The 70,037-nt window shown below is 35.4% G+C and overlaps 5 protein-coding genes across 7 annotated transcripts; 2 read left to right on the top strand and 3 right to left on the bottom strand.

Moving 5' to 3' along the window:
- Nucleotides 1-32,569: 32,569 nt before the first annotated feature.
- Nucleotides 32,570-43,032, top strand: LOC110715500 (probable LRR receptor-like serine/threonine-protein kinase At4g29180). The gene is given in 14 exon segments (XM_021894081.1): nt 32,570-32,846; nt 38,859-39,402; nt 39,579-39,885; nt 39,887-40,055; nt 40,149-40,287; nt 40,406-40,477; nt 40,569-40,640; nt 40,786-40,866; nt 40,948-41,103; nt 41,219-41,429; nt 41,501-41,627; nt 41,734-41,790; nt 41,892-42,081; nt 42,411-43,032. Coding segments are annotated over 14 exon segments (2,733 nt in total). The 5' UTR covers nt 32,570-32,701; the 3' UTR covers nt 42,874-43,032.
- Nucleotides 43,033-43,990: 958 nt separating this feature from the next.
- On the bottom strand, nt 43,991-45,996 carry LOC110715509 (patellin-4-like). The gene is made up of 4 exons (XM_021894089.1): nt 44,987-45,996; nt 44,751-44,875; nt 44,519-44,663; nt 43,991-44,417 (listed from the first exon to the last, which is right to left on the bottom strand). Exons 1-4 carry the CDS (start codon nt 45,860-45,862, stop codon nt 44,160-44,162), a joined length of 1,404 nt encoding a protein of 467 aa, XP_021749781.1. The 5' UTR covers nt 45,863-45,996; the 3' UTR covers nt 43,991-44,159.
- A 2,742-nt stretch (nt 45,997-48,738) lies between these two features.
- Nucleotides 48,739-54,094, bottom strand: LOC110715386 (vacuolar protein sorting-associated protein 32 homolog 2-like). 2 transcript variants are annotated; one of them, XM_021893962.1, is made up of 7 exons: nt 53,931-54,094; nt 53,537-53,643; nt 52,060-52,159; nt 51,577-51,662; nt 51,246-51,337; nt 49,270-49,384; nt 48,739-49,142 (listed from the first exon to the last, which is right to left on the bottom strand). In XM_021893962.1, the coding sequence occupies exons 2-7, from the start codon at nt 53,630-53,632 to the stop codon at nt 48,954-48,956; spliced, it is 678 nt and encodes a 225-aa protein (XP_021749654.1). In that variant the 5' UTR covers nt 53,633-53,643; nt 53,931-54,094; the 3' UTR covers nt 48,739-48,953. The 2 variants fall into 2 exon arrangements, with proteins under 2 accessions (XP_021749654.1, XP_021749653.1); XM_021893961.1 differs by having other exon boundaries at nt 53,785-54,093.
- A 4,674-nt stretch (nt 54,095-58,768) lies between these two features.
- LOC110715390 (inositol oxygenase 1-like) lies at nt 58,769-62,464 on the top strand. 2 transcript variants are annotated; one of them, XM_021893970.1, is made up of 8 exons: nt 58,769-59,020; nt 59,336-59,438; nt 60,225-60,306; nt 60,403-60,607; nt 60,703-60,815; nt 60,900-61,092; nt 61,182-61,327; nt 61,452-62,464. In XM_021893970.1, the coding sequence occupies exons 1-8, from the start codon at nt 58,828-58,830 to the stop codon at nt 61,476-61,478; spliced, it is 1,062 nt and encodes a 353-aa protein (XP_021749662.1). In that variant the 5' UTR covers nt 58,769-58,827; the 3' UTR covers nt 61,479-62,464. The 2 variants fall into 2 exon arrangements, with proteins under 2 accessions (XP_021749662.1, XP_021749661.1); XM_021893969.1 differs by having other exon boundaries at nt 61,167-61,327.
- A 101-nt stretch (nt 62,465-62,565) lies between these two features.
- Nucleotides 62,566-67,753, bottom strand: LOC110715391 (NADH dehydrogenase [ubiquinone] 1 alpha subcomplex subunit 8-A-like). The gene is made up of 3 exons (XM_021893972.1): nt 67,597-67,753; nt 67,269-67,453; nt 62,566-63,012 (listed from the first exon to the last, which is right to left on the bottom strand). The coding sequence occupies exons 2-3, from the start codon at nt 67,451-67,453 to the stop codon at nt 62,880-62,882; spliced, it is 318 nt and encodes a 105-aa protein (XP_021749664.1). The 5' UTR covers nt 67,597-67,753; the 3' UTR covers nt 62,566-62,879.
- Between the last annotated feature and the right edge of the window lie 2,284 nt (nt 67,754-70,037).

Here is a 70,037-nt window from a genome sequence, read left to right as displayed (position 1 = left end):
AAATAAGTGAAAATAAGATAAACAGACATAATTCCCTGAGAAAAACGAGCACTTAATTGGACAAAGGAGCAATTCCTTAGTTTGAAAATAGTTGCACAAAAATTAGTTTTAACAATCCAATCTTTATGTCAATTCTTAATAATCCGTTAAAAAAATTGGGTGGAGGGGAAGGTAGTAGACAATGGGAGGTGGTGTATTTTTTATTAAAATTAAAATAAAAAATTAGGCATTCACACGTATTAAGGAACCACCTAAAGCACAATTCATAATTTGGCGCAACAAAAGAAAATACCCCTTAAATTTGAATGGATCTTGCTAATGAACGCCCCAGGGCGTTAAATAATCCCTTAAAATAATTCCTAGAATGTTATTAATTTGAGAATACATGCCAAAATCACACATAGATTGGTTTAATTAATATTTATTTCAAGTCAATAATTCTACCTTTAGTTATCTTATCCAACGCCCCGGGATGATTGCTAAAAAATAATTAAACATTGAGGTCATTAAAATCAAACTGAATTAAAGTTGAGATTATTAAAACCAAAATTTTTCTAAAATGTTTGAAATACTGTTATTAACTACGACTATAATTACCAAAAAGGCAACCAGTCGGGGATTGTATCCAATCATAAAGGTTCTTCTAAGTAGAAGTGAGCTAATTTAATTAAAAACAAAAGGTTTATGTTTGTGACAGCTAGATCTAATTCCAATCATGTTTACATCATTTCCATATTGGCCATATCATAGGCATGTGGCTCTATCTACAAAAAAGAAAAGATGCATTGTAGCAATTGGATGAATGTACGACTCAAATCTTGTTAAAATTATTACCAGAGATGAAAGAGGGGAAAGAGAAACCAAACATCTATTCAATCCATTGAAAACAAAATACACAATAACATATGGAGTGTATATATATAGTGCAAAATTAAGTTGAAAGTAAGAACATGATTTCATGATCATTAGATCATGTCTACCTAACATTAAGTCTGTAGACACCCTACTCTTATCTATTAACTATTACTAAAACAGAAGTTGTTGACGTTACCATGCCCACGTGTCGCTTTCTCAATAAAGAATTTCCCGCATAGATACAATGATGATGTCATTTTTTTTTGTAGAGCTATCATATTTAACATTTTTGAAATTTAAAGAAGTTTTTATGACATTACAACTAAAACTTATCAATTTATCGTAGGAAATTGAAACAATTGAAAATAGCACACTAATAAATGACATCCTACATTGAGATATGAATTAGACAAAGTTACACAGATACTATATCATAATTTTGATGGAAATAAAAAATTTTAAAATTACAAAAAATACGTAATTCTTTTATATTTATGTATAATAGTGATTTATTTTTAAAATGTACAAATTTAAAATAGATTTTATATAAACCGTGCCTAGCACGGGTTCTAACCTAGTGACTCTACTAATACAAACTAATATCTTAAGAAAACATATTCCTATAGTTTGAAGTTAGCTAACTACTCCCTCGGTCTCTTACTTTTAGCCTCATTATTTCATTGAGAAGCTATTGCGTCATAAGGCTTGACTTTCATGAAATTTCGTTAGGCAAACCTCAAAACAACAAGCCCAGCTTATAAATAATATCATATATCCAATAGATCATATCATCCAATGTACTGCTACAATGAAGACAATGCTTGATATGTACACCCGAGTGTACCATGCGTATGGTACACCCAACGACATCCGCTTCTTCATAAAACACAGGTACAAAACAAGTTTTAAAAAAGCGAAAAGAACATCATGTTAGTGTAGGGAATAATTTCAAGCTTTAATCCCACTAGCTTGAACCCCACTGTGATCATACACTAAAGTACGGTGGCGTCCAAAAGGGAAGAAGATAGAGCAAAAGAGTCGCCAACAAGTTTTTTTTAGGAACTTGTAAAACGTTCATAGGATGAAGGTTACACCCTTTAACGATCCAAGAGATTGTCAACTCCATAAGGTCTAGAACCAAATAAGGGTTTGGGGATGATGGTCTAAATCCAACCTAAAAGAGATTGAACATGCCCTAATAATAGGCCTTTACTTTATTCTGATCGTATTCATGTGCGCTTTCTGACTAACATGCAATCAATAGGATTACCCCTAAACCTGTTTAATCTATGTTGGTTGAATTTAATGCACAAATAAACTATTATTGGCGATCACTTGAATTATAATCATATTAACCCTAACAAGATTATTAATTATCTTATTAAGCGTGATTACAAGTACCAATTCCCTTTAAACATGCAATAAAAGGCGTGATCAAGCAATAAAAATAATCAAGCAACATAAATAATCATCATAATAATAATAATCATAAATAAAATAATCATCATCAAAATAATAATTATAATAGCAATAATAATTATAATCATAATCATGTTCATATTAATATTAAAGCATAATAATAATAGCAAGATCCTAGGCATGATACTAACAAGATTAATAACAAACCCTAGCATGTCACTGAGCAATAAAAATCAAATCTTTAACCCTAACATGATACTAACAATCATAAATATTAGGATGAACATAGGAAGCATCGTAACAATCATATTTAATATTAAAATTACCCTAGACATGATACTAGGAATATCATAATAACAATGTAAACATGATTTCTAAATCATAACATCAATTAAAACCATTAAATCACTTACTTTGATGCTTCGTACCTCTTTCTAATAACAAAATACACACGTTAGTAACTTCAAGGAAAATAATAAACAAACAATTAAATTAAATAATTGAAAGAGAGATTTGGGACCAAACCCTCAGAAATTAAAATCTATCACGTCTAGGGCGAAGGCAACTTCGAATATGGCTAGGTGTTTCTAGATCTTGTGAATGCGGAATTTTGTATCTGAAAACAAAGTTCAGAGAAAGAAAGAATTGAAAGATTAAAGAACACTAATTAAAACTGATTGTAAATGAGAACTCGTGAACGATGAGAATTGGTGAATGAAAACGGAGTTTTTAATACGCTATTTATAGAGAAAATTAGCCAAAAAGATAAAATAACAAAATAGAGTCTGACGCACAAAAAACAGAGTTGGCGCAAACCCTGGCTAACTGGCGCTAGGAACCAACACTGGCGCCAATGGCTAGCGCCAGGTGCCAGGCTTGGTTCCAGGCGCCAAAGCCTGGGGTCAGGCGCCAAGCCTGGTTTTAACGCATTTTCGAAAATCAGATAAATTTGTCGTACTGGAGGATAAAATCATATAATTTCCTCGAAAATGCTATTTGATTTTAATTAAAACTCTGAAAAGTCAAAAAGTCAATTTATCAATGCTAATTGAATTAGGAATGAAAAGAACCTTCTAGAAGATTCTAGAAGACTAAAACCATTCCTAATTATAATAGGAATGATAAATCATATTAGGCCCTCCCCAAGATCATTGGGCCGTACATAAAGCTCAAACCGGGCCCAGTTTAGTAAATTGGCCATAACTTCCTCAATATTCTTCGGAATTGGGCTTATAATATATCATTGGAAAGCTCTTGTCAAGCCCCATCCAACAACACTACTATTGGACCCATATCATGGACCAACCAAACTGGATTGGATGTTTTCTTAAAATAAGTTTTCAAAAACAGAGAGAAGAGAAAAGAAATTAAAACTTTCCGCAACACTAAACTGTCCACACTTTCACTTCATTCGATTATGATTCGACGTGAAAGGTACTCATCACTGGGTTTGGTTTTGGGGAGACACAAATGGGTGTCTACAAAAGCCCCCACTTTGATCGAGTTTGGAGAAACGCAAGTTTCGAAAACAAAAGTCAAAGTAACGATAGGGATGGAGAATGACTCTGAACGTTCTGCGATCCTTAATCATTCTTGTAACGCCAATACTTGCAAAACTATCGTTAGTTAAACTGATAAAAGAGTTAAGAAACGCGTATCTTGCACCGTCGAGCACACGTCTCTGAAAGTAACCGATTTGATGCCGCTTTACTGTTGTTTCGCTGTTTTGATGACCTTCTGCAAGCTAGAGAATGCCATCCCGCTTGAAAACCGCTACACCCGTAACTGCTTCCAATTTAGAAGATTGCTTCGCCTGAAATGATCCTCCTCCGCTATGATAATATTCCACGTCCAAGGGAATATCATCGAAGATTTCTTCTCTTGAAACAAATCCTCATCCGCATTGATAATATTCCACGTCCAAGGGAATACTATCGAAGATTATTTCTCTCGAAACAATCCTCAGTTGTTTGTGACAACTCTCCATAATCCAGGGAACGCCACCTTGCTGTTTCGATGTTCACTCGTCTCTGAACAAAGAGCTTCTTTTTTATATGTTCACGCGTCTCTGAAAAAAGAGCTTCTTTTTGATATGTTCACGCGTCTCTGAACAAAGAGATTCTTTTTTATATGATCTTCTGAATGATGTGTACACGCATCTCTAAACGAAGAGCTTGATAATAGGATGCCCACGCGTCTCTGAGCAAAAGAGCTTGTAGGAAATGTCCACGCGTCTCTGAACAAAAGAGCTTGAAAAGGATTGTCCACGCGTCTCTGAACAAAAGAGCTTGATTGATGTGCCCACGCGTCTCTAGACAATAGAGCTTGAATGAAATGTCCACGCGTCTCTGAACAAAAGAGCTTTGATGATATGCTCACGCGTCTCTAGAGCAAAAGAGCTTTTGAATGATATGCCCACGCGTCTCTGGAGCAAAAGAGCTTGATGGAAATTTTCACGCGTCTCTGAACAATAGAGCTTCGGTACTTGAACGTTTGTTGCGATAATGTCTTGAAGAAAAAAATTTTGAAGACCAACGTTTGTCGATTTCTAAAGCTCGCCTGAACTTTATTTCCGCTAAAACCAGTATGTCGGTGTCTCCGTGATTAGGCGCTTTAAGCTAAGTGAGACGATCTTTCATCAGGCCGATCACTTATTGCAATTGTAATCAAACTGACTACTTAATCATGTCAAATTGCTTATAGGGGCTAACTGGCGTACCAAGGAACCCAAAATTGTTGTATGAGGTCGAAATCACCTTTCTGAGAGGCTTCGAGCTCTGTCGCTGCTGAAATATCTCTGGCGCCAAGAATTGACTCAGTCGTCGAACGCTGTGATAGGGTCTTCCCCATTCTGCTCCACCTGTATTTATTTTTTACTATAGAACTTTGCCAATTTCTTCAATTATCTTAGGTTTGACCTAAGGTTTAGCATTGCTTGACTCATTGTGATGACACGACTCAAGGTATAAACTTGACTCGATATGATTGACTCGAGGTTGACTCGACTCGAAACGAAATGACACATGTGTTAGACTCAAATCAAAGTGATATGACACGACATGACTCAATGTGTACATGAATTGTGTGTGCATCGTAATGTGATCGTGCGACTCGAAAATGCAAAGAAGCAAAAATTTTCTGTCATTTTTGTGGAGGGTACCGACTTTCTCCCGAAAAAGAAAGACACGAAAAAGACTCAAAGGTATTGAAGGTGCATGTTGAATGTTGTTTGATACTATCTCTCAAGGTGCAAGGATTAATCTATCCTAGGCTATCTCAATGGTTGACTCCATGATGAAAGTATTTGGGTAACTTAGGCACGGAGGCTAAGAACTTCATACTTCGTAATGCAATGATGATTATGATTGATGAGTGATGTTGCATGCTTCAGCGTTAAGATTTCATGACAAAGGGCTCCTGAGGGAAGTATATTTGGTCATGTATCTGTGCGGTGTGTGAATGTGACACTTAAAGTTAGGCCACAAGAGCTAAGCGTGTGGAGAGATGTTATTTGTTAAAAGAGTCAAATGGTGGTGACTCTTAGGCTAGGTAAGCTAATGATGTAGGGATCAAGCCCCCAAGTCTAGCTCTAAGTGAATAGGGATGAGCATTGGAGATCCCTTGATATGATCAATGGTGTAAGTGTGTGAATGTGAATATGAATGCATGTTTATTACGGCCGCACCTCGATGTGAGGTTGCCTACGTATCCGTTAGGAATCAGGCCGAACGTAGCTCTAGCCGAACCTCGCACAAGTGTGTATACCTCAAAAAGGTCTTTTTAAGGGTTGTAACGTGGTTAGGCTAAAGGTTTGAAGAAGAAGGGGATAAAGGCTCAAGACCCTAGATAAGCCCCCAAGGTGTGCAACCTCGCTTTTGAATTTTTATATTTTTATGCTTGAGTTTCTACTCTTTTTTTAGCTCTCTTTTATCTTTTGCTTTAGCATCTATTTTATTTTTATAAGCTTGGGCAATCCCGATCATGCGGTCTATCACTCACTTGGCATGCATGTTTCTCAGGCACGGTACCGAGCACTCGATAAGAGACGCAATCTGAGACGTGTTCTTATCGAAGATATTTTCACATCAAAGACATTGGAACACTTACCCTTTGATATGCTTTTATAATTATTTTATTTTTGCTTATTTTTATTTTGATCTTTTGAATTACTCAAGCTCTTTTTTAGAATTGCATAAGTTACACACCATCCCATCCCGAGGTTAGGTAGATGTAGGTTGAAAAAAGAAAGGTCTATCGTTAGACGAGGCTCAAAGTGGTTTATGAAGAAAGGATCCCCTAAACAGTTTTTAGTGTATGATCCCCTAGATCGAACCCCACTGTGATCATACACTAAAGTACGGTGGCGTCCAAAAGGGAAGAAGATAGAGCAAAAGAGTCGCCAACAAGTTTTAGGAACTTGTAAACCGTTCACGAGATGAAGGTTACACCCCTTATTGATCCAAGAGATCGTCAACTCCATAAGTTCTAGAACCAAATAAGGGTTCGGGGATGAAGGTACAAATCCAATCTAAAAGAGATTGAACCTGCCCTAATAATAGGCCTCTACTTTATTCTGATCGTATTCATGTGCGCTTCCTGATTAACATGCAATCAGTAGGTTTAACCCTAAACCTGTTTATCTATGTTGGTTGAATTTAATGCACAAATAAATCTATTATTGGTGATCACTTAAATTATAATCATATTAACCCTAAACAAGATTATTAATTATCTTATTAAGCGTGATTACAAGTATCAATTCCCTTTAAACATGCATAAAAGGCGTGATCAAGCAATAACAATAAATATCAAGCAACATAATAAATAATCAATCATTAGAATAAACATGAATAATAATAATAATCATCATAAAAAAAATAATAATAATAATATTCATAATCATCATAAATTATAACAATTATAATAATAATCATGTTCATGTTAATATTAATATTAAAGCATAATAATAATAGTAAGATCCTAGGCATGATATCAACAAGATTAATAACAAACCCTAGCATGTCACTAAGCAATAAAAATCAAATCTTTAACCCTAACATTATACTAACAATCATAAATATTAGGAAGAACATAGGAAGCATCGTAACAATCATATTTAATATTAAAAATACCCTAGACATGATACTAGGAATATCATAATAACAATGTAAACATGATTTCTACATCATAACATCAATTAAAACCATTAAAGCACTTACTTTGATGCTTCGTACCTCTTTCTAATAACAAAATACACACGTTAGTAACTTCAAGGAAAATAATAAAAAAACAATTAAATTAAATAATTAAAAGAGAGATTTGGGACCAAACCCTCAGAAATTATAACCTATCACGTCTAGGGCGAAGGCAACTTCGAATATGGCTAGGTGTTTCTAAATCTTGCGAATGCGGAATTTTGTATGTGAGAAAAGGCTAGTTTAGAAAAAGAGAGAGAGAGAGAATAATCAAGAAAATCTTGATGAGAGTTGGTGAATGATTAAAGATAGAATTAGAGAATTAATGATTGCGAATGAAAACTGATTGTAGGTGAATGAAAACGGAGTTTTTAATACGTTATTTATAGAGAAATCGGCCAAGAAGATAAAATATCAAAACAAAGCACTTGGCGCACGCAAAACGAGATTGGCGCATGCAATACAGAGCTGGCGCCAGCACCAGGCTATTGGCGCCATGCGCCAATGGCTAGCACCAGGCGCCAATGGCTGGCGTTTGGCGCTGATTTCAGAAATTCACGCGTTTTTGTTTTTATCATATGTTTTGATCCGAAAGTCTAAATAAGGCATACAATATGTCGTTGGAAAGATATTAAAGTCTAATTTGCAACCCAATTAGAATCAGATTAAAATAGTTTGTAGATAGAAAGATATTGCCAAAATAGTAGAAGGGTGTCAGTTTTGGATAGAGTTTCATGTCTCATTCATATCTTTTTCGTTATAACTCGGATTTAAGATTATAATATATCATTGGAAAGATAATTTCAAGATCTATCCAACCATATAAAACTTGGATAAATATTATGAGGCACGAAATTAATATCTGAATATATTCCACTTCGTACAAAACAAGGATTCTTAAAGGAGTAGTTTTATTCAATTTCAAACTCTTTAAAACATAATTATCAATCCTAACTTCATTAGGATTTAAAAGAACCTCCTAGAGTATTCTACAAGACTATAATCAATCCTAATAGATTTAAGAATGGTAATTAATAATAGGCCCTCCTCTAGATCTTTGGGTCGCATATAAAAACCAAATCGAGCCCAGTTTAGTATTTTGGCCATAACTTCCTCGATATTCATCGGAATTAGGCTTATAATATATCGTTGGAAAGGCCTTTTCAAACCCCATCTAACTACACCATTATTGGATCCTTATCATGGACCAACAAAAATGGATTGACTATTTTCTTAAAATAAGTTTTCAAAAACAGAGAGAAGAGAAAAGAATTAAAACTATCCGCAACACTAAACTTTCCACACTTTCACTTCATTTGATTATTATTCGACGTGAAAGGTACTCATCAATGGTTTTGGTTTTGGGGAGACACAAATGGGTGTCTACAGAAGCCCCCACTTTGACTGAGTTTGGAGAAACGCAAGTTTCAAAAACAAAAGTCAAAGTATCGATAGGGACGGAGAATGATTCAGAACGTTCTGCGATCCTAAACCACTCTTGTAACGCCGATACCTGCAAACTAACGTTAGTTTAACAGATAAAAGAGTTAAGAAACGCGTATCTTGCACCGTCGAGCACACGTCTTTGAAAGTAACCGATTTGTTGCTGCTTTACTGTTGTTTTGATGACCTCCTGCAAGATAGAGAATGCCATCCCGCTTGAAAACTGCTACGCTCGTAACTACTTTCAATATAGAAGACTGCTTTTCCTGAAACGATCCTCTTCCCGCTTTGCACATCCAAGGGAATACTATCGAAGATTGGTTCTCTTGAAACAATCCTCATCCGCATTGATAATATTCCACGTCCAAGGGAATACTATCGAAGCTTGCTTCTCTTGAAACAATCCTCAGTTATTTGTGACAACTCTCCATAATCCAGGGAACGCCACCTTGTTGTTTCGATGTTCACTCGTCTCTGAACAAAGAGCTTCTTTTTGATATGTTCACGCGTCTCTGAACAAAGAGCTTCTTTATTATATTCTTTTTTAATATGAACTTCTAAATGATGTGTCCACGCGTCTCTGAACGAAGAGCTTGATAATAGGTACCCACGCGTCTCTGAGCAAAAGAGCTTGATGGAAATGTTCACGCGTCTTTGAACAAAAGAGCTTGAATGATATGCCCACGCGTCTCTGGAGCAAAGAGCTTTGATGGAGATGTTCACGCGTCTCTGAACAATAGAGATTGAATAATATGCCCACGCGTCTCTGGAGCAAAGAGCTTTTGATGGAATGTCCACGCGTCTCTGAACAATAGAGCTTCGGTACTTGAGCGTTTGTTGCGATAATATTCTAAAGAAGAAATTTCCAAAGACCAACGTTTGTCGATTTCTAAAGCTCGCCTGAACTTTGTTTCCGCTAAAACCAGTATGTCGGTGTTTCCGTGATGAGCCAATTCTTAGGCGCTTTAATTTAAGCTAAGTGAGACGATCTTTCATCAGGTCGACCACTTATTGTGATTGTAATCAAACTGACTACTTAATCATGTCGAAATCACTTTTCTGAGAGGCTTCGAGCTCTATCAATGCCGAGATATCTCTGGCGCCAGGAACTGGAGTAGGGTCCTCCTTATTCTGCTGCACCTGTATTTATTTTGACTATAGAACTTTGCTAATCTCTTTAATTATCTTAGGGTTGACCTAAGATTTAGCGTTGCTTGACTCATTAACTTGAGATGACTCAAGGTATAAACTTGACTCTCTGTGATTGACTCGAGGTTGACTCGACTCAAAGTGAAATAACACGTGTGACTCATGACCCGTGTGTGCATAGTGTTGATTATGCGACTCGAAAATGTAAAAAAAAAAAGCAAAAATTTTCCGTCATTTTTGTGGAGGGTACCGACTTTCTCCCGAAAAAGAAAGACGCGAAAAAGAAGAAGCGAAGTTTGAAGATGCTTGTTGAATGAGCTTAGTCAGATGTTGTTTGATATTGTCTCTCAAGGTGCAAGGATTAATCCATCCTAAGCTATCTCAATGGTTGACTCAATGATGAAAGTATTTGGGTAACTTAGCACGGAGGCTAAGCACTTCATACTTCGATGTAATGACAATTATGAGTGATGAGTGATGTGACAAGGCATTCTTCATCGTTATGTTAAGATTTCATGACAAAGGGTTCCTAAGGGAAGTATATTTGGTCATGTATCTGTGCGGTGTGTGAAATGACACTAAAGTTAGGCTGCAAAGGCTAAGTGTGTGGAAAAATATATTGAAAAGAGTCAAATGGTGGTGACTCTTAGGCTAGGTAAGCTAATGATGTAGGGATCAAGCCCCCAAGTCTAGCTCTAAGTGAATAGGGATGAGCATTGGAGATCCCCTGATATGATCATGGTGTAAGTGTGTGAATGTGAATATGAATGCATGTTTATTACGGTCGCACCTCGATGTGAGGTTGCCTACGTATCCGTTAGTAATCAGGCCGAACGTAGCTCTAGCAAAACCTCGCACAAGTGTGTGTATACCTCAAAAAGGTCTTTTAAGGGTTGTAACGTGGTTAGGCTAAAGGTTATAGAAAAAGGGCTAAAGGCTCAAGACCCTAGATAACCCCCCAAGGTGTGCAACCTTGCTTTTGAATATTTGTATTTTCATGCTTGAGGTTTTCTACTCTTTTTTTAGCTTTTTCTTTTGCTTTAGCATTTATTTCATTTTTATAACTGTGAGCAATCTCGATCATGCGGTCTATCACTCACTCGGCATTCATGTTTCTCAGGCACGGTATCGAGCACTCGATAAGAGACGCAATCTGAGACGTGTTCTTATCGAAGATATTTTCACATCAAAGACATTGGAACACTTTCCCTTTTGTACACTTTTACTTATTTTTTGCTTTTGCTTATTTTTGCTATTTTAATCTTTTGAATTTTCTCAAGCTTTCTTTCGAATTGCATAAGTTGAACACTGTCCCATCCCAAGGTTAGAGAGATGTAGGTTGAAAAAAGAAGGGTCTATCGTTAGACGAGGCTCAAAGTGGTTTATGAAGAAAGGATTGTAAATTGAAGGGTGAAAGGAGATATGATGTGGCTACAAGAGGTGCCTCAAATCATTGGTATACCTTGTGCTTAATTCGACATGGATTTTTTTTTTTAATGAAATGCAATGCGATGATCATATGCAAGGAAATAAATTCTCATTTTATTAAAAGGGAAAAAATAAATAGAGAATCTACAAAAGTAATCTTAAGGGAAAAGAAAGGTGCCTATGCTAGACTTATTGGGGAAAGGAAAAAAATGAAAAAGAACTAGAAAAAAGAGGTCATGAAATCTTGTCATTGAAGCTCGCCTCTGTCTTGTGTTGTTTGCTCCGACATCATCCAGTCTTCTTGCTAGCTAGAGGCAATGGGATCTTATTTGTCTCTATGAGATCTTGAATGAGGTTTTGTAACCTGTAGCATTCATTAGTAGTATGACCGCGCCCTCGATGGTACTTGCAATAGGAGTTTGGATTCCATCTCGAAGATCGATTTTCTGGTGTTGGATCCTCGGTAGGGCCAATAGGTTTGATTAATCCTCGATCATAGAGACGATCGAAAGCAGCATCGTAGGTCATTCCAATGGGTGTAAACTCTCGCCTGGGTTTCCTTTTAGATCCTTGATTGTCCATGGCTAAGACATCATTATGGTCAAAGGTACTAACATTATTACTAGAGTGGGCGTATTTGGAAGAAGAAGGATTGTCGCTCTTCTTTCCTTTCCAGCCACCGTGGTTACTATTGTTAGTAGATTTTTTGCTTAGCGAGGTCGTCTTCGATTTCAATTCCGATGTCATAAACGGCCTTGAAAGTATTCAAGTTGTGTTGATATTTTAAGTGCTTCGAATACTTCTCTTGGAGATTCTTGATAAACATCCTCACAGATTCCTTTTCGTTAGGGACCTCAATCATCTTAGCGGAAGTTTCTCTCCACTTATTAAAGAAAGAAGTAAAGCCTTCATTCTCTTTTTGTCTTAGCATCTCAAGTTGTCTATGATCGGTTTCAACTTGAATATTGTACTTGTACCTATCAATGAAAGCGTATACTATCGATTCCCAGGTAGAGGTTTTCTCCTTGTCAAGGGAGAAGAACCATTGTTGGCAAACGGTTTCAAGAGATAGTGGGAACAGAGAGGGGAAAACCTTCTTATCGATACCCTTAATGTTCATTATAGTTTCGAAAGCTCTTAGATGGAAGAAGTTCCTTGTCCAGCGAGACCCCTTGTGAACTCATGCCCTGAAATTTGTAGTCACTAGATAGCTTGCTCAAGCTTTCTTGCATGAGGTTCATTTGTTGTTGCTTCATGGGATCATCGATCTTGAGCGTGAGTAGCTTCAGTGTCTCAGTCACGTTAGTCAATTGACTCCTAAGTTCATTGACTTCTTCTTGACTTGCCATTATCTTTTTATCCTTCCTCTTTTGACGAATTGGTTTATCAAAAAGTGATACTTGAACAAAGAGGTTGTCCTTGATTAATCGCCCTTGTCTCCTCGACCAAGTACTGTGGAAAAGGAAATTGGGGATATTTATTGTTAATTATTTTAATCAAACTTTATTCAACATGCAATGGATGGAGGAAGTGAAGAAAGATTGGAATAGAATGTGAAAGAAGATTTAGATGGAGGGATATGAAAAATTAGGAATAGAATGTACCCCCAACTCAAATGACGGAAAAGACCGACTCATGCATGAACCTAAGACATGGCCATAGTGACATGTGTACTCAAAGTGTGTGCTAAGACTAGTGAGTGTAGGTGGTACGTTAAGACTCGTGTCATGACCATGTGGCTAAACTATGTGACTAGACTCAAGCAAAGACTAAGTTAATACTTCACGTATATGCATTAAACTGGACAGGTTGTGGTATTTTAGTCATAATTTTTTATCTGTATCTCTGATAAACCCCTAGCTCGAACCCCACCGTGATCACACACTAAAGTACGGTACCGTACTTTAAAAGAAAGGTATATCGTTAGACGAGGCTCAAAGTGGTTTCTGAAGTGGAGTCGCCAAAAATTGTAGGGAATAATTTCAAGCTTTAATTCCACTAGCTTGAACCCCACTGTGATCATACACTAAAGTACGGTGGCGTCCAAAAGGGAAGAAGATAGAGCAAAAGAGTCGCCAACAAGTTTTTTTTTAGGATTGCATATTTGAAAGGTGAAAGGAGATATGATGTGGCTACAAGGGGTGCCTTAAATCATTGGTATACCTTGTGCTTAATTCAACATGGGCTTTTTTTTTTTAATGCAATATAATGAAATGATCATATGTAAGGAAATAAATGCTCATTTTTATTAAAAGAAAATATATAATGATCCTAAAAAATAAATCTAAAGAGAATAAAAAGGTGTCTATGCTAGACTTATTGGGGAAGGGGTAAAATGAAAAAGAAATAGAAAAAGAGGTCATGAAATCTTGTCGTTGAAGTTCGCCTCTTGTCTTGTGTTGTTTCCTTTATCATCACTCGATCTTCTTGTAAACTGGAGGTATGGGAAGCTTGTTATTATCAATCAAATGTTGGATATCCTCCTTTAGCTTCCAACAGCTCTCAGTAGCATGACCCCTACCTTGGTGGTACTTGTAGTGTTCGTTTGGATTCCAACTAGGCAATCTTTTCTTAAGTGGGGGATCTTGAATAGGTCCAATGGGAGTAATGATTCCCTTGGCATGGAGTCGATCGAAAGCATCATCGTAGCAAATTCCAATAGGGGTAAATTCCCTTTTCGGTTGCTTTCGATTACCCATGGCTAGGATCTCACTAAGGTCGAAAGTACCAACACTATTACTAGAGTAGGTGTTTTCGGAAGAAGAAGGAAAGTCGTTCTTCTTCCCTTTACAGCCACTGTTACCATTGTTACTAATCTTGGCCTTCTTGTCACGCAGAGGAACATGAAGGAGATTTGAATCAATGAAGTCTTGAACACGATCCTTGAGGGTGAAACATACTTCGGTGGTGTGATCACGACCTCTATGGTATCGATAATAAGATTTTGGATCCCAATTGGGAAAACGTTTTTCAGGTGGAGGGTCTTGACTGGGACCAATGGGGTGAATGAGACCTTAATCGTGAAGACAGTCAAAAGCTTCATTGTAAGTCATTCCTATTGGTGTGTATTCTACAATGGTTCGTTTTTCCTGTGGCTTAGGAGCATTGAGTTCTTCATTAAACTCTTGGCGAGAATTTTGTTCGATGGCCATCACCCGATTTTCTAATCCTTCTACCACATTTAAGAGCATGGCAATGGCATCTTGCAGTTTTCGAATGTCCTCTTTTAGACTTGACGAGTCTTCCTTGGTATTATCTAAGAAAAGACTTTCATCCTCCTCAATTATGGCCACTTCATCGAGAGAGGTCATATAAGCTGTTCGATCATGGACTCTCCTACAGGTGTGATAAGAAGTGATGGATCATGCTTGGTCATCTTTGATGGCTAGAATCTCGGAAGTTTCATTGTTATCAATCAGATCTTGAATAACTTCTTTGAGTTTCCAACACTCTTCAGTGTCGTGACCCTTTCCTTGATGATATTTGCAGTGCTTATTAGGGTCCCACTTAGGTGGCCTAGCTTCTGGAACTGGATCTTTGATGGGCCCTATGGGCATGACTAGTCCTTTGTGATGTAGCTTCTCAAAAGCTGTTTCATGACTCATACCAAGTGGAGTGAACACTCTTTTTTATCTTTGGATTCGCGGTTTAGAGGCGTTCGTGGCATGTACTTCATTAATGGGAGAGGAAGAAGAAGGATGGTCGTTCTTCTTTCCTCTCGCACCATTATCTTTCAGAAGGTCATCTTCAATGTCAATGCCTATATTATAGATAGCTTTGAAAATATCTAAATTGTGTTGGTATTTTAAGTGCTTTGAATACTTCCCTTGGAGATTCTTGATAAACATCCTCACAAATTCTTTTTCGGTAGGAGCCTTGACCATATTAGCGGAAGTTTCCCTCCATTTATTGAAGAAAGAAGTGAACCCTTCGTTTTCCTTTTGTTTTAACATCTCAAGTTATCTGTGATCTGTTTTGTCTTGGATGTTGCACTTATATCTATCTATGAAAGCGTTTGTTATTGACTCCCAAGAAGAGGTTTTTTCTTTCTCGAGAGAAAAGAACCATTGTTGACAAACGGTTTCGAGAGATAGTGGAAACAGAGAGGGGAAAACCTTCTTATCGATACCCTTAATGCTCATTATAGTTTCAAAAGCTCTTAGATGGAAGTAAGGGTTATCTATTGCCTTGAATTTAGGGATGTCAGTGGCGTTGAACTTATGCGGAAGAAGTTCCTTGTCCAGCGAGACCCCTTGTGAACTCATGCCCTAAAATTTATAGTCACTAGATAGCTTTCTCAAACTTTCTTGCATGAGGTTCATTTGTTGTTGCTTCTCGGGATCATCGACCTTAAGTGTGAGAAGCTTCAGTGTTTCATTCATGGTAACCAGTTGGTTCCTAAGCTCATTGACTTCTTCTTGAGCTTCCATTATCTTTTTAGCCTTTCTCTTTTGACGAATTGGTTTATCGAAGAGCGAGACCTGAACAAAGAGGTTGTCCTTGATTAATCGCCCTTGTCTCCTCGACCAAGTACTGTGGAAAAGGAAATTTGGGGATATTTATTGTTAATTATTTGACTCAAACTTCATTCAACATGAAATGGATGGAGGAAGTGAAGAAAGATAGAAGAATGTGAAGAAAAATGATGGAGATGGAGGGATATGAAAAATTAGGAATAGAATGTACCCCCCAACTCAAATGACGGAAAAAGACCGACTCATGCATGAACCTAAGACATGGTCATGGTGACATATACTCAAAGTGTGTGATAAGAATAGTGAGTGTATATGGTGCGTTAAGACTCGTGTCATGACCATGTGGCTAGACTACGTGACTAGACTCAAGCAAAGACTAAGTTAAGACTTCACGTATATGCATTAAACTTGACAGACTGTGGTATTTTAGTCATATATTTTTATTTGTGACTCTTATTTGTATAAAACCAACGCCAAATTAAAGATAAAACTAGGGGCTACAGATCCATAGGCTATACGACTCGTAGTTCTTCCTAGAACTCCGGATATGACCAAAACAAGTTGACGTTTGTGTAGTATACGGGAATAAATATGCGGGTTGACTTAAAGGAACTATGACTCGATTTTATGTTTATTTATTAGCTCAAATTAATTAATTAATTAATTAAACAAAGTCCTTTAGTCATTAATCAGTTTATTTAGTCTTAACACAAGTCAAACAAACAGTTAGGAAAAATCACATAGAGTATGCACAACAAATAATGCACAATTAGTTAAGTAGGCACAATATGATGCAATGCGTTTGCAACCTAACCATGGCTCTAGTTCTCTAAAGTTCGGGATATTGGTTAGTCAATAGAGGGTCCATGGTTAATTGTCCGGATGCACCGCGCGGAAGCCTAACTGTGAAGGGTTGGCGCGAGTGGATGGGACACCGCGAGTTTTAGAAAAAACTCGCTTCCATGGTTTGGTGAATTCAACAATCTCGGATGTACCCTTTGTTGCACGGAGCGTTCAATCGGGTAGATGGAGCATGAATTCCCAGAGGGTTATGTGCATATGTAGAACACATATGGGTTTCAGAAAAGTGAGAAAAAATTCAATCAGGAAGTAGGATCGAGCAAACAATACGAAAAACTGGTCGAAATTAGAACGCTAGTATTGGCGCCAGCAATAAGAGACTGGCGCCAGCTTTTAACCGTAGCGCCTGGCGCCAATACTAGCGTCTGGCGCTACGGCTAAAATGCTGACGCCAAGCTCTGACCTCCGAAGCTACTTCCCACATGCCTCAGCAGCTTTTTGTGCTTGATAAAATTTTCCAGTTCCGCACGGTGTTAGTTCGGTCCTAGTTGTGAAAGATATTTCTCAAATTTCCTACGTGTAAAATCCTATGTTTTTAACTCATTACGGATGGTCTTTCCAATGAGATCTTTTTTATGCATATGACAATAATGTTAATCAAAATTACGCACATGAACTACTTAGAACGTTTCGAGTCTCATCCACTAATTCTAAATCATTGCCGAAACAAATTCAGGAACTAAAATGGAAATCCTCCCCAGTGGAGTCGCCAAAAACTGTAGGGAATAATTTCAAGCTTTAATCCCACTAGCTTGAACCCCACTGTGATCATACACTAAAGTACGGTGGCGTCCAAAAGGGAAGAAGATAGAGCAAAAGAGTCGCCAACAAGTTTTTTTTTAGGAACTTGTAAACCGTTCATAGGATGAAGGTTACACTCCTTAACGATCCAAGAGATCGTCAACTTCATAAGGTCTAGAACCAAATAAGGGTTTGGGGATGATGGTACAAATCCAACCTAAAAGAGATTGAACATGCCCTAATAATAGACCTCTACTTTATTCTGATCGTATTCATGTGCGCTTTCTGACTAACATGCAATCAATAGGATTACCCCTAAACCTGTTTAATCTATGTTGTTTGAATTTAATGCACAAATAAACTATTATTGGCGATCACTTGAATTATAATCATATTAACCCTAACAAAAAATTATCTTATTAAGCGTGATTACAAGTACCAATTCCCTTTAAACATGCAATAAAAGGCGTGATCAAGCAATAAAAATAATCAAACAACATAAATAATCATCATAATAATAATAATCATAAATAAAATAATCATCATCAAAATAATAATTATAATAGCAATAATAATTATAATCATAATCATGTTCATATTAATATTAAAGCATAATAATAATAGCAAGATCCTAGGCATGATACTAACAAGATTAATAACAAACCCTAGCATGTCACTGAGCAATAAAAATCAAATCTTTAACCCTAACATGATACTAACAATCATAAATATTAGGATGAACATAGGAAGCATCGTAACAATCATATTTAATATTAAAATTACCCTAGACATGATACTAGGAATATCATAATAACAATGTAAACATGATTTCTACATTATAACATCAATTAAAACCATTAAAGCACTTACTTTGATGCTTCGTACCTCTTTTTAATAACAAAATACACACGTTAGTAACTTCAAGGAAAATAATAAACAAACAATTAAATTAAATAATTGAAAGAGAGAATTGGGACCAAACCCTCAAAAATTAAAACCTTTCACGTCTAGGGCGAAGGCAACTTCGAATATGGTTAGGTGTTTCTAGATCTTGTGGATGCGAAATTTTGTATGTGAAAACAAAGTTTAGAGAAAGAAAGAAAGAATTGAAAGATTAAAGAACGCTAATTAAAACTGATTGTAGATGAGAACTCGTGAACGATGTGAATTGGTGAATGAAAACGGAGTTTTTAATACGCTATTTATAGAGAAAATCAGCCAAAAAGATAATATAACAAAATAGAGTCTGACGCACAAAAAACAGAGTTGGCGCAAACCCTGTCTAACTGGCGCTAGGAACCAACACTGGCGCCAGGCGCCAATGGCTAGCGCCAGGCTTGGTTCCAGGCGCCAAAGCCTGGGATCAGGCGCCAAGCCTGGTTTTAACGCGTTTTCGAAAATCAGATAAATTTGCCGTACTGGAGGATAAAATCATATAATTTCCTCGAAAATGCTATTATATTTTAATTAAAACTCTGAAAAGTCAAAAAGTAAATTTATCAATGCTAATTGAATTAGGAATGAAAAGAATCTTCTAGAAGATTCTAGAAGACTAAAACCATTCCTAATTATACTAGGAATGATAAATCGTATTAGGCCCTCCCCAAGATCATTGGGCCGTACATAAAACTCAAACCGGGCCCAGTTTAGTAAATTGGCCATAACTTCCTCAATATTCATTGGAATTGGGCTTATAATATATCGTTGGAAAGCTCTTGTCAAGCCCCATCCAACTACACTACTATTGGACCCATATCATGGACCAACCAAACTGGATTGGCTGTTTTCTTAAAATAAGTTTTCAAAAACAGAGAGAAGAGAAAAGAAATTAAAACTTTCCGCAACACTAAACTTTCCACACTTTCACTTCATTCGATTATGATTCAACATGAAAGGTACTCATCACTGGGTTTAGTTTTGGGGAGACACAAATGGGTTTCTACAGTTAGTAAATAATGAACATGCATATTTTAAAGAACATCAAGTTAAGCTAAAAAGAACGCGAGATATTCTTAACAAAAACCTTTAATTACGGGAAAAGATCTACTCATGGCTCACATTACCTGATAAAATCATATCAAAATTTATCATTTTCCAAAATCAGTTTTGCTTTCTCTCTAAAAATACAGTTTCTCATAATAATTTTTATTCTCTGAAATTATTTCACCAAAAATAACTTAAGGTTCGTTTGGCATCGCTGTGGTTTTCTGTTTTTTGTTTTTTTTTTTTGTTTTTTAAAAGTGTATTATATATGTCACATAATGAATCAAAAAATATATAGACTTATTAAAAAATCATGATAATTTTGAAAACTGACAACAGAAAAGTGGAAACACCTTTTTCTTGTTTACTGTTTTTGGTTTTTGGTTTTAAAAAAAACAGAAAATTGAAAACCAAAAATGATGCCAAACAAGCCCTTAAGATTTCGTTTTTAAAGTTCAAAATTCAAAATTTTAAATTTTATTTTCAAAATTTCAGTTTTCAAATATATTTTTTTTTATTTCATTCATATTTTTCACCAATTATATATGGATCTTGCTAACAAACGCCCCTGGGGCGTTGGATAAACATTTAAAATCTTAGCTAAAATGGTATTAATTTGGGAAAACATGACAATATCACGCGTCGATCAGTGTAATTAGTGTTAGTTTTAATTTAATCTTTCTACTTTTAACAAGCTTATCCAACGACCCCGGAGCGTTCGTTAGTTTTTTGAGTTTTGTCTTTGGATCGTGCCAAGGTATATATATATGAAAGTTATAATATTATCATGTTCTTTAGTAATATTACGAATGTTCATTAGATCTGAAAAACAATCATCAAAAGAGGAGATCTCAAAAGAATACATCATCAACCTTCCTGATCCTGATTCAAAAAAATTAAAAATATACATAGTTAAAGATAAATTAATATTAAAAAGCAAAATGGCGCTCCCGCTAGATAACATTGTCTTTCTCACATTTATTGCTCTTATATTGAATATTTCTTATCATCCAAAAAAAAACAAACCTGAGTAGTGAGTACTATGTGAATGCAAACCAAAATTAGTGCCATAAATTTCATTAATTAATGGAAGGTAAAGAGAGTATTATTTTACATGTATATCAGTGGTTCTTTCAATAATCAAAAAACAAAATAAAAAAAAAACTGATATTTCATTAAACATATAACAAAATTGCATATGCGATGACATGTTCTTTGAATATATATGCAATTTTGTTGGTGCACAATATCCCCAATGCCATAATTATTTCGATTATTTCTAATGTATCGTCATATCTGTCAAAGATAAAATCCTAGCAGACCCAACTAATAATGTAGTATGTTAAGTAGAGTCGAATCCATATGCTAAAATGACTTTTTTTTTTTAAACACTTTTAACCTTTTATAGAAATTATATCATGCATGTACGAAATCTGAATAAAACAATAGTCTAAATTAATTATAGTAACAAAATAAATAAAAAAAAAAAAAAGAAAAAAAAGAAAAAAAAAAAAAAAAAAAAAAGAAAAAAACAGGTTGTTGTTCACCATGGTTTTAGTTTTAACTACTTCGTATATTAAACTAGTTTTTGGGCTCGGACGATGCCCCACATTATTACATGAAACTGATCAATATTATTTGTTGTAATTGATGATTCAATTTTCTTGTAATGAAATTTGTTGTTTATATTGTCATTTATTACATATTAATATTTTGTGTTCTAAAGATCATATAAAAATCATATAGCTTGGTGGTAAGACACTTAGTTCTAGAGTTAAAAGTTTGTGAGTTCAAATCTTGTGGTGAATTTTTTTTTATTATTATAAGTGCATGACATGTAATGAAAACAAATGGAAGGGAGAGCTACATGGAGAAACGCCTTTTAATATATTAGTATAGATTATCATTATCAATTCAATTAATCAAGTATTATTTTTCGATTCAAACTTATATAAACATATATCCCTACATTTTTAAAAGTATGAGTAAACTCTTATGAATAGTGTTGTGATGATTAAGCCCTTAAAATATTTACATTATTTACATATTTACCCTTTTAAAAGTATGGTCACACTTTTATGAATAGTGGTGAGATGATTAAGCCCCTACAAATATTTACACTATAATTTACATATTTACCCCTATTAAAAGTATGGTCACACTTTTATGAATAGTGTTGAGACGATTATGTCCGTAAAATGTATATTAACACATTTTCCCTCACTGATGGTAATTGTTTTTTTTTTTTTTTTTGAAATCTTAAGAATAGTGTATGGACGTTTATGCCCCTGAATATTATTATGTTACATATTTTCCCTCGTTAACACTACTAAAGTACTAATAAGTACAGTTATAAAATAACGCTAAACCCAAAAAAAAACTTCCTTGACATGGCTAGTTATTATACGCGCATCGCACGCATTAGCCGCCCTCATTATAATAAAAATTGATCAATTTGCAAGATTAACTAAAAAAACCATCAGTTGGAGATATAAAAGCTTAATTAAATCACCAACAAATATTAATCGTGATTCATTATATAAACATATTGATTTTCAAACCCCAGAAAATAAACTACTCAAACATGAAAAAACAATAAAAAAAATCTAAAAAAAAACATAATTAAAACATAAATAAATTAAAAGGAATAAAAGATACTTCTAACAATTGAAATCATAAATCCAAGAATCATCCATGGAGATGATATGAGAAACTAGAGCTTTAGAAAAAACTACAACGAATATAAAAATGATAAAATGTAAAACAATAATTCCTTGGAGTATTTATAGGTGTTTTGGGTGTTTTTGTCCCTCGGGAGATTTACAGCTCAGAGACTAGTTGCGCGCGGTCTGTATTTGCAAAACAACGGAGACTCCGGATGGTTGGAGCTCCGCCTCCGACGGTCAAGTTAGTACTTGAAGAATAATGGGAGAAAGTGCGGAAAAAGAGGTAAGATCTTCTCGAATTCCGAGATCAGCGGATTTTCTTATGTAAGAGAATGTATGTAGGGTATGCTGTAATAAATGTAGATCTCTCAAAAAAGGGGGAAATCTTCCTATTTATAGGGTCTTTGGTAAATGTGCCCCTGATTAGGTCATTTTGACCTAATTATTATGGGTTGCGCTGCATTGCAGCTTTCTCGGGATTTGGGCCGATGAAGGCCGCCTTTTCTTCCCAAGTTCAAGGAGAGACACGTGTCAAAAGGAGATTGGCCCAATTTGGACCAACCGAAATATGACACGTGTCAAGGCCTGATTGGGCCACGTGGCATGGGTAAAATTACCCACAACATTTGCCCCCTCACAGATGGGATGTGGCGTGCCACGTGGCATCTGTGACACATGTCACTCTTCCATAGGTGGCTATTCAAAAGGGTTTTTTTTTTACTGTGAACATTTTAACTTTTCACATTCGGGGAAATTACGAAATTACCCTCAAATTTACCCCTCTATAAATACTAACTTTACCCCTCTAGTTTTGGACGTTTCTAATAAAACATTCTAGAGAGATAAAGTCAAAGAGTTTCTAGAGAGAGAGAGTCTACCTACCGTCTTTGTGTGAACACAAACCTTGCATTTCTCCCGCCTGCGTCAGCTGGTTATCGACCGCCTGTGCCTCAAGCAAGCATGATCTTCTTTTGCAGCAACTCAATCGGACCTCGCCCTTTGCCCCCCTTTCAGAGACAAAGATAAGGTACCGCCTCTACCCCTTTCAATAAATGGACTCATCACCAACATACACGGCACAGCCTTGGTCAGTAGTCAGCCGGTCACCCGGGACGGCTGAGTCTAGGACTAGGAGTGCCGGCTCTGGGTGCTTGGAGCAATATTATACTCTCCAACAGACCATCTATGTGTCTGTGCAAGACACGATGGCCAGAACCAAACAGACGGCCACCAGACGGCGTCGAGGAGACGGTACTTTGGAAGTACCGTCTAGAGAGGTAACCCCGGTTGAGGGGTCTCAAGGTAACAAAGGTTCTGGGGAGTATTCCCCATCTAGCATCCCAAGAACCCCCAGCGATACAATTTTGCATGAGGGTAGAGACGGTGAAGAAACCGTTTCCCAGATGGAAATTGATCAAGCTTACCCTGTACACCGAAACGGGGAAAAGTCCACTTCTGGGTCAGCCGGTGACCAAGGAGACGATGAAGACTCCGCCTCAGGGTCAAGCTCTGAGGATGATAGTGACACCTCCCTCCCTCCGCTTGAGGTTTTTGGAGGTTGAGGAGAGAAAAAAATGGGAGGATAAAGACGATCCTTTCCTGATTCATGTCTCTGCTAAGGACAGAGACATCATGATAAACGACATAGAGGGTTTTTTAAAGAAACGACCCTTGGGTAAAGGTTATACCATCTGGGCACCGCCTGCTCTGGGCACTATAGCATAGGAGGATGACCAGCCGAACGCCGACGCCTACTTTAGATGTTATGAGGCGGCGTTTTTGGCAGGTCTCCAATTCCCTCTTCACCATGCGATGAGAGCTATTCTTAGGGCTTATGGCCTGGGAGCCTGACAACTCTCACCAAAATCATGGGCCAACATTCTGGGGTATGTTGCCGCCTGTGAGATGTAGAACTTGAAACCCAGCTGGCAGGCGTTTACCCACATGCATTACTTGAGTCGCAACCCAGGCGGCTGAAGGGCGTGGTACACTCTGACCACCCTTCCAAAGTACCAGATGACATTGGACAAGGTGTCCAAGTATGACGATTGGAAGACGCGGTTTTATTTGTTGTCTTCCCCAACCCATAAAGAGAACCGGGAGATGCGCCGATACAATAAGAAACCTGACCTTCTGGGTCGCAAGTGCGCTCTCCCCAAAATACCGGGAGATGACTATGACGCAATCATGGGGACAGAGTTTTTTAAGCTTCATCCGTCCTGAGTGATCGAATAGAACAAGAAGCATGAGATACTTGTAACAACATCATCATAGCCTAGATACTAGGAAATGTATCTAATTTCATCAAAAACTCTATAATGTTTATTAATAATTGTCCTTGAATCTTGACACAACTTGAGAAAATGTTTGCAATTGCAAATTGATTTAGAAAGTATCAGTTTTAATAAAGAAATATATGAGACAAAGAAGTTTGGGAAATATGCAACTGATATTACACAAACCTGAAGATTTTTTCGGAGGAACTAGAGAGCATGTCTAGCCTACCTTCTATCACTACTACGAGTGCAGAGTTATTATCTGCATTTCTCACTGCCCTAAATTGACATAATGAAGAGTAGAAACTATTTTAGTTTTTGAATGGACGAAATGACACTTATAGTCAACAAAGGAGTCATATTCTTATGTAAACGTGTTTACCTAGTGTAGACTCGGCATACAATACATTCCATCAAGATGAAAATTAGAGAACAGTCTTGAAAGCTATGAAAAGACGAAGAAAGTGAACCCTTAGCAATGCTCGGCAAGGGAAATGAACATATGATAGGAGAATTTTCATGTACTTATTGTGGAAAATGTGGTCAAGTTAGGGAAAAGTGTTAATACATGAAGGGATTCGGAAGTGGACATCCAGAAATAGCTAAAAAAAAATACTCTAGAGTGAACAATAATAGAGGTGGATTCGGAGGTGGTAGTGGAAATAAAGGAGGAAAAATAAGAAGATTGATAGAACTACATATGTGCGCGAGCACGTACTAGCGGTAACTACCTTGCCTTTTAATGCAAGCTAGTGCAATTTGGTGAATATGTGGCCTAGTGTAGGAAAGTATGATAGAGGCCTGGAGCAAGTGGAGAAGAAGAAGATGATCAAGAGTTTACATATGCAGGCATGGTGAGATGTCACTATGAAAATACAGCAAGTATAACTAGGATCATTGATTCAGGGGCACCTGATTATGTGACAAGCAATTTTGAGATATTAGAGAATGCTAAGAAATGCAAAGTAAGGCAAAATTCAATCTTCCTACAGGCCACACATCAGGGATAACTCACAAAGGATCTGTGAGCCTAGAACGAATATGGGATAAAACTCAAAGAAGTTCTGTAAGTTACAGTTATTAAGCATATAATTTGCTCTTTGTATAGAAGTTGGTGGAAATGAGTTGTGCATAGTAGATTTTCATGCTCACTATTGTGTGATATAGGACAAGAAGAGGGAGTGATCAGAGGAATATGCAAGGCTAGAAATGGTCTGTACTATCTTATAAAGGAATTTATGAAAAGTGTAACCAAGAAGCTTGCTGAAATGAAGAAGTATAGTGAGAAAGTGGCCTTGAATGAAACATCAACAATTAATTGTAAGAAATGTGAACAAGCTGAGCACTCCAAATCTCTATTAGGTCATATCCCCATGACTAAAATCTGAAAAATTGAAGAGCCGAAAGGAATTGATAACAAGTGTATGTGAACACGAGATACATATCTTGTTGCAAAGTTCACAAAGCCGCCTTATACTTTTTGAGCATCTTTAGGACAAAAACATGCCTTTAAGCTAATACGGGGGAGCTCTTAAAGTGGCAACTAGGTATAATCAGAAGTAATTCTTGACAATAGTAGATGACTTCTGTAAAATTACATGGGTGAAATTGCTAAAAGAGAAATATCAAGCATTCAATGCTATAGCCTATAGAAGAGTTTGTTTATGTAGAAAAAATCAGTATGGAAAGGAAATGAAAGCCATAAGATCTGACAATGTATTAGAGTATGATGATGCAAGCTGTAAGATGGACTTTTTCATCAGATTAGTTGTGTGGGCAGACCACAACGAAATGAAAGAATTGAAAGAAAGCATTAGGGGTGAGCAAACCGGTCAAAATTTTAGGACCCGGACCCGGAATTGGTTAGAACTAGCTCCTAAAATTCGGAACCGGAATTTGAATTGGTTCAACCGGGTCCTAAAATTTAGGACTTGGAATTGGAACCACCGGGTACCGATTCCGGTTCCGGGTACCACTTATGTAAATAATTATTAAAATATAATATAAATTATGATACTTATTTAAGTTTATTTTCATTTTTAGCGTTTAACACTTATATTTATATGTACATTAAGATATTTTATTTATGTTAGGTATTAAAAATAATTTTTTAATTTTACTAACTAGATACATTTAACATAATTTTATTTAAAAAAACTTATTTAGTGTAGCATATGTTAGTTAATCGGGTACCCAACCGGTTCCGGGTCCAAAAAATCAAGAATTGGAATTGAAACCGGTTCCTTAATTTATTACCCGGAATTGGAACCACCGGGTCCAATTCCGGCTCCGGAACCACCGGGTCCTAACCGGATCTAATTCCAATTCCGGGTACCTGAAATTTTTGCTCACCCCTAGAAAGCATAAGAACATCTTGGAAATGGACAGCCAAATTTTTTGTGAATAGGGATGTGAAGTTCTATGAACTCATCTGTATTTACAAAATATTCTATCCTCATAGTAAAATCCGCATTTAAAATTTTAAACATTGGCAAATGCATTAATAGTAGAGCAATAGAAGATAGTAGAAGATATATAGTAAAATTAATGAGGAAATTGATCATGAGGAGTTGATCAACCTAATGAGGTTAATAACTTGATCACACCCTTATTGGCGATGAAGAGCCAGTAAGAAGGAGCTTTAGAGCTCATGTGCCACCAATTTGGCACAAAGATTATGTGATGGAAAGCACCTTATCAAATATTTGTGTTAAGACCTATCCCAGAAAAATAAAAACCTTTGTCTTTGTCCAGAGAGCAACACTTTAAACAATATCTATCTGAATAGAAAGGAATGGGGTAGATGCAATTAATAAGGAATTAGAAGCACCGGAGGATAATGCTATTTGGGATAAAATTGATTTTCCATAAGTTAAAAGGCAATATGTTGTAAATGGGTGTACAAAACTGGATACAAACCTGGAGAGAAAAAGAGATACGACATATAATTATATAAAGACTTGTTGTTCAAGGAAACAAGCAAATATATGAAGTTGACTATGATCAGACATTTGCTCATGTAGCAAAAATGACCATTGTAAGGTCTTTGCTTGCATTTGATGCCCTTGAGAGCACTCACCACAGTGAGCAAAAATATGCTCATGAGCATTTTAATGAGAAAAAAGCATAAAATGCCTCATCTCATCAATGAGCATAAGTTAAAATGCTCATGAATATTTTATAAAATGCTCATACTATAAGCAAAATTTTAGATGAATAGTACGAGTGGGCCAAGGTTGAAATTCATTAATCAAAAGATAATTAAATATAAATATGGTAATGTATAAGAGAGAGAAATAATGTTTGTGGGTATTGAAAAAGTTAGGAGAGAGAATGACGAGAAAAATTATTTTGATCATTGGTGAGATAAAATATGACCATCAAAAATGCTCATGAGGAAAATAACATTAGAGGAAATAGAAAGTGAGTAGAGAGCGAGTGAGTAGAGAGCGAATGAGGAAACAAAAAAAGGCCCTTTGAGCTTAAGCTGATGGTTGAGGCCCAGGAATGTGTTTTATACTCTATCACTCCCCCTCACATGAAAGGCCCTTTGAGCTTGAAATGTGGATGCAACACAAGTCCACCCATACCTGGTGCGAATTAATTCCATTTTAAAGGAGGGGCGGATGAGATTCGAACCCATGACCTTTGTGTCACCCTGGCTCTGATACCATGTTAAAGGACCAACTCAACCAAAAGCTTAAATTGATAGAGTATAAAACATATTCCTGATCCTCAACCATCAGCTTAAGTTTTTGGTTGAGTTGGTCCTCTAACATGGTATCACAGTTTAGGTGAGATCTTGGAATCATATACTGTAACACCCTAATAATTCTCTCTTTAAACCTATGAATACCCTGAACAAAATCCAAGAGAATTACTGGCATGCTACTGCCACGTGTTCAAATGTTAAGGCTTTATCAGAAAATAGCAGCGGAAAAACTAATTCAGTTATAAATAAGTTTCAAAACCGATAACCAAAACCAAATTAAATCATACAACTTGGAACCATTAAGGCCCTTATTAAAAACCCCACAAAAGTAGTAAATAAATAAACTAGAGTTTAATAAAATTCAAATTTATGAAAAGAAATAAACTGCAAATAATAACCAACTCTCCACTCAAAATCCCACAACCCTGATGCGAATGTTGCGTGTTTAAGAACCTGTTGTTAATCTGCTCCCCAATATTACAAGTGTAAAAATTGGATCGTCACAGGGTCATAGAAAGGAGAAGGTCATGACCAAAGAAAGACACACACAAAAACACGCAATCAGCAAAGCTGAGTACATACAAGCTGCGAAACAAATAAGAAATCCATAACATGCTACTAATAATCAATCATCACGTATCATTAGTTTATAGACTCGACACATGACTCAACTATTTACATTACTAAGACTCCATTAATTATTAATAGGTAAATCATTATTTTTATTCATTGGATTTAGCAATAGACAAGGTTGTCCAACCCATGCTCCATTTGGAACATCAATAAAAGAAAAACCCCATGCCTCCTTTCGGAAACATCAATAAACATCCAACGACCACGGGCGCGACTCCGTGACCGTAGTTAGTATGAGATCTCACCTAACTCCTAGTTTTAAAAAATTAATATTTGAAATAGGAGACTCGTAGATCAGACGGCCTCGATAAAAGTACACGGCTAATACCCCGTGTTCCCAAACCCCTCACTAGTAGAAAATACATAATGGCAAGCGGTTCAAGCCCCCTAATGGGAAGCGGTTCTGAATCGCATGCCCTTAGGGGGCTTGTCAATTGGTCTTTAAAATGGCAAGCGGTTCTGAACGGCATGCCCTTAGGGGGCTTGTCAATTGGTCTTTAAAATGGCAAGCGGTTCAGAACCGCTTGCCAATTGTAGTGAAAGGGCAGCGGTTTTGGCGCCAAACCGCTGCCCTAAAGGGGTATTAAAAAAAAAAATTGATTTTTTTCAATTAAATTGATACATAATCAAACCAAATGTAAAAACATTAATATTTTTATTAATTAATTGTTATAATATTATTTAATTTAAGCCACCAGCCACCACCCACAACAACATCAACGAAGGGGTGGGTTTGGAGTAGTTTACTATGGTTGCCTAAATGATGACACGGAAGTGGCTGTTAAAATGTTGTCTCAATCAATCTTCGCTTCTGAACAATTCACAACAGAGGTTTGATCAGAAAAATTAAGTTGGAAATTGAATATCTATGGACTATGGTCATGGCTGCCTTTTTTTCTTCCTAATTGATCTGCGTTCATTTTAACAACAGGTTGAACTCTTAATGGATATTCGTCATAAAAACTTGGTTTCTCTAATTGGATATTGTGAAGAAGAAACAACCTTAGCTCTAGTTTATGAATATATGGCTGGTGGAAACTTGCAGTCTAATCTCTCAGGTATATTGTATACCTTGCTAAATTTGTTGCATTAATTGTTATATAAGTCTTATAAATTTTGTGTTATGGGAAATTCATGGTGCTCTTCATTTTTTGTTTCCACCAGCTTCGAAGCCACTAAGTTGGAAATTGAGGCTCCAGATAGCATTAGATTCTGCACAAGGTCAGCAAGCAGTATCTGTAGTGTATAATTAAATTTTTGTTCGGAGATTATATTAAGCTATGTTTAATCATAACATAGTTTAAACATAATCTTAATTGTAGGACTGGAATACTTGCACAACGGTTGCAGCCCCCCTGTAGTCCACAGAGATGTGAAAACCCAAAATATCTTATTGGATAAAAATCTCCAGGCAAAGATAGCAGATTTTGGTATGTCCAAAATTTTCCCAGATGAACCAAGAACCCATGTATCAACAAGAGTGATCGGTACACCAGGTTATCTCGATCCTCAGTAAGCACATCCTAAAACCTAGCCCTTTATTATGCAATGTTTTTGGATATAAAAAATGCTAGACAAGATAAAACTTTCCTGGAATTTAAACTGATTGATCACATTTAACCGTTTGTGGCATTAGCAGTTCATTTATGTATAACTCATACTTGTTTATGTATAACTCATACTTGTTTATTGATTTAACATATTAAGCAGCTAATACCATTAAGAACATGAAACCAAATAGTGTATATGAAAAAATTAATGAATTTTGAAACCAAAGCATGCTAGGATTTATTGAGAGTGATGTATGTATAAATAGTATATTAACAATTCTCTTTGTTTAGGTATCATGAAACCCGGCAGTTGAAAGAGAAAAGTGATGTATACAGTTTTGGGGTGGTTCTATTGGAGTTAATCACAGGTAAAGAGGCAACGGTGAACATTCAAGAAAAAGTTATAACGTTGGTTCAATGGGTGATCCCCATTCTTGAAACGGGGGATTTGAGGGAAATATTGGATGAAAGATTGCAGGAAGTTCAGAACACGAATTCTGTTTGGAGGGTAATAGATATAGCTATGGCATGTGTGAAGCGAACTGCAATGGAAAGGCCTACAATGAGTCAGATTGCCACTGATTTAAAAGAGTGCTTAGCTATGGTGCTGAACACTGAACATGATACAACAGTTCCTGATGATTCAACAGAAATGCGCCTAATGACCGCGAACACAGAAATGGCTCCAGAAGTAAGATAACAATAAGAGTCACATGATTTGTTATTTGCTTAATTGCATTGCAGACATATTTCTTCCTATTTCAGCCGTGTTGCATAACTTTCATTGCTTTGTGTGAAACAGAATTAGTACGGAGTACTATTTTTGTTACCTTTACTTTTTGTGATGTGGAATCAGATTACAAAAATACATATGCTGGTTTTTTTTTCTTTGGTGGCTGTGCAGGCTTAATAGCTAATTAGATCTCCGCGATAGATTACTAAACGAGTGGCAAAGTCACGACAGTGGAAGCAGGAAGCTTTTCATTTTACCAGTCAATTTGCATTGATCCATAATACAATCCTCTGCATTCCCAATATGCACCACAGACCCTAAAGATGTCACAGTTATTAAGAGGTTTCGAAATATTCGAATGTTACCCTCTCTTAATGAAATGTTATATTTACACATATAGTACATCTCTGTCATTGAAAGCGTATGCCTGAAGGTTTTAGAAGCATCTAATAGTAAACCAACCATCTTAACAAACTAGACACAATTATGTGATCCATTCAAAATTTAAGCCTGAAAAACTTAAGCCTTGCAAAATTTAAACCTGTAAAACAACTGTCTCACGGAAATAAAATTTGCCGTTTTCAATAGACAACCCAAAGTCCCAAACAACTGTCTCACGGAAATCATCTCATTATTAGAACTCAAGAATCCTATCTCAAATTAATTTTTTTCTTAATGAAAATAAAAAATCCTATTTATACATATTACACAACTTATATGACATGTAGACTCATTTTGTTTAGGTATCATATTGCACAACAGCTGAATGAGAAAAAGTTATTTGTACAGTTTGATTTGGGGTAGTCGTGTTGGAGTTAAACACAGACTAAACAGCAATCATTGAAAAAGATGATGAGCAAACTAGTTTGGTTAGGTGGGTTAATCCATTACTTGAAAGAGGGGATAAAATTGGAGCATCGTCGACAAAAGACTGCAACATGTGCTAAGCTGACTGCTGTAGAAAGACCAACAATGAGTCACATTGTTACAGAATTGAATGAAACTCAATAATAGAATCTGATAATAGTTCAATTGAGCTGAGCCCGGCTATTACTTACACAGCAAAATTTGCGAATCTTGAATCCTAAAACTAATAGTCAAAATTTGCGAATCTTGAAGGTCACCATTTAAATTGCCCATTAATAAAAATGAATACCTTCAAATTTTGGGTTATTTAAAATTGATCCAAAGTTGAAATTATTTAAAACAAAACTGACCAAATTTGAGATTACTAAAACTAATTTTTTTTTTTTTCTTTTTTAATTAAAGACACCTAAAATAAAATAGAGGTATTATTGTTTTGGGAAGGACGACTGGACGAGTAGTACAACTTTTCTGCTAAATTTAGTCGTACCAAAAACAATAATTATTTTGGTTCAAGTTGGTCAAGTTGCATGCAAATTGGTGTGACCTACAGCAACATAAAACAAAGAATTCACAGGTTGTATCTTGGGCCATTCTAGTCCTTGAAAATTTACTCATTGACTCAAGGGATGACTTCACTTCCGCCAGTTTATGAATGTTAAGCCCATTCCCAAATTCTTTAACATATCGATTTTACAAGTTCATCAGCTCTTATACAATGCTGAAACTCAATACTTGTATCATACGTTTGGTTCTATTTCTTGGCACCACCGCGACCACTGTCATCGCCGCTACCAAACCACATGGCATTCATCACTATCGGCATCAAAGGAGGCACCTTACAGATGCACGGGACGTAACTGGTAACTCATTTTTTTTTTACTTCTTAATCTTATATACAACGGAGTACTCCCTCCGTCTCATTATTAAGGACTAGGCATGGGTTCTTAATGTCCCAAACTAAGTTTTTGTTTCTAAATAAAAAATTATAATGCATTTTCCATATAAATCATCCCAATATTTATCTAAATTTCATGTCATTAAATATTTTGTTTTTTACGCCTTTACCGTACATAACACCTATTAAAGGCATGTTTTGTTTACTTTATTTTCACTTATTTCAGGTTTAATAAGTTGAGTTAAGATAAATAAGTTCTGATAATAGTTACCTAAGTTCAAATTACAACTAAAATAAGTTTCAATAAGTTTAGATTAATGAAAATTATTAGGTTAGTAAAACACACCATAAATCTTTATTACAAGTATAAAAAAAAATTTTAAAAATAATAATTATTAAATATTACACATTTCATTTAATCACATTATTCTTAGCTATCGTACAATATTGCAAATCTTTAATTGCAAATATGTTTAAGTTCACATTAGCAAAAATTATATAAAATAGATACGGAGTATTAATAATATACTCATCCACACAAATTAAACTAGAGCTCATTGTATTTTTTTTTTTTTTTTGGGCCTAAAAATAACTACATTTATTGTTATACGGAGTACATAGAGATAAATTTAGAAGACCCCCTCTAATGTTTAACCGTCAAAAGATTCTACATGACTAGATGGACTATTATTTATTTTACTTTACCTTTCACAGACTAACATATAGACAAGGGCGGAGCCACAGCGGGGCTGGTGGAGGCCCGACCCCTGTGGCCCAAATGTCTGCCCTTATATTGTAAAGGCTGGCACCCACAGTTTCATAGGATAAAAGCAATTAGTTTTGTAATAATTCAAGCTTCCAATGCATAGCTTAGTGGTTGAAGTATACTGTGGCAAGTTAATGCACACAGCTAGTCCCATGTTTGATTCCTCTAAGCAATTATTTAAAAAAAAAATCATTTTCTTTTTATTTTCCCTATTTACTTTTCTTAAAAAATTATTCTACTATTTATTTTTATTTTCTTGGTACAAATGAACCATAAGACTACAAGAGTGATACAAATATCAAGCGTTAGGACAGAGGAGGAAATGAAACTTATACCCCTATATAGACGTACACAAACCCTTCGCCTCAAGTAATAAGGCAAAACCTCATTGGTCCTGTAGTATTGTAAATTATTTTGACAAAATATTTTGTGTTGTTTTATCAAAAATTCAATTTAATCTAATATATAAAATCGCAAATACTACAAAAGAAAAAATTATACGATGAGAAAATCATAGAAAACATACAGCTTTACTTAATAAGACTCGGCCCCCCTATATTGTAATTATTAATTGATGGATTGATTGATGGATGGATTGATGATTGCATCATAGTAATCTTTTCTATAACTATATTATAGGAATAAAAAAAATATTACTATGATGCAATCATCAATCCATCCATCAATCAATCATAATAAGGAAAATTTGTAATTATTAATCCCAACTTTCGCCCATTTACTTTCATTAATCTCAACTATCGATTATTATTGAATAATCCCAATTTTGAGGGGCATTTTCTTTTATCAGGTCAAATGACCAGTGACTTGTTTAAAAGGTAACTTTTTTTTTATTTTTTTCTTACATGTCACATGTCGCAATTTCATTAGTTAAGTTTTTTTTAAAAAAATTTAAAACCAAAAAAAATTTAAAAACCAAACCCACCAGCACCATAGCCCCACCACCTCCTTCCTTAACACCACCCCACCATCTCCTTCCCCAACCCCACTGAAAACCACCGCAACCTCACCCCCCGTCGCCGACAACAACCCCCAAGCCACCATTTTCACCCCTCGTCGCCGAAAACAACCCCCAAGCACCGCAACTCCTCCTAGACGTATCTCCACCCTTTACCCCGATCTCCCTCATCCACTCACAAAAACCACCAATCTCCCTCCCCCACTCACGAAAACCCTAACAACATGGTGAGGAAGGGGCGTTTGGTGGTTTTCGTGAGTGAGGGAGGGAAGTCAGGGTTTTGGGGGTCGAGGCTCGTGGGGGGACGGTGGTTTCAACGGTCACGGTTGCGCGGCTGGTGATGTTGGGGGTCAGGATTCGCGTGGTTGTTGATTTTGGGGGTCGATGAGGTTCGCGTGAAATGGTTGTTTTAGAGGTCCGGTTGTTGGCTGGTGAATTTGGGGGTCTGGATTTGTGCTGCTAGTGGTAATGGGGGCCGAGGTTCACGTGAACCAGTTGTTTTAGGTGTCGTGGTGGTGTGGCTGGAGGTTTTGGGGGTCGAGGTTCGCCGATCGGTTGATTTTGGTGACCCAAAGGCAGTGGTCGACGAGGTTAGGTGATAGGTTGTCGTACACCTGTCAAAAATAAATTCCTAACAAAACCAACTAACATTGTAGTAGGGTAAGTAGGGTCAAATCCACAGAGAGATGGTTATTCAATTTAACTTCTAAGGTATGGAGAAACTAAACTATGTCACGAAATTGGGATAGAAAAATAGTCTAAATTAAAATAGAAATAAAATAATTAATAAAAAGACCTAGGGTTATGGTTCACCATGTTTATAGTTCTAAATCTGTCAAATATCAATAACAATTCAATCAATCAATCATCTAGAGCAATTGCTAAGCCTACGGTCGGGTCTTAACGCTCTCAATTCAACATATGCAGTACGGTCGCTAACATAATCAAAATTGCTAATTGTAGGGAAGCCTCTAAAAGTAAGATCTTTTGATTCAAACTCTTATTAACAATAATTAATCAAACAATTGATCAGTTTACAAGATTAACAATAAAACACTATCAATTAGAGAAATGAATAATCAAAATATTAAAATTATCAATCAAGATTCATAATATAAACATGGATTCCCAAACCCTAGAAATAAACTACTCAAACATGAAAGAAATAATTAAAACTAGATCTAAGGAATAAAACATAATTAAAAATAAGAGATATAAATAAAATACCTCAATGAATTAAAATAATAAACCCAAGAATCATCCATGGAAGAATCCATTGAGATGCCATGAGAAACTAGGGTTCAAAAGAGAAAACTCAAAAGAACGTAAAATAATAAAAGATATAAAAGGCATAAGGGAAAAATAATATTCCTTGGAGTATTTATATTATCCTAAAACTAATCTAAAGATAAATAAAGAAAAAAAAATAAGAAAATAAAAAATACATAAGCTACATTACTATTGGACCATAGATGATGACGTGGCACGAAGATGATCGATGCAAAAGGGACGAGTGAAGACGTGACAGCGACAAAGCCTCGTGGCTGCTGTTCACTCGCCAAAACCTGCGGGCGCAGGTCAGCCCCACGCCTTGGCAGTAGCTACGGAGCCTCGATTGGGCGCGGGTTATGGTCGCAGGCTACCTAGCTCGGATTAAAATGGGCCATAACTTCTGTTATAGGAGGCTTCTCGGATCATGTGACCTATCATTGGAAAGCTCTTTAAGTCTAGTTTCAAACGCAATTTGAATCGCATCAATCCAATCTGTAGAACTCAAGTTATGATCAAAAGAGTGGACAAAGGTCAGTTTTGCCACTTTGTAAAATATCGTTTAACTTCGTTTCTAACTCAAATTCAATTCCGAAAAGTGCATAACAACCCTTGTGGATTCTATATTCATTCCTCATGCATATAAATATCAAAATCAACATTCACGAACATGGTATCTACAATTAATAAGCTCGATTCGTCGGCTTCCATCTAAATATCATCCGAATCAACTCCAAACACTTCGAAAGCGTCCAAATGACTATAAAATCACCTGAAACATCAAGACAAACACAAACGGAACGTAATAGAGCACAAAACAAACAAATTATGCATTTGCGTCCTAAAAAGCAACAAAAGACCTAAATAGCTACTATAAACTTAGCATAAATATGCCTATAAACTCTATATAAATATGACTCATCATTAGGGGTGGGGGTTTAGGTTTCACGGCGGTAAAGGAGTGGCTGGGATGTCAGGGTGGGGTTGGGGTATGGTGGTCCGGTGAACGGAAGGGAGAGGTTGGGGTTTTTGTTTTTTTTTTTCAATTTTTGTAATTTTTTTTTTTACCAATCAGGGCTTGACACATGTCAAGTTACCTGTTATAATAGGTCATTGACTTTTATCGACCAGTCATGACCTAATAAAAGAAAATGCCCCCCAAAGTTGGGATTATTCAATAATAATCAAAAGTTGGGATCAATGAAAGTAAATGGGCGAAAGTTTGGATTAATAATTACAAATTTTCCTAATAATAATAATAATAATAATTTATATACTAAAAGACACGCCGACAATGGCACGTGTCATCTCCTGGTGCGTTAACAAACAAATCTTTACATGTATAATACTGTAATAATTACTTATGGTGTGTGATAGAAGATTTGATTTATCAAATCCTTTGAAAAAAAACATATTAACAAGTATAAATGTAAACAATAAAATTAAAAAAAAAATCGTAATATAATTTTTAACACTACACACACACATATATATATATATAATACTGTAATAATTACTTATGGTGTGTAATAGAAATCCGTTGATTTTGATTTGTTCAATGTCGTAGTGAAAATGTATACTTTCCACCCTTGAAATTGAAGGTGAAAGAGGAGAGAGAAAATAGCAAAAGGTTGAAGGAGGGGAGAGAAAATAAAAAAAATAAAAAAAATAAAAAAAAAGGCAAAAGGTTGAAGGAGGAGAGAGAAAACAATAGTTAACCAAAGTTATATGTAATTTTCATATACACCCCTTGATAAACTTGAAATTTTTATTAAGGTTATAAACTTGTATTTTCTCAAAAAAATAAAAAAAAATAAAATAAAAACCTTAAATTCTTATAAAAACATAGTTATAGAAAAGAAATAAGAAAATAAAAAAGTACATCAGTTAGCGATTGACTAACGGCCGGTGAAGACAAAGCGACTAATGAACCAACAGGCAAGATATACACATCTAACGGGCTATAGGTATATCGAACTGCGGGCGCGGCAAATTCGTTGCTTGATGATTTCTTAAAGATGCCTAGGAGATCGAAACAGCTCAACATGCGAGCGCAACTTCAAAACACAGATTGCTTGACTCGTCGATGTCAAGCCTTGTTTACTAGATCATTGCCTTCAAAACTCAATTCAGTCCAAGGCATCTAAGCTTGCAATCCGAGAACTGATTGCAAACCGCTAGTTTCTTCAATCAAACATGTCGTTTACAATACAAATCAACCTTCGGTTATCCGAGTCAACTTCAAACACTTCGAAAGCGTCCAAATGACTATCAAATCCTTAAAAGACAGAAACATCAAGAAAACAACAAACGAAACGTCATAGAGCGCAATAACAAAACTTATACAAATGCGACCTTTAAAACAACTAAATTAATTAAAAAGTGGTTATAAAAGTAGCATAAAAGCGACCAAGAATCCTATATAGATATAATTCATTGACTTCTCTTCACTTGATTCTCATTATTATCACATATTTGGAATTTTAAGTACTTCTCTTCACTATGATTCTCATAATCACCACATACTATTTTAACCCATTCTTGTCATAGTGGTTTTCCCTTCTCTTATTACTCATAAAACGAAACATGACTTGTAATGCATGGCTCAGTACCCCACTCTCTCTCTCTCTCTTTCTTGATCAACCTAACATGTCTCTCTCTCTCTCTTGATTGACCTATCATGTCTCTGATACCAGGTTGAAATTAAAATAGAGATGAGAGAGGGGAAAAAAACCAAACTTGTATTCAATTCATTGAAAAGAAATTGCATAGCTACATCATGTGTATATATATAGCGCAAAATTAATTAAGTTAAAAGTAAGGAACATGATACCATAAACATTATTATATTATGCGTGTCTAAACCCATATTACTATACATTAGTTTATAACTAACCACTAACATTGTAGCAAATATTCATCAAATCTACCGACTACTTTTAACTTTTTGTGGTGAATGGTAACAGGATTCATAAGCATTGATTGTGGGACAAATGCAAGCTACACTGATAGTTCTACAGCATTATATTACACAACCGATGAACAATATATTGACAGTGGCATTAATATGGACATTCTTCCAGAACACAAAATAGAAAACTTACAGCAGCAACTCACAAATGTCAGAAGTTTTCCTGAGGGAACCAAGAACTGCTACACTCTGAAACCATCTCAAGGGAAAGGCAGAAACTATTTGATCAGAGCTTATTTTTTGTATGGAAACTACGATTCCCTGAATAAACCTCCAACATTTGATCTTCTCCTTGGGGTTGACGTTTGGAGCACTGTGAAATTAGATAATTCATCTCACTATGTGTGGAAAGAAATCATACACACACCATCCACGGATTACTTGTATGTCTGTGTCGCGAATACAGATTCAGGAACACCTTTTATATCAGGATTAGAGCTAAGGCTTCTACCTGACTCCATCTATAAACAGGACTCTGGCTCGCTTGATCTTCTGTGTCGAAATTATGTCACAAATTTGTTGAACTTTAATGTAATAAGGTAAATTCAGCATAGCATATGGGTTTCTTAATTATACAGTATATATGTACTTTTGACTATTAATTGTAATATATAAATTGCATCAAAAATGGATGATAGTCAGTTTAAACTAATACAAAGTAGAGTTATATGTGATGATCCAAATTGATTTTGGAACTAACCTTGCTTTGTTTCAGATACAAGGATGATGTCTATGACCGCATTTGGAAACCTGGATACCCAACTTCACAGGCCAGCTTCATTGAAACCATGTCTGAAGTTGGCCCGGGCGGCTATTTATTGCCATCATCAGTTATGAAAGTAGCCGTTGTACCAAAGATTCTTAATCAACCTATAAGATTATACTACAACCAAGAAAGTGATAGAAGCACAGGATTTTACTTCTTCCTCCATGTTGCTGAGATTTCAGAACTTCCTAAAGGTGAAGTCAGGGAACTTTCTATCACTTTAAATGGCGTAAAAAAAACCCAAGATTTATACACTGCCTTACCTACAAACTAAAACCATTTCCAATGACCAGAAACCAATTACTGACTCCTTTCTTAATATTACCATCCAAAGTACCAATAATTCTACCCTTCCTCCAATACTGAATGCCATTGAAGTGTTTAACGTCATACAAATTTCAGAACTATCCACTGATGTAGCAGATGGTAAATTTTTTTCTACATAATCTATAATTATTGCCGAATGATTAGTGAATGTTTGTCTTTTGATATGAGGTCAATTGGTTACACTTGTATTAGTTCATGCTCTCAACCAAATCAAGTCATTTTATAAGCGGATGACCGATTGGCAAGGAGATCCTTGCTTTCCAAAGAGGTACTCATGGGCTGGTGTGGTCTGCAACTATGACAGTTCCAATATCATCAGAATAACATCAGTGTAAGATTTGAAGCTAGCTAGCTGAGAACTTATGATCGTACTTCTTGTTTTAGTTATTCGTATTGTTCATTTGGTAATTAACGAGCTCTGAAGTTAATCCGTTTAATTTTGTGATCAGGAATCTTAGTTCAAAAGGACTTACAGGACATATTGCAGCGTCATTTGCAGACCTTACATCATTACAAATCTTGTATGTTTTTGAAGACAGTGTTTTGATTTGAAATCTGCATGATTTCAGTCATTCCAAGATTCTTACATGTGGATAATATCATTAATTTCAGGGATTTATCAGACAACAACCTCAGTGGGCTGATACCTGAGCTTCTCGCAGACTTGCCAATGTTAAAAACCTTGTATGTTTACTTTTTATTCGATCTCTCAGCTCCCTTCGTCTGAAATTAGTTGTGACTATGATGGCGTAATTGACAGCTAAATTCAGATAGGGGTACACTATATGTTCAAAGTATGTGAAAGTACTAAGACAATCACTGTTTGCAGAAACCTTTCAAAAAATAACTTCACTGGTTCAGTTCCTGAACTTCTGCTAGAAAAATCTGCAGCAGGGGCTCTGTCTTTAAGGTATTTATAGCTTTCTCTCTTTAAAAATTCCCCTTCCCATAAGCATATATATCTGACTTGTTCATGTTGTTTTGGCCAAAGTGTGGAAAACATTTCAGGTCTATGTTCGAGCAGATCCTGTACTTCGAAGAAAAAAAGTAAAGCATACCTAGCTTATATAGCAGCAATTTCTGCACTATTGGTTCTTCTTGTGGCAGGTTTCATCATTTTTTGTATATACAAAAGACATACTGCTAGGTACAATTCCACATATGTTATGTTACCTATTTTCAGTATATTGCTCAATGATGATGTAATTTAAATCATGATACTCTTCGGATTATTTAGTTCATGACTGAACTTTTACTCACAGACTGTATGAAAGATCTAGAAATGGCAAAAGGAAGGGTGAATTCACACGGTTTTCTAATTCCGAGTTAACAAGCATAACCAAGAACCGCCGGAGAGAGCTAGGAAAGGGTGGGTTTGGAGTAGTTTACTATGGTCGCCTAAATGATGGCACGGAAGTGGCTGTTAAAATTTTGTCTCAATCAATCCACGCTTCTGACCAATTCACAACAGAGGTTTGATCAAGTTGGATATTCAATATATATGTTTTTTCTTCCTAATTGATCTGCGTTCATTTTAACAACAGGTTGAACTCTTAATGGATATTCGTCATAAAAACTTGGTTTCTCTAATTGGATATTGTGAAGAAGAAACAACCTTAGCTCTAGTTTATGAATATATGGCTGGTGGAAACTTGCAGTCTAATCTCTCAGGTATATTGTATACCTTGCTAAATTTGTTGCATTAATTGTTATATAAGTCTTATAAATTTTGTGTTATGGGAAATTCATGGTGCTCTTCATTTTTTGTTTCCACCAGCTTCGAAGCCACTAAGTTGGAAATTGAGGCTCCAGATAGCATTAGATTCTGCACAAGGTCAGCAAGCAGTATCTGTAGTGTATAATTAAATTTTTGTTCGGAGATTATATTAAGCTATGTTTAATCATAACATAGTTTAAACATAATCTTAATTGTAGGACTGGAATACTTGCACAACGGTTGCAGCCCCCCTGTAGTCCACAGAGATGTGAAAACCCAAAATATCTTATTGGATAAAAATCTCCAGGCAAAGATAGCAGATTTTGGTATGTCCAAAATTTTCCCAGATGAACCAAGAACCCATGTATCAACAAGAGTGATCGGTACACCAGGTTATCTCGATCCTCAGTAAGCACATCCTAAAACCTAGCCCTTTATTATGCAATGTTTTTGGATATAAAAAATGCTAGACAAGATAAAACTTTCCTGGAATTTAAACTGATTGATCACATTTAACCGTTTGTGGCATTAGCAGTTCATTTATGTATAACTCATACTTGTTTATGTATAACTCATACTTGTTTATTGATTTAACATATTAAGCAGCTAATACCATTAAGAACATGAAACCAAATAGTGTATATGAAAAAATTAATGAATTTTGAAACCAAAGCATGCTAGGATTTATTGAGAGTGATGTATGTATAAATAGTATATTAACAATTCTCTTTGTTTAGGTATCATGAAACCCGGCAGTTGAAAGAGAAAAGTGATGTATACAGTTTTGGGGTGGTTCTATTGGAGTTAATCACAGGTAAAGAGGCAACGGTGAACATTCAAGAAAAAGTTATAACGTTGGTTCAATGGGTGATCCCCATTCTTGAAACGGGGGATTTGAGGGAAATATTGGATGAAAGATTGCAGGAAGTTCAGAACACGAATTCTGTTTGGAGGGTAATAGATATAGCTATGGCATGTGTGAAGCGAACTGCAATGGAAAGGCCTACAATGAGTCAGATTGTCACTGATTTGAAAGAGTGCTTAGCTATGGTGCTGAACACTGAACATGATACAACAGTTCCTGATGATTCAACAGAAAGCCTAGTGACCGCGAACACTGAACTTGATACAACAGTTCATGATGATTCGACAGAAAGCCTAGTGACCACGAACACAGAAATGGCTCCGGAAGTAAGATAACAATATGAGCCACATAATTTGTTATTTGCTTAATTGCATTGCTGACATTTGCTTTTCTACTTTGGCTTTGCTGCATTCTATGCATGCATTTACAAACTATTAAGTCTGATTGTAACTTCCATCCTTTGTGTGAAACACAATTAGTACGTCTCTTTCTCATTTAAGTGTATACCTGAAGGTTTTTTACAAGCATCTAGTAGTAAAACAACTATCTCAAAAACCTAGACAAAATTATGTGATCCATTCCCAATTACACCTGCAAAACTTTCAAAAGAAACAGTTGTGGGTATTCCCAGGCCTCAAGGAAAGCAGATTTCGGTTTGTCCAAAAATTTTCTTGATGAAATAGATCCTATGTATCAACAAGAGTCATTGGCACAACGGAATTGAATGCATTTTACCAACCTATATGACATGTAGGCGAATTTTGTTTAGGTATCATATTGCACAACAGCTGAATGAGAAAAGCGATTTATACAGTTTTGTGGTTGTCGTCTTGGAGTTAAACACAGGCTAAACAGCAATCATGAAAAAAGATGATGAGCAAACTAGTTTAATTAGATGGGTTAGTCCATTACTTGAAAGAGGTGACATTTGGAACATCGTCGACAAAAGGCTGCAAGAATTGCACAAAACCAATCATCTTTGAAGAGTCACAAGCATAGCTCTGGCATGTGTTACGCAAACTGCAGTTGAAAGGCCAATAAGTCACATTGTTACAGAACTGAAAGAGTGCTTAGAAATGGAACTGAATGGAATAAACTGAATAATAGAATCTGATAATAATTCAATCGAGATGAACCCGGCTATTACTTACACAGCAGCAATGGCTCCTGCAGGGCGTTAACATAGCCCAAGTGAGGTTCCATCCTAAAACCAATCATCGGAATTATAAGTTAATTTTTTTAACTTTATATTTCAATGTGTGACACTACTCACACTTGTACCCAACAGGTTGCATAAATTGTATAATTTTCCAGTTTGTTTTGACTTAATTTTGCTTTGTCCTTCAAATGATAATGTTTATGGTATATAAATGATAATTTTGCTTTGACCTAATTATTCATTGAACAAGAAATTATGCAATAATATATTTATTGGAGAAAAAAGATCCACAATTTCACTAAAAAGAATTGAATTAATCAGCCCAATGAGTACATCAAATTTCACCTAACAAAAGAATGAACCAAGAACAACCTAAAAGAATTTCTACTTAAACAAACAACCAAAAATCAACATAATAAATTAAGCATATAAACAAACACCCTATATCAATCCTTAAATTTCTCAAGCAGAACAACTCTTCTGATTGTTGTATCGATAAAAGGCGCGCTTCTTCTTCTTGGAATTGTTCTTAACAGTGAGCACAACCTTCCCAGGCTCATTGTTTCTGAATGAATTTCGAACCGGCTCTTCGATCGAATCCATCTTCTTCTCCTTCTGGATTATAATAGTGTAAGACCCTTCATCTGTTGGAATAAATTCCTCCTTGTAACTCACTTCTCCTCCCAAAACAGCCAAGTCCCATATCAATGTTGCACCAGCCTGTTACAGGAATAAAAAATACCAATGTCAGACCAAAATAATGACAGCAAATCAGTAAAAATGTAAAATTAAGAAAATAGGAACTTTTTTTTTTCTCATACTTGTTCTGCTGGGATTTCAACTGTTTCTGTTGATCCGGATTTCAAGAAAATTTCTGTGACTACACCCTCTTCCGAGTTGAATTCAATATCATTTTCGCGGTTGAAGCCACCGTACTGAATTGGAATTTCATCAAATGGGATGTACCTAAAAACAAACAATTATGTTAAGAATCTTGTAAAATTTGTGACAAATCAAGAAAACTATTTGACAAAAAAATTAAAGTTGACTCACTTGAGAAGAGTCTCAGTAACTTTAGCTGGCCTAGCAACAACAAACTTGCTCTTACTTCTTTGAGTCAAGAAAGGTGAAATAAGGGAGTAAAAAGCATAGTACCAAAATGGCACATTAATAAATACCTGTCACATAAAATAAACCATATAACATTAGCAAAAATTAGACCATATAATCCTACATCAAAACGATGCAGTATATAAATTAACAAATTACACGAAACTATTAAGACTCACATTTCTAGCAACCAATTCAGGGTAATTATCCTGAAGAAGTCCAACAGCCTTAGAAGTAGCACTTCTAATTTCCTTCTTAAAAGGACCAGGACAATTCTTAAGATCATAAACTTGAAGAATTGATGTAACACCTCCTGGCCTAAAATCGAGCTTTTCGATACCTTTCTCCATAAACTGAATCCTCCACCTTAAAAACTGCTCACTCTTTTCCTCACTCCCAAACGTCTTCTGATACAACTCTTGATTACCAAACACCCCAAAAATATTGTAACAAACCGGGTGATTTTCGCGGTCTTTACCATTCATATAAGCCGCATTTGCAAGATCCTCCCCTAAATCCTCCCCTAAAATGGATTGAATCTTGAAATCTTTCCTCCAAACAAGGGTTTTCTTGATCATTTCAAATGCATCATTAACTTTAAATTCTCTAGCCCTTAAAAATTTCAACAAAATTACATCAGTACCTTCTGAGCCTTTACTAGGCAATAAAGGTACACCCCAAATGGAAATATTGCCCTCGTAATCTCCTTCGATCTTTTCCTCTCCTTCCTCTTGTTTGCTCGATTCCTCGGCCGGGTTATCGGCTTTCTTCTCCTCTGATTTAAATAAGGTATTGGATGAAATGGCTTCTTCGAGTTTTGATTTGAGGTCGGATAAGGCCTTCCTTTCGCCGTCTTTAAGGTCGGAGAGGTAATTACTCTCCTCCCTATAAGATGAACTCTTTTCAACCAAATTTGGCTTAGGAGTATCCTCTACATTTTGGGTATTTTCCTCAATTTTTTGGGGTTCTTCTAAATTGACTAATTTAGCATCTTTTTCAGAAATTAAAACCTTTTCTTTCTGGGTTTCTTCAACTGATGAAACCTCAACAGTCATATTAAAATTTGAAGAACTAATCTTATAAATTTGAAGGGTAAAATTTGATGAAAATGAAGGGAATCAAAAACCCAGATGAATTTGTTGGGTGTTTTTGGAGAAAAATGAAGGGTTTTGAGTTGGAGGAAACAGGGGAATGGAGGATGTAACGGTTATATAATTTGAAAACGGTACAATTTTAGTGGTCCCTTAATTCAAACGGTTACTTAAGGTGGGTCCATGAAAAGAGGAGTAGTTGATAAAATAAGAGGATTCCTTTGCCTAGGGCTTGGTTGGCTAGGCTGGAGGACAGCCTTCTTTTGGGTCCACAAACTCCACATGATTTGTGTTTGTCTCATAAGTTTAAGGAACCAAAACGGTAAACACAAGCTTTGTTCCCTCTTCTCTGTCAAAAAATGAAAAAACTACTCCTCTAATTAATGTACCTTGTATAGTGTTAAAAACTGACCTAATTGACCTGATTTACTCCGACTCGAAAAATATTCGATTTAGATTTTAATTAATATGAACATAATAATACCGCATAATTATATTTTAAGATAAATTCGAACGGATCCGATTTTCATCAAATCTGACCAAAATACCTGGATTGACATCTTTACCCAATTACTGTAATCTCAGTTCAAGAACATTAAAAGTGAATCAGTCAAACTTGATTCGTTGTTCATCAAAAATACTTCTTAAATTGTTTTTTTTTTTCTTTTTTCTTTAGATGGGAAGTTATAATATCCTTAAAATTTACTTCGTATGAATTTGTAAATATAAAGTTGCAAAATTGAACATATTTTACGATTAAAAAGTGCATTGAAAAGAGCAAAAGAAAACAAGTACTCCATAGATTAAAAAAAGGTAATGTTATATGTAGCTTTAAGAGTATCATGACATAAACAAATACTCCATAAATTAAAAATAAGCATTTAGGGCCCGTTCTCTTACGTTGAAATTCAGTCCAGTTCAGCTCAGCTCAGCTTAGTTCAATTCAGTTCAGTTCAGTTCCGCTCCTAATTTCCTTCTCTTATAAAATATTCATTTCAATTCAATTCAATTCAGTTCAGTTCAGTTCAGTTCAGCTCTGCTCAGTTCAGTTCAGTTCAGTTCAGCTGAGTTCAGTCAATGAGAACAGGCCGTAACTCTTGAAAGTTGTAAAATTAATAATTCATAACAAAAACACGCGTAAATCAGTTTACTTAGTGTTCATATTTTTATGATTTCCTAACTTTGCACGATTCATTATCTCACTTTGATATTAATTCACACTGTTTCTTTATTTTAAGATATACTTTGTATAAATTTATTTTTGAGACGAGTGGAAAAAAAAAAAAAAAAAAAACATATTTTAAAAGTTTTTGTAACGTAAGCTCGAAGGATAATAAAAAGGAATTCACACCTTTAAAGCGTCTTTAATCGAAATTGAACATTCATTCCTTACCACTAGACCAACACTTTTATTGGTACATAAATTTACTTACTGGGAGTTAAAGAACAATGATTAAACATATACATTGTATTTGCAAACAAGATAGATGAATTAGATCAATTTAAAAATAATAATAAAAAAAATATATAATATTGTTGTATAGATTGGGAGTTTTGGCACATTGCCTACAGTCTACAGTCTACAGAGATGATTGGCATTTAAGCCGCTAGAATATAATCCATGCCTAAATCACTAACAACAACTTGGATATCTTGGTTGGATCATACCATGTGCTCCTATACTACTATTGATAGATACAACTATATGATGATGATTTGTCATATTCCTCAATGGTAGAGATCAATTGTTTTTTTTGTTAAATTTAATGGTTGTCATTAACTTAGAGCAATAAACTAGTAATTGTATAATTACTACCTCTAGTTCTTATTACTCGCAACAAAGGAATATTTCATGCATCACAAATAATACTCCTTTGTTGTAAGTAATAAGAACCGAAGGTAGTATTTTAATAGTTTAATAATATTGATATTCGTAAGGCGTAAGGTCACGTATATCATTAACCATATATTTATGGTGTACTTAATTTACTGAAAACCATCCATAATTATTACAAAGTTGTACTGGTCCAAATAAAAACTGGTACACCGGATAAAATTGAATACTACTCTAGTTAGCATGAATAAAATTTGAAGCTATCTTCAGTATTTGACCAGGATTGGAAAAACAGGACAGCGAAATGCCGGTATGCAAGTTGCAGATATGATATCTCAGCATATCTGACAGTCTGACATGGTCTATTGACTAGCAGCTCTCAAGTCCAAGAATATCTTACTACTATGGCTCCATTATGCTCATGCTATGTACACTGTTCATCTACTTACATCTGATTTGATCTAACCAGGTTTAATATAATTAATTAATCAAATATTAACCTTAACTGTACAATTCTACTCTAATGCTTAAGGAAAAAAAAAAATGTTTGGTGTCCATAAACTGAATCCTCCACCTTCAAAGTATTTAGGTCTACTTTTCCAAATACTTGTATACAATTACTTTATTACAATGAATGATAAATACAAAATAAAACAGATTAAAAAAAATAATACAGAGTATGATCTAAGCTTAATTTGAAATGATCAAGAGATTAACTATGAAATAAACAAACATTTTCTGAAATAAGTTGAATTATACATTTCCTTAATTGCTTTAACTTAAATAAATTGAACTGTTATAGCTAAACTTGTTTTCCCCGAACATAAGTTAGAAACATAGTTTATAAATTTCTTAAAAATTATTCTCATAATAGGATAGGGATAGATTATTTACCTAAAATTTTTTTAGGTATTTTGTTTGCACTTGCATAAATCTATTTTATCTGAATTCAGTCAAAATAGGTGATAATAAGTTAATTTAAATGGATCCTAACACCAGACCAAAAGTTATACAAACCACATTTCCTCACCAATGGAATAAATAATATTTGCATTAATGGTAGCAAGAAAAATGAGGTCATATACATGACAACAAGATGCTATCAACACTCGGGATTTTCAATATACCTCCATCAATCAATAAGCCAATTTTAATCTTTTTCTTTTTCAGCCATTTTCTTTTCTGGAGCGTGATTATAAACATAAAAAATACGCGAAGTGTTCAAAGCGCCATCTCAGCTTGTAATGCAGCAAGTTCATCATCTTCCTCAGAGTTCTTTTGAGGCGTCGGTCTTGGTGGTTTACCAGCTGGAACTTGAACTGGTGCCATAGGGGCAGTTATAGCTGGCTGTAGAAGTTGTTCTTCCAACTCAGCTCCTTCAAGTTCTTCAAGCTCGGCTTCCAATTCATCCTTCACATATAATTAAAAAAAAAGTGAGTGTTGGTAAATACTATGGAGTAAATGAGATACAGCAATTCTTGAGATACAGAATTTTCTACAAGTACTTGTGATTATAAAGACTAGAAAGAACCTTTACCTCATCAAAATCAGCTACACCACCAATAGGTGAAGCTAGTGCCTCCTGTATCTGTCTCAAATTATCGGTCTGCTCATTGATCTCATCCATTGTCTTGTCTACATCATCAATGTTCCTGCAACATAAGATGAGCAACTTCCTCAAAACCACAACCACGCCAAAATTTAGAGATAAAAATTGCAGTTCCGCCCAGAATTTCTTTTACTACTGCACCGAATCCCATAATCTATTGCATCTACAGGAAATTGTGTCGTATAAAGGAAAGATCACTAACTAGTTTCAGTTGAAAGCCAATATATTGAATATTGACTATGGAACATCTTCCGACTTGGTTTAAGCTCACTTTGGACAATTTTAAAACTTGAATCTAAATCGAACTAGCTGAGTTGATTTTTTTTTTTTTTTTTTTTTAGAAAAACTAGCTGAGTTGATTATTATTAAAGCATGCCTGAAAAAAAAGCCAGACACTAATTGTTTTAGACAATGGCTCCTAGGCCCCTTAGACATATTAGATCTAGAAATGACAGTAACAATCCCTTATTCAAGACAAGACATTCCCTTAATCATCCATTTACAATTTGCAGAAACCCTGGCCCCATAGAGGTTCGTGGAGATAGATACATCATACCAAATTCCACCCAACCTCAGAAATTAGTGAACTTATAGGTTCTGTCTACTCTATAAACGGTACATCAAACCCAAAAGCCCACAACCTCAATAGCCAGAAAAAAGTTTGAAATGATAACCACCAAAAGCACAAAAACATTTATAGTGAAAATTACTGGATTAACACACATAAATGGGACAGCCAAGATACAGTAAACACAAGTAAGTGCACCCACAGCTTGCTCAGAAAAATCAAGACTCCATTGGCTGGTTAGAGACATAAGATCAATGTAATGAGAGTAAGCAGTGTAACAAAAAATATAGCTAGCCTCGTATTTCATGAAAACATTAGTACCTTCAATCCAACATTGCATCAAAGATCTAATCCACAGTGGGGGCTGAATTTAAAGAAGATCCAGGTTATATCAACAATTATCTTTAACTAAAATTTCAGTCTGTCTTTTGGACAACAGGCTTATTTGTCATAATCCAACCACTTCACGCTTAAGCATAGTGCATATAAAACGATTCCACAGTGAGGTTTAGAGACTTTAGAGTTTAGACCCACCCCAAGAAATAGAAATATAGCTTAACTTTGTAAATAAAAATGAAAATAAGTCGGTCAAGACACAGGCTAGCTCTGACTAAGGTCAGATCAAATCTGGATGTGCGATGTGCCCACATAGTCACACTCAACAGCCTATTCCCTAACCAGCCTCTTTTACCACATAGCTAGGAAAATCAGGGTAATGATAATAAAAATAGAATGGGACAAGCATGGCTATAGCAGATGGCAAGAACAGCTCCTTATAGATTCCTATCCAAACTCTTTTCGAGGGTCGAGTGGGGTGGTTGGGGTGAGGTGGGGAGGAAGAAGGGGATTTGAACTTAACAAATGAAATGCCTTATATAGTTATATCCACCCAGTCCGGTTAAGGAAGCAGTTAGACACAAGCACCAAGCTGACTAGCCAAGCACCATGCTGACTTAGATTGGCACACCTGGCTCTTCATACAAGGTGTGCAAATCTAAATCTAAGATACCTGGGCCAATAAGACTAGCCAAGCTCGGACTGAGCTTTCCCAATGTAAACCTAGTTAGATACTTATGGAATTGATTTCGAGCAGAAATATACTGCTTCGTCACCACTTCGTAATCTAAGGCTAAACAATTCTTCTCAAAAGGGGTAGTTAAAGCGTCAAAGCTCTAACTTGTAAAGTTGAAATGACATTTCACAGGGCATTTGTCCAATCACAAACTTTTTGTTCGCGAGGGAATCGGTAGGGGCATCAGACTTCCTAATAAGTATATAATAAGAGCAAATGGTTGGAGGAATGCTAGAATTCAGATTGAAGGAACCTGGAACTTACGTTGCTTTCTGCATGGCCTTCATAGCACTAGCACCAGATCTTAAAGCGGCAACGGTCTCTGTCGTTGCCTTCGCAGAATCGAGCATTATAATCTGCAAGCCAATAAAGCAACAGAAAATTTTCAAAAATATGGACTAGTTATAGCATGCAACTCAATGAAGCTATATGAACAGTTAAAAAACAATGACCATATAGGACAAGAGAACTGAAACCTTTAAATAGTACAAACATTTATACGCAACACAAAATTTTTGAAGAGTTGTACACAAAGCAGTGGAGAAAGAAGTAAAAAAAGACTGAAAATAATAAGAGAACGTAGCTATGTACTAACCTGATCATGAATTCGCAGTTGAAAATTTCCAACCTGCTCTACTTGCTGTTCATATAACCTTTTCCTCTTTAAACATTGTATGGCAGCTTCATAGAATAGAAGCAATGATGTCAGAGACAAAAAATGCACAGAGCCAAAGACCATCACAAATGAGGGCATGGATGCCATGCTTTAGTCATTGCATAACCAATAGGTTGTGACCAAAAATAAACATTACCAATACATCCTAAAGCTCCAATTCAAAAGTTCAAAGGCATAATGTTAATATGCTCAAATCTTAACTTAATCAGGACTATTCACAGGCCATGAACTCCCAGAAACAAGAACCAATTCTAAAAATGCTAGGCCTAAATTTCAATGACAAACACCACTATATACATATGAGAGACAGCATTGCAGCTATGTAATTAGACAGGATAAAATCAGTAGATTACATAGATAATAATTCAATCTTGAAAAGTACTGAAATTTCCAGGAACATACCTCGTTTATTCTTTGCTCTTGTGAACTCTTTTGCCTTTTCAACCTCTGCAGCAGCCCTTTTCATTAACACCTGCTCTTTCTTCTCTAGCATCTTAAGTGTCTGCAGAAAATAACACAGCAAAAAATTAATCAGCCGAGAGTGCAGAAGGCGCAAAGCAAAGATCAAAGTTCCAAAACATGAAATACTAACTATACATATTCAAGTTTCAATAAGACATGCAAGCAACAATGAGACACAAACTTTTCACACAAACAATCACAACCTTATTGCTTGTAACTTTGGAAGTAGCAAGATAATTCATTCAGATGTTTCAGTATAACATCTGTAGAAGGACTCCTAGGCAAACAAAGAGGTAATACAGTGCATAACACGTTGAATATTGTGATCAAATAAAGGATTATGTTCTCGCATAATCAGCTGCATGTTGCAGAAAGTGAAAGCACTCCCCTCATCCTATAATAAATTTCTGACTTTACCACGAATTTCAATAGTAATTGTTGAATTAAAATTATTAAACCAATAAAAGCGTACGGAGACAAAAAAAAATGATACTTCGTAAAAAAAGATAAATGAATGATGTGAAGAAAGAAGAAAATGGAAAATAATACGAGCGTTAGAGCCAAGTTCTTTGTTGAAAAGACTGGTGGTTCAAAACTTATGACACATATCCTGCATATATTAGAAGCTTGCCCCTCTGATGGAACTCCCCTGATAGGGGCAAGAAAACAAGCATAGAGCAAAGTTCTTGGGAGTACAGAAGACCCCACACCTCTATTCCACCTCTCTTCATAGTGCTTCCCATCCATAAAAACTCAAGAAGGCAAATGTAACATGAAATAAAGTATAAAGCTATAACAATTAACAAAAGGGTATAAGCAATTGAAGTGATCACAAGTCAACCAACAGCTCCATAAATGTTCCAAGATAAACAATTTTCTAATCAAAGTCAGCAAGCTTGTAGAATTTCACAGTTTCAGCTTCGATGAATAATCACAATTGACAATTCCACTACTCAAGCTAAGAATGCCGTAATCACAAGTCTACGTGACTTAAATTAATCAATGTCACTTCATCCCGAATCCTCTCTTTAAAAAGAAGCATAGTCACAACACTACTACTGAAGCTACGAAACACCAGATAGCAACCGCCAACCGGCCGTGTCACCTCGACCCAATGACTCCACAAATAACAAACACAATTCAACCATACATTTCAAAGGAGCACATAATTAGTTCCAAGATCATCCTCTCTAATCAATTTTAAGCTCTTTAATAAATCTTTCAACATCATAATCCCTTATTTCAACACATTTCATCACTATATAACATTAGTTCCTTTCAAATTCATCCACAATAGCATAAAGAGTATAAAAAAATTCTTATACTACATTTGATCAAACAATATTTAACTTTTTTCTGCATAAATTGACAATTTAAGAGCTCAAATTACACAAAATCACAAAATTAAAGAACAAACCTCATCTAATTTCTCCAACGTTGACAAAGTACTCTCAGTATTAGCTGCCTCCCTCGATTTCGCACCAAAAAGCCTCGAAAACACACTTGACGACATTTTAATTTCCCCTAAAACAAATCAAACACAGCAAATTAAATTCCAGAAACCCTAAAAAACCATCAAAGAACATTAAACCCTTACAAAATCAAGAAATTCAAAAAAAAAAAAAAAAAAAAAAAAATTGACGATCAATTCAAAATTGAACAAACCTGAATCACCAGAAAAAAAAAATTGAGATAATAATCAATTAAAAAATCGATCAACTAGATTACGAACAGAAAAATTGGGAGTAAGCGAAGATCGAGAAGAGAGAAAATTGGGATTTAGAGGAGAGAGAAAGTGTAGTTCGTCTCACCCTCTTGTGGGGGGACTTGAAAGTTTCTTCCTTTTGTTATCTTTCTCCGCTAATAAACTGCGTAATTTTTTTTATTTTTGTTTTTTTAATTTTGATTTTGTTGGTGATTTAATTTGGATTTATTTAGGTGAGGAGTGTAATTGTGATATAACTTCGTTAGGAAGTAAGAGGGTGTCGACCACAAGAAAGAGTCGATCAATACAAAAATCATTCCCACCAACATAAAATAGTATCCAAAACAATTGAGATGAGAAATTGGGAGAATGGAAGATGGAAGGAAAGTCCTTGATTTTTGAATGGACACAACATAAATTATCTTTTTCCTCTGTGTGAACATTACTCGTTTTAAATATTGTCTCTGTTTCATATATTTACAACGATTTGACATAAAGTAGAGAGAAAAATATCTAATCATTACAAATAATATAAACGGAGGTAGTATTTAGAAATTAATTGTATACTAAATAGACTATCAAAAAAAGTAGTATTTGATTTAGTGATTAAGAATGTTATTTTATTATCACGAGATCATAAAATCAATACAATTAGAGAAACATTAGGGGTGGGGATTTCATTACCCTCCCAGCCTCCCCACCGACCCTCCCAAGGGGTATTGCCCGAGTAGGTTTGACTTGTGATTATCAGTGTCGATCTAGTAGGGCGTCAGTGCGTCACCACACATTTAAAAAATAATTTGTTAAAAGTCAATTTCAAGTTGACTAAAAAATTTGAAAATATTATTTACTCCGTACTAATTAAGTATGTAATATTATATTTGCACAATCATCTACGATTACTTTTTTTTTCTTGAAAAATGCTCAATCATCTACTTTTCTTTTTTTTTTTTAAAGAAGTCCTAAAGGACATTAAATTTCATTAAATAAAGTCAACGACATCTACAATTGACAATTAACAATAATGAAAACAAATTTAACAAAATCAAACAAGAATTAATCGGGGAAGGGCTAAGAATCCAAATACGTAAATATAACAATTCGACACATTCTCGATTCGTTGTCTCATACAACTTAAAAGTATGAAATAATTAATGACTAATTGTTTCAAAAAAAAATGGCTAATTGACTCAAGAAATGCTAACCTAATATCTATGTCGTTGACTTTTAAAATTTTAATTATTAACAAATATATCAAATTATGGTCCAATACATCTCAATCTTTGTAACCTTATTCTTTCAACAAAAAAAATTAAGAGTTCTACGACGACTATATTGGTAGATAGCTTGTGGAATAAACATACTCATGGTTCGGGATTGGGGTGTTGTACAGAAAAAGAAGAGTTTGGTATTAAGGGAATGTTGGGGGAGCGGCTCACGATTTGGCTCAATCGGCCTTACATGCGGAAATGAAAGTTTGTCTTGAAGGTCTTGAGACGTGGGGAGCAAAACATTTATTGCAAGCTATCACAATTTACACAGACTCTTTTCTCTCGTAAAGAATCTTAGGGAGGAAACTGTAACTGATGTTAGTCTTAGATTGACGGTGAATGATATTCGCTGAACTAGTAACGCCTTTACATAGTGTAGCATCCACAATGTTCAAAGGAAACGAGTTCACAAGGCGCATATCCTTGCTACCAGTCTAGCACGGCTAATAGTAGTTTATCTGAATATTACTCCCAAAGAAAAAATAATTGATCTATCAAATTTGATTAACAATGAACCTTCAACAAATTTGTTTGATCTTGAATTCTTGATTAAAACAATTTGGTACTTCCTCCATTCTTTTTTACTTGACGCGCTTTGGCTTTTACACTATTCATCACCCTTCCTTTGACCGTCTTTTGTAAATAATATGCAATGAAAAATATATTCATGTAAGATCTTTTTGAATTCATCTCAATAAGTACTAACATAATATGTAAATTTTAAAATTTCTACTTATAAAGAATTAAAGTTATTGATCGTTAAAGTTTTGCATTGACAAGCGTGATAAAAGAAACAGGCCAGGTAAAGTAAAAAAGAACAGAGAAAGTATATACATTGTATCGCACCGGCATTATTGTGCGCATAGAAATCAACTAAGATTGAATATTGAATATTACTTTGTATCATATTAATCAGAGTTCTCAACTTTGATCCTTTTTCTTCCAAGCATATGGTTTATATTGTCATTACAATTGCACAGTAATATAAATATTTCAAGAGAAAATATAAGTAGGTTTTCATATCTTTGCTAATTATTAGATATAAGTTCGAATGGAAATTAAAAATTACAATTAACCGGTCATAATTGAACCTTTTATGCGGGAAAATGGCAATCCGAAGTTATAGTACTTAACGGAAATCATGAGCAGCTTAGTCAAACGAAGTATTTGTACATACTACGTGTGTACCTAGCTAGTCTATTTCATACTCCTATGTAGAGTTTATATACAAAGACCTTATTCTTTTGAGTTTCTGGCAAAATACTGCAGATTTCAACAAGACAGAGCAGTTAAAAAGCAGGGCTTTATTCCCTTCTCTACCCAATTCACTCAAATCTCGTGTCTTCGAGTTGTACTAATAAACTGTTATAGACTTTTGAAGTTGCTAACAAGCTATTTATATAATAATCCGATATGTAGCTTAGATGAATTAGATCCAATCATCCAATGACTAGTTTGTACAAAGTAATTAATAATCATACAAATCTTATTTAGACATGTATCAAACTAGGTAGGTACATGGTGCTTTCATCTATATTAATGAAGTGATGACAGGCAAGGCAAGTAGAACCAAGGAGTTGCCGCTATATTATTTAGATTTTGCACCAACAAGGACCTACTACTATCAACTTGAATTTCTTACAAATTATACGATCATCCTATTATAATACATGTACTCATTTCAAAATAAGTCATTATTGAATAATGGAGATAATAGTAAATAGAGGAATGATTAGTCCCTTCATCCCCTCTCCTCTAAGGATGGCAATTCGGGTCAGTGGGTCGGGTTCGGGTTAGATTTCGGGTCGATTTTGGGTTATGCTTAGAAACAATAAAAAATAGTGTAAAACTTAATATTATTACGAAATATGAAATTTTGGTCAAATCGGATTGAATTCGAGTTATTCGGATTTGGATTGGGTCGGGTTTGAGTTTCTCTCAATAACCTTCGGGTCAGGGATTGCCAGCCCTACTCCCCCTAAGTGGTCGAGGATCGGATTCGATACTCATCCTTTTTATTCCTGTGATAGAGTGGGGACCCCGAAAATGATGAGGAATTTTAAAGGGAGGAATATTAGGTATTTAGAAATGCACAACAAGGGGTATTCATGTAATTATACATATACACAAACGAATGCATATTCAGGTATCATTAGATGATTAAATGGTATCATTAAATATACAGTGATACTATATATGCACATAATTGATATTATATATGCATTCGGCTGTACTAAACTTATGCATAAATAGTACCACTGAGAATTGAATGATACTATATAAACTTTCAGTGGAACAATCAACATGTGGCCCCTCATCACGTGATACAATCCGACCAAAAAATGGATGGAGTCCACCTACAAACATCTCTCTTCCTATCTCTCTCCTCTTTTCTCTCTCTACAATATATTTTTAAAATATTTTAATCAATATTATATATTCACGAATGCATAACATTCATCCATTTTCACTTCTTTACAAGAGCAGTCATACATAATAATTGAATAGATTCCACGTCATTTAGAAGCAACGTGTCACTTATACGGCCATCTGTCGTAGCATGCAATTCTACCTTGTTACGCATTATTGCTTACACGAGTTACACTCAGCCACCTTGTTCAGCCTGCCCACTGAGTAATTCTATTTTAAATCCAACCACTCAGTGTTCTATACTCGGATACTCCTACGCAATGCGATCATTCTGTTGTATCAAAACGCGATTATTATTCACTTTATTGATTTAAAACAGTTGTTAGTAATTTTGTACTAAAATGAATACGAAGTATATTTCTTTTGTTATATGATAATCGCACTTAAATAATAAAATATAAATAAATACTAATACTCATACTAGTCTCATACTCTCATAGTCACAAGTCACAACAACAGACAATTCATCAATAAGTATGCAAATAGTGCAACAGACACGTCAAATGTGTCAATAATAGAACGAATGACGTATTTGGATAGTCAATTATGTTTAGGAAAAATCTTATGTGGTTCTTTAACCTTTGTTTCATTTTTTTTTTTTGAAAGAACATATTCATTTGTTTAAGAGATAAAAGAAATATTGGTCTAAGGCCTCATTTAGTTCACCTTATTTTTGCTGAACTTAAATTAATACTGAACTAAAAACTTAAATTATTTTTATTGAAATGAAATTATTTATACTGAACTCAAATTAATTTGTTGAACTAAAATTATTTTACTGATTGTTTTATATTTCTTCTTTGAAATTATTGGTTTTTTGCTGAACTATAATTATTTATATTAAAATGAAATTAATTTTTATTGAACTGAACTTATTTTTATTAAATATTATTTCTTAAAAGTAAATTAAACAGGGCCTAATAGAGTATTCTTCTCACCTTATAAAAAAATCACGGATATGTAATGCATATTCACATTTATTGAACTGAACTGAATTGATGGAGCTGAATTGAACTGAACTTATTGAAATTGAAGTAAAGTGAACTGGAATTAAGCTGAACTGAACAGGCCCGTACTTTATAGCTACTCGTATGATTTAACAACGATATAAACCTGTAATCACCACAGTTTCCCTAAATATCTTCCCTCCTATCATCCTTCAACAACGGAGTAGCAAGCTAAGCAATGACTCAACAAAATGTATACATCTATCTAAAGACTAGATCTAACATTTAAAGGTCAAAACAAAATATGCTATAAAAGTTCAATTATAAAAATGACAACGTTGCAGATGAAATTTTCATGGAAGGACTTATGAATGTTGAAATCACAGTTAAGGACTCTTCGTCCACCTATATAACTAACACCTCATTCATTAGCTTGCCCTATCTTTTTCCATTCCAACTTTTTTCTCACAAAAATTATAAAAAAATAAAAATCTGTGGCATTATTTTGATCAACATGACTATCATCATTGAGCAGCACCCTGATTCTGGTACATTTTTTTTTACCCATCATTTCGAAAAAGAAAAAAAAGAAAAAAAAATTGTGTGTGTGTTTGTTTTTTTTTTTTTTTTTTAGAATATGATTGAAGTTTTAAAGGCCATAATTTTTGTATTTTATGTAGTTAATATTTTTTATTATTTACATTTTTTTTTTATATGTCATCATCACATTAATTAAAACTCCAAAACACTTTACCTTCTAGTCCCAAATAACCGAATTATGTAAGAAAATATTCCTTAGAGATTAAAATTTTTGTTTTCTCTGTATAATACTTACTTGGTAATACTTTGTTGATTCAAAACAGTTTATTATGAGGAGAAGGAAGAATATGTAGTGGCAATAGAAGAAGTACATAAGCCAAATTACTTTTTGGTACCTCAAACCAACTCCTTTGGCCAAACTTTTAGGTACTACTCGTATCATATCATGGAATTTGTTTTAGTATGGAGTGACCCTAGTACTTCGTACCAACTGTTTATGTGTACTTTTCTCTGTCTTTTTTTTTTTTTTTTTTTTTTTTTCCTGTCAAAAAAAAAAAATCAAATTCGAAATTTTAAATGGTACAGTATGCAATTATAAATATTTAGAAAAATATAAAAAGACAATGATTTGACTTTGAATGTAAATGGTTTGGTCAGATTTGATCTTGTGTAATCTAATGATAAGAATTTTATATGATGATAATTGTTACGGAGTATAATTGTATAAATTTATTGTAAAAAGTTTTTTGGGACAAAGAAATCAAATTTAGATCAAATCATATCAAAATTACTTGTATAAAAAAAGAAAAAATAAAATCTTATAATTGGTGAAATGGTGAATAGAACATGTTCTGAGGTGTAACTCAAGAACCTATCCACCCACTACGGATTCATGATTTGAATATAATACGAGGTTTTGTTATCAATTAAGATGATGAGGTTGAGGTTGAGGTGGAGGAGAGTGGTGACATCGTTCCGTACTTGGTTTAGAGATTAAATCTCATGGAGCTCATTTCAAGAATTTATTAATTTCTCTATCTTAAGTTCTTAACCAGGAAAAAAAAAAAAAACCTTATTATACTCCAACTGTAAATGGGCTGGGCCAAACTAATTCACCTGCTGGGCCTAGGTTAATTATAACTAAGGTAGATTTTGAAGTAAATGGCCAATTGGTAGCCCAATAAAAGATCCAACTACTTGTTTTCTGAACAGAGATTATGAGGCTGAAGGTGAAAGGCAACCTGGTGTGGAGAAATTCTACCGGATTAATCACATTTGCCAGTGTGTTGACTTTGTAAGTTCTAAAGAATATAAAGTACATTACAATAACATTCATTTTGCAGTGATGAAATTTAGTTTTTGATGAACTAATTATTTATTTGAAATGTAGGTGAAAAAGATGAGGGAAGAGTATGGAAAACTAGACAAGGTGGAAATGAGCATTTGGGAATGCTGTGAGCTCCTAAACGACGTCGTCGATGAGAGTGATCCTGACTTGGATGAGCCACAAATTGAGCATTTGTTACAATCTGCTGAGGCTATTAGAAAAGATTATCCTAATGAAGATTGGCTTCATCTCACTGCCCTTATTCATGGTAAAACAATAGTTCAATTTTGGATAACAGTGGATTTAATATAGTTTCAAGTAATGTTATTTTAGATAAACAACTCTAAATTGGTGAAATTTTAGATCTTGGTAAGGTTCTCCTACTTCCTAGCTTTGGTGAGCTTCCTCAATGGGCTGTTGTTGGTGATATATTTCCTGTTGGTTGTGCTTTTGACGAGTCGATCGTGCACCACAAGGTGAGTATGCATGCCTAGATGCTTAATGCTAATTTCATTGCATAATGTCAAGGAGTTACAACCGTTTCAGTCTGATTTTTACAGTATTTTGCTCTAAACCCGAACTACGATAACCCAGCTTATAACACAAAGTATGGCATGTACTCCGAAGGATGTGGACTTGAGAATGTGTTAATGTCATTTGGGCATGATGACTACATGTACCTAGTTGCAAAGGAGAACAACACTACTCTACCTTCGGCTGCTCTGTTCATCATACGATATCATTCTTTCTACGGTAGGTTACTCGTGTAACTTGTAGCTTGACGGTAATGAATGGATGTGCAAGTGTGTAACCTTTTGTTGCCTTAGCACTACACACTGCAGGAGCATACAAGTACTTGATGAATGAAGAGGATAAAGAGAACTTGAAATGGCTCCATATATTTAACAAGTATGACCTCTACAGCAAGAGCAAGGAGAGAATTGATGTGGAGAAGGTTAAACCGTACTATCTCTCCCTCATTGAGAAGGTTAGCTTTACACGTAGTCGCGTTTATAGTGTAACTTAAGCTATTAATGTTCGAATATATTCAGATAGAGGTAGTATGTTATGCATGTTTCAATTGATGTACAAACTTCCTGATGATTATGCAGTACTTCCCATCGAAACTAAGATGGTGAAGATGGATCACTCAAGACACTGTACCCAGGGGATGTTCTACTAATCAGGGAAACCCAGACCTAAGTAAGGTGGTTAAGAAATAGTTCTACTATGTAGCTACAGTATGTTCCAGAGGATGTGTTTTAGAGGATGCCTTTGTGGATGATACTTATAAGGAAGCTTTAATGCGTGGTTAAGGACCCTTTTATGTCTTAAATACAAATGTCTTTTAGATGATAATACCATTACCGCCATTTATTACCGCCTCCGCCTTTTGAATGGGTCATATACTCATATGACTTGTGAGGATAAATTATGGATGTTGATGTTCTTCCAACTATCGTTGGCAGATAATGTTCAATCAGAATATGTCCACATTTCTTACAAATAATGAAATCACACTTTACATAGTATCTCAACAAAAACCACATAACTTAGCAATGTGGTGGCTCATAGCTTAGCAAATATTAGTAGCAAGTTTAATGAAAGTCGTATTTGGTTAGAGTACCCTCATGAAATTCATGAGGCTATTTGTAATGATCTTGCTAATTTGATTACTTAATAAAATGCTAAGCATCATTGCTGTAAAAAAAAACCAAAAAAAAAAAAAACAAAAAACAAAAACCTCATAAAAAGTGTTCCCATATATAATCACTCAAATAAGGCTCATAGCAATTATTTCACTATCCAAGCCCCCTCATCGATTAATCTTAATTCTTGACTTCTGCACGTAAAGCTCTTTTACATGAATACCCTAATACGTAGAATAATTCCGAGGGGTAAAAATCAGTTTAACTTTCATGATGGCAGTTTTTAGCAGTATAATGCAAAAACTTGCTCTGAAGTGAGAACAGAGAACCACAGAGCAGCAGAAATTAATACATAGAGCGGGCAGTTCAATCATGTCATGTAACATGATACCTATCGCGCCAAATTTGGGTAATTTGTATGTCATGCTAGATCAGAGTCAATGTTATCTTATATTCTTATCATGTTAAAAGATCAATTACTTAACTAATGACATGTCACTATGCCTACAATTATTAGGAGGAAGAACCAAAATTTGGACAGGTTAAACACTGTGAGGAAGTGAATAAGCGTTCATCATTGAATATTTAACGGTTGACATCTTCACTGAATTGCAAAGAGTACAATCTCATGTCAAAGAACCACAAAAAATTCTGTATTCTGCTTGGACTTGAGAGATATATCAATCATCTCCACAATCAACACATGACTCAAAAGACACCTTTATCTTCTTCATGAATTAGAGAAAAACATCAAAAAATTTATTTCTGCACTTCTCCTTGGAGAATAGATTCATCAACTTTTTTCATGGCGAACAACAGAGTTAATAGCAGCCTAGCAGGATTGAACTTAACAATGAAAAGCATGTGACCAAAGAGGTTACCAGCTCCTTATCATTCCAGAGGACATGCTTTTTCAAATGCTTCCTGCTCTTTGCGGCACATCTCAAATTCATTAGTGTGGTAATACATGCAGTTTCCGTAGGCATCCATCTCCTTTGTGCACTTTTGGTGAAGGTCTTTCAGCCTGCACAGCCAACAGTGTAAAGATCACAAATTCCCAAAATGGGTCTACAATGTTGAACAGAACACCTGAAGGGCTAATCCGCCGAATAAAATTCACTGATTCAAAAATCAAAACAGCATGACAGCAACAAAAATTAGCAAAATATATCAATCTAATTTATTTTTTTTTGAACGGATATATCAATCTAATTGATGATAAATTGTACTACCATATTTAGCACAACCATCAGAACAAAGATGTGTGCACGGTAACAGGACTTGTACAAATATAAACTCTTCTTCCCGCACATGAATTTCCAATTTCACACACAAGAATGGAAAGAAGCCACCAGATATTGAAATTTGGCCCAAGGTTGTTGACATTTCTAGATCATGGGTAGTGAAAAAAACAAGAATGACATAGCTTGCAAGGACAGAAGAACAAACAAAGGATTCAGGCATGACTCCAATGCTAGACGGATAAAAGTAATCTTCCAGTTTTTCTTACTCAGGACAGGACTAATGAATGGGTAATGGAATTTCTGCTACAATTACTGCTGCTCCTTCATTAAACGAAATAGCGGCATGCCACTGTTTTAGTAGTGAAACATGAAGATTGCTACTATTATCTCTCCTTAGTGATAAAATTATTGCAAAACAGAGATCAAATTGAGGTGAGTTTGCGGAGTTTAAGCACCAAATGTGCTGGGGCAAAGAGCAGGACATTCTTACAATGCCAATCATAGAACGGATCTTAGATCTCGCACCAGAAGCAAAGCCCTATGCTGGTGCAGGGAGGGGGGGGGTGGCGAGAAAAGAAAGATATCCAAGGAGAGAAAGTTAGGTTCCCAATGCTCAACAAGATGCGCCAACCTCAAGATGCTCAACTCCATCTCTCTTCATTTCGTTAGTGATTATGCCCCAGCGAGGCACTTTGATGGGTCATATGGAGTTCGGAGTCCTTCTCCAACCCCCTTTCTCTCTCCCTACTCTATGATCTCAGGCTCTTGCTCTCCCTCAATGTCTGTTCCTGAGTAGGAGTTTCGTTTGAGAAGGTGATCAGCCATAAAAAAATAGGGTTAATCATGTGGGTGCTAGACTGTAAAGTGGTGGTCACCAAGGAGAATGTTTTTTCATATTTAAATATAGAAGAATGATATTGGTGACAATGATAAGCATGAGAAGGCAAAACTTCTAGGAAACAACTGCCTAAGGCTTTATAGTAGTTCTTTATTCCTCTGCAAAACAAGACGTTATTTGCTGTAGCAAAAGAATAAAAGGACACTAGTGACCATCATACTGTCCTGGCAATAAGACATGAACTTTACTAGCAAAAGCTTTAGTTTTTATAGACATCAAACAGGAAACAATGAAACCTAGTAAGTCTGGATGAGAATCAGAAGATGATTGGATTTGTTTATCAAATGGGTATCTCTTCCCTGCAGTAGGGGAAGAGTTAAACTCAACTGACACTCCTCTAAAGGATGCCTGCAATCTGCTGAAGGTTGGATTCTTTTGTATGCAGATGCAGGGGCAATTACGAAGCTTTCTTAGATATATGCAAGTTTGAATTACAGGAAGCTCCTCGAGGGCATACCGCTAGTGGCAACCAAAGGCCTGAAGATGCTAGGGGAAATCGCAATAAACAACCAATACTATTACTCCATCCATTTTCCAATAAATGATCACTTCTCTAGTATGGCTTTTTAGAAATGAATGAAACATTCCTTTGTTTCATCCATGGTTTCTCCTACTCCCTTTCCTCATCACATGGACACATTCTCCCATCTATATATATTTCTCTCGTCAATTGTCATCACTTAAAAATTTGTGCCAAATCCTAATGTTTCACTAATTGGCAAATGAGCCGTATCAGAAGATAGTGGATGCCGTTTAGTGGATGCCCCTTATAATTAACAGGTTTAAATGGGTCCTGTTATACCAGTCAAGAATCAAGATTTCATCAAACCTTTAGAAAACTCTAAAGTTTATGAAGTAAATAGTGATTCATAATATAGTTACCGAAAACATATCTAATAACTCCCATAAACCTTATACATTTTCCTGTTAAGGAAGGAACTTCTTATGATAGTTACCTTTTACACTATGTTTGGATAACATTAGTGAAGGGAAAAAGGGGGGGGGGGGTAGAAGAGGTGAGGGAAAGGGAGGTGAGGGGAGGGAAGGGGGAAGGTGAACTTCCATTTTCCTTCCAAATCTTTTCCAATAATGGAGGGATTTGATTTGTTAAAAGGGGAAGGAAAATGGATCCTTCCAATTTCCTCCCCATCCCTTGCATTACATGTCCAAACAAAGGATGATGCATCCTTCCTTTTCTCTTCTCTTCCTTTCCCTACATTTCTCTCTATCCGAACATAGTGTTAAAGTTTGCATAGGCATTGAATCTATTGGAACCCCATGATCCAAAGGCAATGCATTAAGCCCCTCTTATATAGTGCATAATCACACAAAATGCTGGCAAGAGTTTACACAATCAATCAAATCATTGAATGATCCTCAACTTCCAAAACAAGTTGAGAGTTTGTCTAGTTTTTATTAGTTGTCCCCTCACTCCCCTGTGACAAAAAAACATCCTATGCTCAATTTTAAGAGGCGTGTGAGCAATGCAGTCCCTATGAATGAAGGGTGAGAAGTATGGAATAGCATGAAGATGTTCTATGTGGTTAAGCAGCAATTACATGGCAAGGCAAAGACCAAGTAGGAAAATTAAAACAGAAAAAATCCAACCTCTTCTTATAGTTATCAGTCAAAGTGTTTTCTCAACCACGTCTCCATGTCGAACCCATACACATATCATATTAGCAATAATCAACACACCAAGGGCGAAATTGCCATCCTAAAGTAGCACCCACTCGCCAAGCCAAAATATGAGAAGCCCGCTCATTTATAGCTTTTTAATGTCAAAATAATAAATAAAGCATCATAGATCTCTACAGTCAGAAAATCATATTTTTGATGTTTCTTAACCCCGAATCCCCTTTACTGACCATCACCTCAAAAATGGACCACTCTCCTATCTAAAGTATGTATGCTCAATTGCTCATAACTCATGAACTCAGGACCAATAAAGATCTAACCAGCAATATAAAAAATGTTCCCTTGAATATCTCAAAGAAAATAAGCATTTGTCTATTGTCTTCTCCTCCCATCCCAAACATAAGTTCTCATATGCGGAGTATCAAATTTCAAATGACTTATTTTCTCTCTACTTCAGACAATAGTTTGGGCCATTCACTCATCCATATACTCACCATTTTTCACTTTCCTCTATACTTGTGCCAAAAGAAAATTGGGTATAAAATTAGCATGAGGTTAGAATCACGGGCTTAAACTGGGGCTTATAGGGGGTAAAGAACACTGGGATAGAAAGCTGTTAATCTTTTTTCTTTGAATAATTATCTGAAGAAAAGACAATAGTGACACTCTTGCTCACTGCATCATACATTGCCATTGTCAACAAGTAGCATGGGCAATGGGGCTCATCTACAGTCAAATGACTCAAATCAACCCTCTAATAAGAGAATTCATGTTACATACTATGCCAAATGCCGATCATCATAATGCAAAATCTCATTCAAAATTTCAAATCTAATTCATTTCTCGTGTCCAAACTTTCGGGACGTGTGTAATCTCACATCACAATAAATAAGCAGAGGAAAAAGAGAAGAGCTTAGCTTCCTCAAGCAAAAACCACAGCTAAGATAAGCTAAGACTTATACTTCAGATATCTGAATTGATTCAGCAAACAGTAATACAGTACGACAGAATGCTTACCCATTTTCGCCCAAACACTAAGCGATTTCCTAATCCAACCAAAATCATAAAGCATGAAAAACTAAGTGCTACAATACACTTACACACATCACCTAAAACACCGCATTTTTTGAGCAGAAAAACTATCATCTTTTGAAATCACCCGGCTACACTAGTAACACAGCCATTAGCAAAACTACATCTTTTGATCATATAACCCACCCTCGGATTCGCATTCCTTTTGATTCACAATTGACCAATTTCATAAACCCTAAATTACAAATTACAAAAATAAAAAAATATAGAAGAAAACAAACAACCCACAAATCAAATTGCCCCAATCAACCCTAAATCACAGAAAACCGAAACCTTTGCTCAATCAATCAATAAACCCACCACTAATCAATCCCTAATTAGCCAAAAACAAAACATTCTAATTGCAAAAATTTGAAATAAATTAAGAAAAACCCATGAAAAGAAAGAGAAAAAGAGAGAGAATATTACAAGGAAAAGACACAACGAGTGACTTGTTGACCCTTATCGAGGCATTTCTCAGGATTCTGATCTTTCTTCTTGCACTTCAAAAACGCAATGTTTTCATCGCGGCATCTTGTTGATATGTGCTTTGATGCCGCCATTAACACCGCCGATGTGGGAATCGGTTCCTCAACTGATGCATTTGCTGCCATCTGAAATTTGAAAACAAAAAAAACCCAGAAATTAAAATTTTGAAGAAACCCCATTAATAAAATAGAGGAATTGGTGAAATGTAGGAAGGAAAAAGATAATTTGATGAGAAAATTTGTGGGGATTTTGAAAAAGGAGTAATTACGTTATTGGGTATTTGGGATTTGATTGATGTCGCTTCAACGATGAGAGAGAGAGAGAGGATGCAGGTTCAGGTGAAGGGAGCTGAAGAACAAACTGAGAGTAAAGGGATTTTTGCAGTTCACTGGGAAGAGAGGATGGTAATTTTTTTATTTTTTATTTTTTATTTTTATTTTCAAATCCACAAAGTTTTATGGCTACAACGTTTAACCGGGGTTATTTATTCAGGAGTTACTCTATCATAGGTTACTCGGTCAGGGATTACTTGGTCAGGGGTGGTCGGGGTTATTATTCAAGGGGTATTCGGTTAATTAGGAGTTACTTGGTTAGGGATTACCCGGTCAGGAGTTATTCGTTTATGGGTTACCCGGGCAATTAGAGATTACCCGGTCGATCATGGGATAGATACTTAGTCAAGGGTTACTCGATCGGTCAGAGGTAAACTAATTAGTGTGTTGGTGCGTGTCAACTTGGCACACTGAATACACGCTTTTTGTTTTTTAAATTATTATTTATATATTTTTGCAAAACATAAAATCGTAGATTTAGTTGGACACATCGTGTGATCAACGTCATGAAGGTTAATTCGATAGTGTTATATGGTTACTTGGCCAGTGTTACAAGGGTTACTTCATCAGTGTTACAGGGGTTATTTCGTCAGTGTTATAGGGATTATTCGATCATTATTATTTTAGAGGTTACTTGGTCAGTTGGTCGTCAGTATTAGAAGAGTTACTCGATCAATGTTACAAAAGTTATTCGGTCAATGTTATAGAGGTTACTTTGTTCTTTTACAAGCGGCCACATTGCCACACTCAAAACAAATTGTTTGCAAACTTATTCTGCATATGAGTAATGGGATTTTCTCAATTTATTTCCTTTTTATAATATAAATTGATTAATAAATAGAAATTCATAAGACATTTTACAAAGAAATTTATATCAAACAAATAAATGACAATTGAATCAAATAAAAACATCATTTCAGCAAAGCTATAATCGTTATTGTAAATCGTATACCCTATTTCACATGGTTGTGATTTACAGCTTTCTTCGACGATGGAATTCTATCAATCTGTTGCAACCATGAAGAAAATTTTCGCTTGATTCATCTAGTTATAATCGAAAGATTAACCTCTTTTCCAATCCCACACAAATTTTACCTATGAAACAACTCTACTACAATCCGTCAAACAAAAAAGCAAATCCTCCCTCAAAAGAGAGAAGAAAAACCTTTTTCCCCTTCTAAGTCTTTTCTTTTGAGGGTGAAACGTTCCTCCTAAAAGAGGAAGAGTTGTTATAAATTTAGAACATACAAAAACAAAGAGAAAAGGCACACATAAAAACAAAAGATTGGAGATTTCCACCGATAAAAACCGATGGAAGCTCCTCCAAAATTCAACAATGAAGGCAAGGGTTTTTAGAGAGAGGAGAGAGGCTAGGGTTCAATATATAATTTCGGTAGTGGGGATGTCAATGACTTGAAATTCATTCTAAGTTACCTGACACGCGTCAAGTTGTGGTTGGTTAAAAAAAATTTAAAAAAAAAAAAGAAAAGGAAAAAAATCAATAGGAAGAAAAAGATAAAAAATAAATTTTTCACGTGTCATATGTTTACCGGTTCAAAATTTTAAAATTTAAATTAAAATAAATCAACTAACCCCCAGCCCCCAACCCCGTCAACCTCCTTTTTCCCAACCCCAACCCCCGACAACCTCCAGCTTCCTAGACCTACCCACCGCTGGCAACCTCCAGCTTCCCATGTCATTCCTACCGGAAACAACACTTCCCTCTCCCCCACCGGGGTACGGTGGTACCATCGAAACCGGCCATCTGCACCTTCCCTCCTCGAGCCGCTGAAACAACCTATAATCAAATTAGAGGTGATATAAAAATCAGGTCAGACCGGACCTTAACACAATTTCTCGTGCCTAAACCCACAAAAAAAAAAATAGCGGGCTTGTCAGACCAAAACGGGGCTTTGTGGGTTGGGTTTGAGCTTTTTAATTAACTTAAAATGGATTTTTATGCTTGCCCAAACCCGCCCTATTTCAGGTCGGGCTAGCGGGCCAATGTTGATCATCTCTAAATCAAATCTCCTTCCCTAAAACCACCACCCGCAAAACCACCGGTAACTAAAACCTCCGCTAACCAAAAAACCATTGCGACACCACCGTTAGACAAAACCCCCAAAACAACCACCCGCGAAGGGATTTGGTTAACGGTGGCTTCGAGGGTGGTGGGAGGGAAGAAGAACAGTTTTTTGGGGATATTTTCGATGATGTAATGTTGCCCCGTGGGTTGTTCAAGGATGGGAATGGCCGGTTGGGGAAAGAAGGGCAACCAGCATAGTGGTTGGTGTTTTCTCTAAGTTTTTTTAATTTAATTTTATTTCTGTAAAAAAAAATTTATTTATATTTGGTTCAAAAAAAATAAAATCATCCA

The sequence above is a fragment of the Chenopodium quinoa genome, unplaced genomic scaffold, assembly GCF_001683475.1.
Source record: "Chenopodium quinoa cultivar QQ74 unplaced genomic scaffold, ASM168347v1, whole genome shotgun sequence".
NCBI lineage: Eukaryota > Viridiplantae > Streptophyta > Magnoliopsida > Caryophyllales > Amaranthaceae > Chenopodium > Chenopodium quinoa.
Note: the sequence above shows the minus strand (reverse complement) of the source record. Positions and strands in the feature narration are given on the sequence as shown.

Coding starts and splice junctions, on each gene's coding strand:
- LOC110715509 (XM_021894089.1), bottom strand. CDS start 45,862: ATGACTGTTGAGGTTTCATCAGTTGAAGAAACCCAGAAAGAAAAGGTT. Junction 44,876..44,986: donor CTGAATTGGTTGCTAGAAAT/GTGAGTCTTAAT, acceptor TTTATGTGACAG/GTATTTATTAATGTGCCATT. Junction 44,418..44,518: donor TTGAAATCCCAGCAGAACAA/GTATGAGAAAAA, acceptor TTCCTGTAACAG/GCTGGTGCAACATTGATATG.
- LOC110715386 (XM_021893962.1), bottom strand. CDS start 53,632: ATGTCGTCAAGTGTGTTTTCGAGGCTTTTTGGTGCGAAATCGAGGGAG. Junction 51,663..52,059: donor AAGAGCAAAGAATAAACGAG/GTATGTTCCTGG, acceptor TATTCTATGAAG/CTGCCATACAATGTTTAAAG. Junction 49,143..49,269: donor GTGTAGCTGATTTTGATGAG/GTAAAGGTTCTT, acceptor TTATATGTGAAG/GATGAATTGGAAGCCGAGCT.
- LOC110715390 (XM_021893969.1), top strand. CDS start 58,828: ATGGAAGGACTTATGAATGTTGAAATCACAGTTAAGGACTCTTCGTCC. Junction 60,608..60,702: donor TCTCACTGCCCTTATTCATG/GTAAAACAATAG, acceptor GTGAAATTTTAG/ATCTTGGTAAGGTTCTCCTA. Junction 60,816..60,899: donor AGTCGATCGTGCACCACAAG/GTGAGTATGCAT, acceptor TGATTTTTACAG/TATTTTGCTCTAAACCCGAA.
- LOC110715391 (XM_021893972.1), bottom strand. CDS start 67,453: ATGGCAGCAAATGCATCAGTTGAGGAACCGATTCCCACATCGGCGGTG. Junction 63,013..67,268: donor ACTCGTTGTGTCTTTTCCTT/GTAATATTCTCT, acceptor TTGGCTGTGCAG/GCTGAAAGACCTTCACCAAA.